General features: G+C 42.5%; 3 protein-coding genes and 1 long non-coding RNA gene across 10 annotated transcripts; 2 read left to right on the plus strand and 2 right to left on the minus strand.

Moving 5' to 3' along the window:
* Positions 1 to 1929: 1929 nt before the first annotated feature.
* Positions 1930 to 15699, minus strand: LOC148663696 (interferon-induced very large GTPase 1-like). Of its 2 annotated transcripts, none has more exons than XM_088631409.1 (2): positions 15547 to 15699; positions 1930 to 9095 (listed from the first exon to the last, which is right to left on the minus strand). In XM_088631409.1, the coding sequence occupies exon 2, from the start codon at positions 9087 to 9089 to the stop codon at positions 3018 to 3020; it is 6072 nt and encodes a 2023-aa protein (XP_088487535.1). In that variant the 5' UTR covers positions 9090 to 9095; positions 15547 to 15699; the 3' UTR covers positions 1930 to 3017. The 2 variants fall into 2 exon arrangements, with proteins under 2 accessions (XP_088487535.1, XP_088487534.1); XM_088631408.1 differs by lacking the exon at positions 15547 to 15699 and adding an exon at positions 13790 to 13855.
* On the plus strand, positions 11756 to 14521 carry LOC148663697 (uncharacterized). The gene is made up of 3 exons (XR_015936447.1): positions 11756 to 12422; positions 13792 to 13950; positions 14144 to 14521. It is a non-coding gene; the product is annotated as an uncharacterized LOC148663697 (long non-coding RNA).
* Positions 15700 to 23202: 7503 nt separating the features above from the next.
* LOC148663698 (E3 ubiquitin-protein ligase TRIM39-like) lies at positions 23203 to 36681 on the minus strand. Its single transcript, XM_088631424.1, has 8 exons — positions 36018 to 36681; positions 33614 to 33709; positions 33235 to 33468; positions 32949 to 33108; positions 32379 to 32438; positions 31462 to 31494; positions 31205 to 31231; positions 23203 to 27538 (listed from the first exon to the last, which is right to left on the minus strand). Exons 1-8 carry the CDS (start codon positions 36606 to 36608, stop codon positions 26991 to 26993), a joined length of 1749 nt encoding a protein of 582 aa, XP_088487550.1. The 5' UTR covers positions 36609 to 36681; the 3' UTR covers positions 23203 to 26990.
* Positions 36682 to 52195: 15514 nt separating this feature from the next.
* On the plus strand, positions 52196 to 63350 carry LOC148663699 (E3 ubiquitin-protein ligase TRIM39-like). Of its 6 annotated transcripts, XM_088631417.1 has the most exons (8): positions 52196 to 52831; positions 56140 to 56235; positions 56381 to 56614; positions 56743 to 56902; positions 57769 to 57828; positions 59154 to 59186; positions 59460 to 59486; positions 62496 to 63350. In XM_088631417.1, the coding sequence occupies exons 1-8, from the start codon at positions 52241 to 52243 to the stop codon at positions 63041 to 63043; spliced, it is 1749 nt and encodes a 582-aa protein (XP_088487543.1). In that variant the 5' UTR covers positions 52196 to 52240; the 3' UTR covers positions 63044 to 63350. The 6 variants fall into 6 exon arrangements, with proteins under 6 accessions (XP_088487543.1, XP_088487544.1, XP_088487545.1 ...); XM_088631418.1 differs by lacking the exon at positions 59460 to 59486; XM_088631419.1 differs by lacking the exon at positions 57769 to 57828.
* The last annotated feature ends 8443 nt before the right edge of the window (positions 63351 to 71793 follow it).

Raw genomic sequence — 71793 nt, forward strand, 5'->3', positions numbered from 1 at the left:
TACCTGCTGTATCTGGCGAGCCGCTTGTGTACTACATTACCCACAATACCCGGAAATGTGGGAGGAAGTGAGGTTGATCAAGTAAAGACACACGAGTATTCACCCTTCTCCGAGTCTCTCTATTAAACAATGAAAATATGAGAGTGGTACATAACAGAGCATTACAGCAGGAACTGTTGGCGGCTTCTATCAATGACGATTTGACATTTGTACGTTTGAGTTGTTGTTGTTATTATTATTATATTATTATTAAACACCGACTCCTTCGCGGGCTGGTTTGTATATTTCTGCTTTCAGTAAGGGGCATTTTATAATAACAATAATTATTGCTGACACTTATATAGCGCTTTTCTGGACACTCCACTCAAAACAATTTACAGGTAATGGGGACTCCCCTCCACCACCACCAGTGTGCAGCCCCACCTGGATGATGCGACGGCAGCCATAGTGCACCCGAACGCTCGCCCCACATCAGCTATCAGTGGAGAGGAGAGCAGAGTAATGAAGCCAATTCAGAGATGGGGGTTATTAGGAGGCCATGAATGGTAAGGGCCAATGGGAAATTTGGCCAGGACGCCGGGGTTACACTCCTACTCTTTTCGAGAAACCCCTGGGATTTTTAATGATCACAGAGAGTCAGGACCTCAGTTTTACGTCTCATCCGAAGGACGGTTTTGACTATATTATCCTGTTAATAATCTTTTAAATCATAAAGGGGCTTATTACCGCACCTTACACCCTCTCTGCCCAGACGGAGGGGTGAGAACAGATGTAGTGTAGCAGGTAGAAGAAATATAACATTTTAATTAAAATATATATTAATATACCAGTGAAGATTCCTATTTTACAGAATTATTACTGACCATTTGTTTCATGTGAATGTAATTCTCATTCACTCAGTAAGGTATTTATTCATATTGCAATATGGTTTAGGGACACACCTGGGAAAAACAGCCACAGTCACCATATTCTCCTACTGGTGAGTGTGTGTGGGTCAGTAACAAGATGTCCTCTGTACAAGACAACAGTACACAACAGTACACTCCTCTGCACCATGTAGTATTTCTTGTATGGAGGGCTTTTTTACCAATAGAAATATAATTGTTTATATATTGTTTATATATTGTTTTGTATATCTGTCCATTTTCTAATCCAGGATTGCAGGGGAGCCATAGTCTGTCCTGACAAGCAATGGGTGTAAGACAGCACACACACCCTGGACACAGACACACAAACACACACTCACACACCCTGGACGGGATGCCAGTCTGTCTCAGGGCACACATAGACACACAAACACACACTCACACACACCAGGACATCCCGTCCCGCCAGTCTGTGTGTGTGTCTGTGTGTATCGCAGGGTACACACAGACACACACACACATTCACACCAGGGCCAATTTTCCCACAAGCCAATTAACCCGAAACCCAAGTGAACACAAACATGCAAACACCACACAGACAGTCCCCCAGGAACTGAAGCCAGGCAGCGATGTTAACCACTGCACTACCCTGCAACTAAGATGTAGCAGGTATAAAAGGGTGAAAACAAGACTTAATATTGTGTGTATTTCTGCCCTCTGTAGAGCAGTTACAGTTTACAGCTCTGTGCTCACTACTATGTCAGCTGATAAAAACAGAACCATTGAGGTGTTGAAGTTGTATGGTATGTTTGTTTATTTCATTTCAGGCTTTGTCGGAACACTTTAAGATCTTTAAGTAGGGATCCTAATAATTTGACCATGGTGGGGGTTTCAGTGGTCTGGACTTGTAGTGTCATTTGACTGAAAGTGAAGAAAGTATACAGAATCGCTGATTGTAAAACTGGAGGGAACTGTACTGGCAGATTAATCTGGTATGATGTATTGCAAAATTGTATGTTTGTCAAACAACAAACAGTTCAAAATGAAGAAAACAACCCAAGTGAAATGTCACTACTTTTTAATGCTTGTAAAAAGATACAGTTTGTCACATTTGATTGTGATTTCCTTTATTAGATATTTAAGTTAGAAGCAGTAATTATCCCATCTGTCAGTACAGGAGCAGAAGAAAGTTTTGTCACCAACTGTCACCAATTTTCAATTACCATTTCAATGTATTGTGTTTCTATTGCAGTATATCATTTTTTTCCCTATTTTAATCTTTTTCCATTAATCACACACCAGAGGATATAAGAATTTATCAGCACAGTAAACATAAGAATTTTCCTACACAGAAAACCCGACCCCTGATGGAGTATGAGAGCAGATGCCGGGATTTCCTGTGGACATCACACCCACAGCTTCAAAATACAGCATGAAGTTCCTTAGTCAAACTCTGAATGACTTTTCACAAACAGCAAAACAAATGTCAGAATAAAGTTTAAAGATAAAACCAATTTCAGGTTAAAATAAAACACAATAGTTGCAGAAATCTGCAGTTACTCATTCACTATTCAGTGTCTAAATGTCTGTTGAGTGAGAGCTTTCTGTGACATTCTAGTACTGAAATAATTTTACTGGGAGACAGTTCTCTTTTTGGAACCTCAATCCTAAATCAATCTGAAGGCCATATGTTACCATATCTAACCCAGAGAGCTTCTCATCTGTTCATTAATAACCAGATTTGTTACAGATGAGCATGACGATATGATATGAGGACCTGTAAGACTGACTTGATCCGTAGGTGAGCTCCTGAAAGGATTGATCCATAATCCCTCTGAATCGGTGTCCCTGAATACCTAAATATTTACACTGATGTGGGTTTACTACACGTCTCTCAGGGCTGCTTCCTTTTTGCTTCTGTCCCAGTCTTGAGGGAGTTTACCCAGACCTGTGAATTTCAGTCCAAATTCCTGCTCGATCTTTATCCTAAAAGTACAGATGAACCATTTCCAGTAGAACTGTTTGTTTGATATCACTTCATTTTTACACCATTGCAGGTGTCAGTTTATACAAAAAGACATTTATATGAAAAGTTCATCTTTAAATTTTGTTATTAATGGTACTTTTTTCTTTCTCAGATCTAAAGTTACTTCATTTCCTCTTTTCAATTGTTTTCCACTCATCGGGAATTTCACCACTACCTTCAAATTTTAGCTTTAATTTCCCCTCCAGCTGTGACCTGAAAGTACAGATGAACCATTTCCAGTAGGACTGTTCGCTGTTATCTGGGGTGATGCTCCATCTACTGTAAGGTTCACCTGCTGCTCTGTAGGTCTTATAAGGGAAAGAACTACTGGAACTCAAAGGCCTGAATCTCTTGTCACTGCTGACTGAAGTGGTACAAAAATCAACAGAGAATTCATCAGTTCCACGGCGATGCCAGCCAGCCAGAGCTTTTGATCGGTGAAACTGGACACTGTGGTCAGTCTCATGGCCAGGGATGGTGTTTGTACAGATGGCTTTACAGAAGGGACACTGTTCCCAACATCCACTGAGCGCCTCACACAGAATCTCATCAGGTCTGAGTCTGAACATCTTTAAGTCAAGGTCAGGTTTGCTGCTGCTTTCTTTCTGAAGATTTTCCAGTATCTCCTCAAGTGATCTGTCCATCGTTTCTCTGAGGAACTTCAGGTCTGTGATGTCTTCATTTTCAATGTTTCTGAAGTCCTGTCTGGGGAGCTCCATATGATCACTGAGTGCTACACAGAAGTCATCCAGCCACAAGGTGGCACCACCATGTCTCTCTCTCACAGCTGCAGTGACAGTAGTGTTCACTGTTATAACCTGCTGTACTAGGTCAGTCAGATTGGTATTAAACATCACTCTCAGTTGATCACTGTTGTTTCTACAGTATCTTTCAACACGCTCCCTTATAAACCTCTCAAAATAATCCTTTGGCTGGTTAATATATTCCATATAGGAGTCAAAGTCCTCCTGCTCAGCGAGGTGTCTCAGAATGTGGTTCTCCAGGTTGGATCTGTTACCACTGAAAGCAGGGCAGTTAGATTTCATATCATCTGTGATCTGGATACAGGTCTTAGCACACACTGCCTGCTGGATCGCAGGTTTGAGACATCTGCACAAAAAATCTACAAAGAATGTGACAGATGTGGCTCCTTTACAGAAGCTCTTAAAAGAGTCAAGGTACTGATCCCTCTTACTCTCGAGGTAAATCAGAGGATTGTTGGCTCTCCTGAAGGCTGTGTGTAGTTTCTCAAATTGTGGTGCTGCAGTAAAGCACAGATAGACAGACAGTTCAAACTCGTACTCCTTTGTGAATATATTTTGCTCTGTAGACTTTTCATAATCAGTTATGTTACTTTTTATCAGCCCCAGGATTTCATGGATGAAGTTTTCATTGAAATCCACTTTCTCCCCTTCTCTCCTGTCAATGTATTTATTAACAGCTCTCTGTATGTGCTGAGTGAGTTCATTCCCATGAAACCCGCACTGTGGGTCTTGAGAAGTAACTGTGTTCCATACAGATCTTGCCCAGCTTTGTTTGATGTGTTTTTTCTTATTGAACTGGAACATCTCCTCTCTGTTGACAATCTTGTTGAGGACATCTCCCTGGTTCTTGAATTTCTCCAGCAGGATGTTCTGCACTGTGGCTCTGATGTCCAGCTGTTCCTCAGGGGGCAGCTCTGAGGACACTCTGGTCACCCAGCTCTTCCAGAGTCTGTCAAACTGCTCCTCCACTTTCTTATCACTGAGCTTCTGCTCCTTCAGTCTGGAAGCCAGGTCTTTGCTCATTTTAATCAGTTCTGATTCATATTCTGATTTCTTCCTGTCCAGCTCTAATCGGAATTTCTTCAGTCTGATCAGTTCATTGCTCTGTTTTCGGGTTTCTTCAGTGAGCTCATTCCTCAGGATCTCAAATCTTTTATCAACATTCACCTTCCAGTTAATCAAGATCTCCTGTTTTTTTTCCTCTTTAAAATACTTCTCTATTTCAGCTGTCAGAGTGCTGTAAACCCCATTAAATTCTCTCATCAGATCTGACAATGTCACAGCCTGAACTATATTATTGTTAATTTGGTTGCTCAGTCTGTTCTGTATCTCCAGGGCTCTTTTCCTCATCTTCCATGACCACTCTCCGTACTTCTCCTCCAGTTTACTGTAAACCAACATTTCCAGGGTGTTTCTGAAGCTGAAGACAAAGTTCTCCCCCAGCAGTGCATTCCAGACATCTCTGATCCGTAATTTAAACTCGGACAGTGAGGGAAACTTCACTCTAGGCTGCCACTGAGCAACACTGAGGAGCTTCATCTTCAGCTCCTGGACATTCTGGCTGTAGGAGGGGTTGGGAGGAGCCATCGGAGGGTCTCCTTCCAGAAGGTTTTTGAAGTAGAAAACCTGTGATTCCACATCGAACTGGATTATATCACTGAAGCCAGTAACTTCATGCTTTTCCTCTGTAGCAGCAATGCGGGCCATTTCATCCAGTTTCTCCAGGAGACACCTCCTTCCCTCCATATTCTTGTCATTCGCTGAAGCTTCTGCAACATTCTGGTGCACAAAAATACAACTTGGTTTGATCTGAACACTTGTCATTCTCAGAAATGCCTGGACGCAAATCTGGAGAATGTCCTGCATTTCAGACGGATTCTCTCCCATGATGTTGATAAGAGTCATGTCCCCAATCCCGATAATTAAAGTTGCTAATTCATTGTCATGACTCAGTGAGGTTTTATTACTGAGCTCTGGTGACCGAAGCCCCTCTGTGTCCACCACCAAGACAAAGTCATACTGCAGCTGGGCTCTGACCTCCTCACTCACTCTCACTAACTGCATGAACGCTCCCCTGGTGCACCTGCCTGCACTCACTGTGAACTGCAGCCCAAACATTGTGTTCAGCAGAGTGGACTTTCCTGAGCTCTGGACTCCAAGGACTGAGAGGACAAACACCTTTCTGTCTCCAAGTCTCTCAGTGAGCTTGTCCAGGACGGCCTCAATCCACACCAGGGGCACATGGGCAGCATCTCCGTCCATCAGCTCCAGAGGGTGTCCTGACATCAGCATCTCCGCTCCAACAGCAGGAAGGACACTGAGAAACTGTCTCTGATTTTTTAGACTCTCTCCTGATTGACCAGCTTCATAGAGCTGAGCGGTTTCTCTCATGAGGTGTTGAAGTCCGAGAGTAGCAGCACTAATCTGTTTAGATATTGTGTTCAGATCCTTCTGCAGTTTAATTTCCTGATCCTTGTCCTTACTCTTGTCTTTCAGTCTCAGTGTTGTCCACGTGGAGTGGTATTTCTCCTGAAGTTCATTCAGCGTGTCTGCAGTCAGTTCATCTAGATACATCCCTAGCCAGTGCAGCATGAACAGCTTGGTGTCTTGTGGATCTGCTGAAGTTAAACACTCTAGGAAGGATCTCGTGAAGTCATGGAGAGGGAAAGCTCTCTTCAGCTGTTCATGACGGAGGGCTGTTTTCTCAGCTCTGATCTCACTCATTTGCTGTTCAATACTTTTGTTCGCTTTGCTGTTCAGACGATATTGTTCTTTGTCCTTCATGCACCACCTGTGCCACAGCTCACCCTGCAGAGGCAGCAGAGTCTCTTTTAGGGTTGATAATCTCTCCTCTTTCAACAGATTCAACAAAATCTTGGCCTTTTCCTTCCCTTCTGTACAGAATTCGCTTTCTTCATCCACCCTGAACTGCTGTCGTCTCGCTGCCTGTAAGTATGTCTGCAGGCTGGAGGTCTTGTTCACAGTGGAGATGCAGTGTTTGATGTGTGAACTGATCTCATCAGTCAGATTACCTTCGCTCCTGTTCTTGGCTGCCAGTCTCACTTTGGTTGGATTGTTTCCTGGAGAGACTTTACTCTGTCCAGCAAACAGACAGATCAGGGGGACAGGAGAGTTGGAAAGAGCCTCAGCTTTCTTCTTCTCTTCTCCAACCAGCGGAGACTCTGGGATCAGAAGCACGTTGACAGTGCTGACCTCCTGGAGAAACTGCAGCTGCTCTGGGTGTTGGCTGGCATCTCCGTGAAGGTTCAGGAAAGCCACACAGCTGTCGAACACGTCGTCCTTCCTGCCTCCTGGACAGTACCAGGCGATCTCCACCACCCCGTCCATGAGCAGGCAGTCTGGGGAGCTGCCCCTGCAGTGCCGGTGGAAAAACACACTGTGTCTCTTGGGGCTGATGACACTGTTCAGGATCTGGGATTTTGAGATGGAGGATGATCCCAGCCTGATGAAGGACACAGTTGGCACTGGAGTGTTGAACATGTCCCTGCAGTTGTGTTTCACAGAGCTGCCTCTCACTGAGAGCTCCTTACTGCACCAGGACCTCTTGACCTGCCTCAGGGCCCACAGAGGGAGCTCCACTGCCCCAGTCTCAGGGCTGGGCACCAGGAGGGGCAAGGCAAACTGACAGGTGGAGAGCTTGTTGAAGAGGAACGCTCTCAGGAAGTCACCAGAGCAGTGGAACACAGCCATGTGGACGTCCATGGGGTGAATATATGAGTCTAGTTTGTTATCCTCTTCATCTTCCTCCTGTCCAACGCTGAAGAAGTCACTCCTTTTGTTTTTACTGGAACACTGGTTGTCTGGACTGCTTTTCTTAAATTCATTATCTGGAAGTTTCAGTACAAAAAACCGAGCACTGTAGTCCAGCGTCATGAGCTTGTAGAGATAGTAAGAACACAGCTGTGTCTCTGTTGTTGGCTTCTTGGCACTGAGTGATAGACTGTCAATGACAAGAACCTCTGATTTTTCAATTTTGCTGGAATACACAGACTTAATTCCCAGTTTTTGAAGCAAATTAGTAAAATCTTCCATTTTCATTTTATTAACAATGTGTGTCAACATCAGGTCTGCGTCCTGCCCTGTGATCCTTCTGTAGGCCTCCAGCAGGCTGCTGCTCAGTCTGAAAGGGTCTGTGAAGTCTTGAGTGTGAGCAGACAGGATGATGTCCCACACAGGAATCAAACTGGTTCCTCTGTCTATCACCTGCCAGGTCCTGTTACTGCTGACCAGAGCACACTTCCACTGCAGGTGATTGTTGGTTTCAGCAGGTCCCCCAGTTTTAGAGACAGAAAGCTTCACTCTGCTCATCTGTGCTTCACTGTAGCTCCCAGTAAAGGATCCTTTCAGCTGTGATGCAGACACGCTCACTTCACTTTTAGGCGCAGTGATTGAAAAAAATATTTTTTTCAGTAATAAGAAATGTTTTCTGATTCCAGCGACATTGCTCTCTTTAGGTGAACATAAAGAGGTTAATTTACTGTATCCAGCACCAACATAGAGATGTAAGGCTTCAGATATCAGGCTGTTCATCTGTCTGACTTCACTGCTGCTGAACCCCTGGGCAGAGGCCTTCCACCAGAACACCCCACCAAAGTGAAGAGGACCCTGGTCAGCGTGGGAACCAAATCTCTTGAAAAACTCACCAACTCTGTCCAGTAACTCAGGGGTCATGTCACCCTCATCACTGTTGATCAGCACTGCTTCTATGTCTCTAAGGTCTTTCATGGCAGCACTTGACAGCTTCAGTTTGTCCTTCTGAATAAAGCTGGACGCCAGTGGGACATAACTGTACATCGTTTTCCACACGCAGGACTCTTCAGAGGAGGATGTGTGAGATTTCCCCTGTTCTTTAGTACAGTGTGACTTTTCTGTTGTGTTTTCAACAGTAAAAACTTTAAATCTAACTTTTGCTGAAATGCTAAAAGTGTAGCCGAGCTTTTCCACGACCTTCTGGAAGAAGGTCAGAGATGTGCAGGAGGAAAATGCTTCCTTCTCATAAAGCGAGCTGTGCTGGGGTCTGTGCAGTGAGAAGCCCTCAGGAACCTCAATGAGCTGCTCTCTCTTCTCCAGCATGTTCTCCAGAATCCCAGTGCAGTAGACTCCCTGCAGAGCCAGGCCTCCAGACGCGCTTCTTAACACATCCTCATCAGGAACATTCCCAGGGTGAGACAGGGAGGAGTCTTCCAGAAGGTTGAGCTGTTGGTGCAGATTTTCCACCAGCTCGTTTAGAGACTCTCCAGCAGGTACCCAGCATTCCTGAGGAACGTCAAGGGCTGAGCGAATCTTGTCTTCCAGTTCTCTCACCTCAGCACTGTTTCGGTCTTTGCCTCCCTTGTGCAGTTTCTGAAGCTCTGTGAGGTCTTGTCTCACCTCGTCCATTCTCTCTCTGAAAGACTCCTCTGGGTTTTCCATCTTGTCCTAGTTCATCAGAAAAAGAGGAGAAAAGAGAAAGCTGTAAGAACTTGGTTTTGGATCACAACTTCTTCTGGGCCAAGAAGAGAAAAAACCACTGGTCCCTCTTTTTTCCCAGAATTTATTAAAAAAACTACACAGTATTTTCAGGCAGAGCTAAGTCAACTGCATCACAAAGTAGAGGAAATACATTGTTTGCCCAGGTATGAAGCCCAATGGTTTTCAATATCATGGTGATACACAGAGTCTTTAACTGCTGATTTGTGTCATTATCGATGGAGGGCAGGGATCCTGGCCAGCCATATCATAAAATTTATTTACTACAATACATTCCTAATGTTATGCTTTGGGCCCTGAGATCTCGGCACAGTGCTTAATGACAAGCCAAGCTCCAAGTGCAGGTTCACAGCGGAACCTCTTCAGGCTTTTAATGAGAGATGATGAAGTAATAAGGCAGGCTGATTGAAACCAGAGCTGTATAAAATAATTGGAAGTTGGAAAAAAAGCTGCCTTGATGCAGCAGAGAGACTGGTTTGAATACAGCTGTCGGAATTGCAGAGAGTTATGCCAGCGGAAGGAGACTGTCTGGAGATGGTGGGAGAGCTGTAGCTTTGAAGGAAAAAGAGAAAAAAGGGTAAAAAAATCACAAGCCACAGAAAAATAGAGGTGAATGTTCTCACTGATTGAGTGCTTGTGACTTTTTTTGGATGTAGCATCTGCTTCGTGGTCTGTCTAGCAGCAGAATAACAAAAAATTAAGCAAGAGATGTCAAAGTATGAAACTAAAAGCTGGAGGCTGGCTGGAGGCCGCGCGGATATAAGACCCCGGAGGCCTCTGAGGGTGCCGTGCAGAGATAAGGCCCTTATTGACTTTAAGTTGAAATTGCTGCCAAACACTGCGAGTCAGAAACAGGTACAGCCTCGAGTGCAGATGAGATGGACTGGCGAGCGTCCGTATCTGATGCACTGTCCTGAGGCTGCAGAGACTGCTGCTTAGACCAAAGACTGGCTTCATGTGCTGGGCGACGCTGGCGCTGAAAACTTCTGCAGAGCTCAGTGAGAAGAGCTGGATTAAATCCAATACTGCCGAGCAGACCTACGTGCTATACTGAAGCCAAAATATCTGCCAAACAGTTTGCTGGACAGAAACATGGAGCCCTTGCTACAGGTTCCTGAGAAGTGATAATAATAAACCCGAACACTAACACTAACCCCAAACCCGTGAACTCCTGAATAAGTAGGCTCGCACTTTCACATTCATTGACCTGACAGCCTCGGGTGAAGTACAGAAGGAGGTGATAAAATTTCCCCTTTTTCATCTTTCTCCATCTCACAGGATTACAAACACCAACCAGGGCAGGAGTGTAACACAAAGATCAACTACAGAGAAAACACCACCACACAAAGACAACACATGAATGTCTTCACATTAGCCAGTCTGGGGCACAGGCTGTATATTAACACTGACAGGCTGGAGGAACTCAGTCTCTTTAGTCCGAAGGAAGTGTCCCACACTGACAGGCTGAGAGAACTGAGTCTCTTTAGTCTGAAGGGAGTGTCCCACACTGACAGGCTGAGGGAACTGAGTCTCTTTAGTCTGAAGGGAGTGTCCCACACTGACAAGCTGGAGGAACTGAGTCTCTTTAGTCTGAAGGGAGTGACCCACACTGACAGGATGGAGGAACTGAGTCTCTTTAGTCTGAAGAGAGTGTCCCACATTGACAAGTTTAAAAAACTTTTTGTCTTTCAGCAGGCAGAGCAGAACACAAAAGGAAACATATTTACTCATATTTTCCATTTCTCCACTTCAGGAGAGTTTTAAAGAGCTATACTGTCCTAATACAAACTATTTATTTAACTATTTATTTATTTTAACTATTTAATAAAAACTATATTAACTTCATAATTGATTAAGAACAAACTTATAAATATCTACTCTAAAGTATCTGTCTGTAGGAACAGTAGTTTATAAGTATTAAGTAATAATGAGATTTTTACAATACAATTATTTATGTTTCAAGCATAAGATTTTTAATTAAATATACACTATATACAGTTCCTCTCATGCCTGGAGTTGATGGGATACAGTGTTTTGATCAGGACGTCTCTGAAGAGGAAACACAATTATTACAGGTAGACATGATTAATACTGTAGGTGCCAACTGAACTACACTGGCTACAGGTCTGACAGAACCCACTCATATGAGCAGTTGAGCACAAACAGAAGAGTAGTTACAGTGGATATAAGAAGTCTACACACAATTATTGAAATTGCTGGTTTTTGTGATGTAAAACCAGAAATCAAGATAAATCATGTCATACATTTTTCCATCTTTAATGTGACCTTGCAAACACAAAATAGATAAAAGAGAAAAACAAATAGATAATTATTAGGAAAAAAATATTGAAATTAAAAAACCTACAACACCCTGGTGGCAAAAGTGTGCACACCCTTTTATAATGGGGGCTGTAGCTGTGTTCAGAGTTAACCAATCACATTTAAAATAATGTCCGAAGGTAAGCAGCATACACCTGCCATCAATGAAAGTGATTCTGATTAACCCCAAATAAAAATCAGCCGTTCCTGTAGGATTTCCTTGAAACTTTCAGGTTGCATCCTACTGGGACAGCCTTGGTCTGCAAGGAGCTGACAAAACATCTACGAGATCTTATTGTTGAAAGGTACCGATCAGGAGAGGGATATGAAATCTCCCCCACTCCCTCCCATCATATTATGATGTCTCCTAATGTCTTCCTATACCCACAAGGACTGTACTCCTACACCACTACACACACATGTAAGCCGAAATTGTTCTGTCCCGATACAATAGCCCAGTAAAACTGTACCGGTCAAAATATTTATTAATTAACCATACTATTTTTAACCATACTATTTTTGCACTGTTCCAAGAATGACCTTGCACTGTTTTTGTCCTGTTATATTTTCTCTGTTTGCACAGTTTTTGATTACTTGATTACATGTTATTTATGTTATGTTATTACACATTACTGTTATTGCTATTGTGTTACTGTCTATTGTCTTATCTTCTGTCCTATTTATATACTGCACCTGAGTGACTAATGAGGAACACTTTTCATTATACTATGCACCTTTGTAAGTATAATGACAATAAAGTTGAATAAAGTATAAAAGAATATCATAGGCATTGGATGTACCATGCAGCACTGTGAAGACTATCATCAATAAGTGGAGACACAGGGACAAGATGAGGATAACCCTCCAAAGTTGATGATAGGACAAGGAGAAAACTTATCAGGGAGGCTATCAAGATGCCTACAGCAACATTAAAGGAGCTGCAGGAATTTCTGGCAGGTACTGGTCACTCTTTGCATGTGACAATGGTCTCATGTATTATGCACACGTCTGGGCTATGGGGTGGGGTGGCAAGACAGAAGCCATTATTCACAAAAAAGAACATCCAAGCCCATCTAATCACCCCAAACCATGTAGGAAAATGTCTTATGGTCTGATGAGACAAAGGTTTAACTTTCTGGCCTTAATTCTAAAAGATGCGTTTGGTACAAAGACAACACAGCCCATCATCCAAAGAACACCAAACCTACTGTGAAGCATGGTGGTGGCAGCATCATGCTCTGGGGCTGCTTCTCTTCAGCTGGGACAGGGGCTCTAGTCAAGATAGATGTGATAATGACTAGCTCCAAATATCAAGATATTTTGGCACAAAACCTGCTGGCCTCTGTCAGAAAGCTGTAGATGAAGTGGAATTTCACCTTCCAACATGATAACGACCCCAAACACACATCCAAGTCAACCAAGGAATGGCTTCAGAAAAAGATCAAAGTCTTGGAATGGCCTAGTCAGAGCCCAGACCTCTATCCCATAGAAAACCTCTGGAATGATCTAAAGAGGGCTGTGCACAGGAGATCTCCTGGCAATTTGAAGGAGCTTGAACTTTTTTTGCAAGGAAGAGTGGCATAAAATCGCAAAGTCCAGGCCTTTACATGATTTATCTTGATTTCTGGCTTTACATCACATAAACCTGCATAATAATATTTCAGAAGGGTGTGTAGACCTTTTATATCCACTGTACATAACGAATCTCACTTAACCAGTCTGACACCCAACGTGTCTGTTCATGTCAAAAAACAGCTCTCGTCTGAGCCAATGGAAATGGGACAGAGAGAGAATGAATTCCAATAAGCACTGAGAGAACTTGAAAGATAAAAGCTATTTTAACCTCAGCATTTGACTAACTTGGTAAAATGTCAACTGAAGTTGCTGATAAAAATTCTCATCTTCTTCCCCCATCGTAAAATGCAGATTTAAATTTTTAACACCTTTTTTAATTTTACTGCGATGACCCCTCCTATCTCAGAGATGAAAAACACCCAACCTTCACCTTCATTAGAAACGCAGATGAGAAATTAGTTTAGATTAGAACTCAATTACAAACTAAATATCATCAAAGCAGACCAGCTTCCAGAAATTCACAAAAAACAACCATTTGTCTCCAGAAGTGTCTCTACAGGTCTGGGCTCTGAGGACAGTCTCAGGCAGGACTATGCAGAGACACTGCAACACATTCTGATCAGTTAGTTTTAATCTAAATCTCACTACTTGATTGTTACCAAGAAAACCCCAGCATTCTGACAGCCCAGTGACTTCATCCATCCTGCTTGTTTTTTCTGTTTTTGTAAAGTTCTACTTTCTGTACTTACAGGAATCTCTCGCTTCTCCGTGTCTGGAGTCTGGTGTTCACTCCTGAAGAGCTGGGCTCACACTTTCACATTCGTTTACCTCCACAGCCTCTGGTGGCATAGGAGTGTGAACATGTTACTGCAGCTCCTAAAACTTCCCTGACAAGGAACTTCTGCTTCAGGTAAAAGACACCACTCGGTTTGAGCCCCTGTTTATTAACATGAATTATAAGTATTAATACTACGTATTAGCATCCTTCAGCGTTTCCATCTGCTGTTCATGTTTTAACAGCTCATTGCCAGGGGGGCTAGTTTACTCTCTGACTGCTTTGTTGGCTCAGTCCCAAACTTGTCCCATTCCTCTGTGCCACACAGGTTCTAAAGCACCAGACCACTGGAGCCCAGTTGGACAGGAGGGAGGTGGTTAGGTGGTTTCACTGCTCACAGGGTCTCGGACACCAACCAGGGCAGGAGTGGAAGTAAGGAGATCTGCTACAGGGGAAACACCACCACACGTGTGTGAGCTCCTACCCAGCAGCCCCTCTGGGGAACAGGCTGCATCACCGCCTGCAGTATGCCCGCAGTTCTTGTCTTTCCAAAGGTCTATAAGGCGATCGAAGATCCTGAAGAAAGCTTGAGCTGGTATCGCTCTAGGTTGAGCCTAGGGGGTTAAGGCCAAGCAGCAGCTGAGCTGGGTGGGATCCGGCAGCAACGTTCTCTCTCTGCTCTCTCCTCTCCCCTCCCCCTTTCTCTTGCTCCGCTATCCTTGGCCTCTTGGCTGGGAGTAGGTACTCGTGGCCTGCCCGCGGTGCTTGCTTTCTTCCTCGAGACTGGGAAGCGCTATCCGCTCCCTCTCTCTCTGCCTCCTTGGCCTCTTACTTTCCTTCTCCCAGCCAAGAGGCCAAGGAGGCAGAGAGAGAGAGCGGATAGCGGATAGTCTCGAGGAAGAAAGTAAGTGTTTATAAAGTTGATACCCTGACTACTCTGAAGAAATACCCAGATGTCCAGTCTTCTCTTCTAATGTTTTGGGAAAAAGCTCTCAGTTGTTGTAAACAGTACAGTGAAGACTGCCTCTGAGAAACACCCAGGTAACAACCATGACTGATCATGTCTGCTGCTGTCATTAACACTCATGTAAACACAACACCATCAGCAAACAGCCAGGCTTCACACCCCTGAACACCAACAGTGAACCACTGGGGTTCATATCACTAAACACCATCACCGAACAGTCAACATTCACATCACTGAAGACCATCAGCAAAAAGCCAGGGTTCACACCATTGAACACTGTCAGGGAACACTCAGTCAGGTTTCACATCACTGAACACCATCAGAAAACAGACAGGGGCTCACAGCATTGAACACCGTCAGAGAACAGTCAGGTGTTCATATCACTAAACACAGTTGGCAGTCAGGGTTCACATCACTGAACAGCTTCAGAGAACAAGCGGGGTTCACACCACTGAAGACCATCAGGAAACAGTGTTTGTACATATGAAGTGAAGAATCAAGTTTTACAACTTCTGATTAAAAGCCAGTGAAATATTCCGTCAAATCCACACACATCAGGTTTTATAGTTTTATGACAGTAGAAACTAAAAGTAAATCAGTTCCCATCTGTCTCCTAGTTCAGACCCCGTGCGTTTGACAGGCACAACAAACTCTAAGCAGACAGAAATAAACTTTTCCAGCTGTTGCTGTGCTCTGCGACAGAGAAGAGACCCCCTGTGACTCCCTTTCCGATACTCTGACAGTTAGAACAAGAGAAAACTCACCAGGGCTGAGCGCTGAGCTCTCAGATGCCATTTCTCCTTTTTTCCAGTTGATCTGAGCGAGTTGTTTCCCGTCTGCTCTGTGATGCTGGTTTGGCGCCACCTGGTGGAAAAGTAACACTGCTACATAGACTGATGGATAAATTAAATAATAATTCCTTACTCTTACATAACGCTGTTCTTGACACTTCACTCAAAGTGCTTTACAGGTAATGGGGATACCTAAAGACAGAAATGAATCGATGATTATTATGTCATCAGAATACCGAAGTCACAGCACTTCAGTCGACACCCCTACTCTCACACACAGCATCCTGGATCTGTACTGACCAACAGTCAGGACACTGGGGTCCACACCCCTACTCTCACACACAGTGTCCCGGGATCTGTACTGACCAGCAGTCAGGACACTGGGGTCCACACCCCTACTCTCACACACAGTGTCCCGGGATCTGTACTGACCAGGATACTGGGGTCCACACCCCTACTCTCACACACACTGTCCCGGGATCTGTACTTACCCAGCGTGTCTCTGGTTTATAACCTTTCTTATATCCAGACAGATAAGGGAGGGATATTGACTTTTACGTAAGAATAAAAGAGGAAAACTGGTGCCAAATCCTGCTCCCACAGCCCAGCGCGAGACCAGACACTGGCCGTCAGGCTCGAGGAGAGAGCGCCGGTTGCTAGGCGACGCTCTGAGTTGGAAAATCCCGGCCAGAGCGCTCTAGCTCCTCTCAGTGCTGTTTTATTCCCAGGTGAGGAACTGCGTCTTTCCTGGAAATTCCAGGAATGACTCGGAATCCCCCGCCAGGTCCTTCCAGCGGGAATCTCCTGTGGGCTGGGAGGGATGGCGGAGGCTCTTCCCTGGTGTTTCTGCAGATGAGGGGAGTCCTGCTGCCCGTGTGGCGGCACAGCTGGTAAAAACGCTCCCTGTGCTGTGGGTGTTGTGGGCTGCCAGTGTTTCCGAGAGAAATTGGTTGTTTGTGTGGGAAGATGCTCTTTCCTCAGGAGGGAAAAAGTCCATCTGGGGCTCAGCTGGAATAACCGAGCGGGAAGGAAAGTTCTGGAAGTGCGCATCTCCTCTCCGTCTGCTTCAGTCCCAGTTACTGCGACACTGGGACAGAACAGGAGTGACGAGCGAGCCTTCTTTCCTACACGGGGTATTAGTGGGTTTTTTTTTAGGAAACAGGACAGAGATATATAAAAGGATACCAGAGGGAGAGAGTCCTGAATCTCTCAGTTCTTGTCTTGATCCGGGTTGTACCCAGTTCCAGTTTAAACTGGTTTAATTAACTCTTTAAACTGAGTGTCTTCAGTCATTAACAAAGGTCCGTCCAGTTTCTATGCGCTTTATCCAGTACAGGGTCGCGTCTTTCACACTAATGAAATGTAAAGAGTTAAAACTCATTGAAATGAGCAATAAAACCTGGATTTACCAGAGAAACAGGGGAATTTATTAAAACGAGACTGTATTAAATAGGAGTCTACTTCATCAGTGTGAACAACGCTTTCTAATATCACTTCCAGCTTTTTTTAAGCTTCTTTGATCCTGTTGTTTATATATACATATTTATTAATACCTCATATTGTATTTCGGTACTGCAGCAGTGATATGAGCCTGGTATGTTCACCCACGGCTATTTTAAAGAAGAATAGGAGGAGAATAATGGAGGCAGGTAGTTCCCTCTCGTAACCCTGTCTGAACGAGTAACATGATGCAAGCTTCACTAAGAGACGGTGGCTTGGTAGCACTTGGTAGAAAAAAAATAGTTCAAACTTATTCTACAGAGCCACAGCTAATAGAAAATCACCATGGTTTTCTCAGATAAATGTCTTTGCTGAAGTTGCTGGGGTTTATAGAGCACCTCCCATCCTCAGACTGGGACTGTGCAGCCATGGACAGGGAGTGGTCTCACCCCGCTCCCGACCAAACAAACATCTGTGCCTCTTCAAAAATACCTCAGATCTATTCTACGGACCCTCAGCTAATAGAAAATAGCCATGGTTTTTTCAGATAAGCGTCTTTGCTAAAGCTACTGGGGTTTATAAGACTACTTGCTGTTCCCAGACTGGGACCGTGCAGTGATGGTGCAGGGATTGGTCTCATTCCCCTCCCGACCAAACCAAAATTTGTGCCTCTCCAAAAGTGACTCAGATCTCTTCTACAGACCCCCCAGCTAATGGTATATAACCATGGTTTTGCCAGATGAGCATCCTTTGCCAATGGTCCTGGGGTTTATAGGGGCCTTTTAGCAGCGGATACTAGATTTGTCTCGAAGGGCATGTTATTGCAATGTGGGCATTGTTAACACTTCACCTTTCTGGTTTGAAATAAAGTGTAAATTTCACACTTTTTCCCTACTGTCTATGGGATAATTGTTTGGGGTGTAAATGTAAGACATATTATAAAACTTAGGAATTTTGCTATATTAAATTTATTAGAGTGTATTGAAACAGCCAAAAGATTGAATAGACCTTCAATGGTGATGTATCTTTTCTGGGAAGGTGGCTCTGCCACAGACATGGTATGCAGCCTTTTTGAGTTGATGTAATGTGGAAACGATGGGTTACATGGTGCCCAAGTACCAGTTGATAACTGATCCCCCCCATGCGTTCCGATAGACTGGGAAGTAAAGATACCTTGCAGGTGTTCTGTATCAAAACACTACACTATGGTATTTTCTCTTAAATCAGATCAGTTTTTATTATTTCGAGTGTAGAACTACTCAGACAACATTCAAGTGCTGCTTTAGTTATCTGGCCTATTATCCTCTGGACACAACAATTCTGCACAGCACAGAGGGGAGGAAAAACCTCATTTAACTGCAAGAAAACCTCCGGGAGTCCACGGCTTGGGAGTCCAATTTTGGACGATAGATGTTTCACAAGAAATTCTCTTACTGTATATTAGATTCTATTTCAATTTTACATGGTTCGGCAAATATGGGTATTTTTGAAAATCTGAATAGCTTTAGATCCCAGAAGGCTCTTGAAAGTCTTGTGTATTGTTACAGGTAACGCTGCCCGTTTCTTCGTCACTGATTGCAAGCTATTCAAAGACTCGTTCAGTGCCTCTTTACTATGCAGTGGAGTTGATATGTAACTGTTCAGTGGCTCCAGGTTTTTTTATGTTTCATGAGTATTGACATTCTCAACTGTGAGTACATAGTTTGACCAACATATGTCTCTGTCTGATGCCTCCTTTATTTCCAGAAAACAAACACAACATTAGTTTAGTTTATGCTATGTGTTGGCTGTGTTGTGATGTTTTCATCATTTACTTTAATTCTAAATTTCTGTCCAGTGCACAAAAGTACCACCCAATAATGTTCACCTCTGTTTATAGACTTTCCTTCATGGCATATTGTTGATTTAATAGTACATTGCACTTTACCAACACCTTCCAATTCCAACTGCAGTTCTCAGTGGAATGTGCTCTGGGAATCAGAATCACAATAGTTTGTGGACAAGAGCTAAATCGTTGCTTCCAGACCACTGTTTAATGATAAGTAGCTTGTTGTGATAATTTGGATGACCATCAATTTTGCATTTATCATTTAGACTAAAAATGTGTGATTATCTTGATAGGGGTTTTTTGGAATGAATGCCTGAGATGTTGAGGAATTTTCTTTTCTTGTTCCATTCCTCCTCTTTCACAAGGGCAGGAGACTTACTTATTCTAGACAAATTCAGTCTTATCTTATCACAACATTCCCTTTTATGTGCTTTGTAAAAAGTTCCTAACCTTTCCATACATTCATTTTGAACTTTACCTCAGAAGTTGATGTAGTCCATCCATTTTTTGGTATTGCTGAAATCTGCCTATTAGTATTTCTGTCCATATTGGGATTGATGACAGAATTTCTTTTTACAAAAAAAGGTTTCGAACCAAAATAGGCATTGGGCCCTTTGTTCTCCTGTCTGTTTATATCCGCCATTGCCTTAATGTATTTTTTTTAAACAGTGAAGAAATTGAATAATTTTAATTCTCTATGCATCCAAAATCAATATCTGAGTCCTCAGCACCTGTAACAGTGGGGACACTGCTAGTGCTCAGCTGTGACACTTGACTTTCGAGATTGGAAATAGACTGGGTGACAAGTGTGTTACTGTATCTACTACCCATGAAAATGCAGGTGTCATAAATATTAGCGGACAGGTCTTCGAATCCCGTGGAATTAACTACGACACTGAAGATATACTGTATATGCCAACATTGTGCTTTTGACTAGACTGCTTTTTCACTAGTTTGCATCATAACATGTCTTTAACTGGCCCTAACTAAAGTACACCTTAATTCATGGTCAGGTGCAGTCCTTTTGAGATAGCTTTCCATAGTGTCCCCATTGAAAATATTTAGTCATGCTCTGAGCAGCACTATGGAGCGGTCACTTTTAATTTGAAAAGGTAGTGTGAGTAAGCTGACCAGAGGAAGGGTCATCCAGGACAGGTATTTCAGGATGAACTGCTCGACATACTCGACTTAGACCTAAGCAGGAGAAACCAGCTGACCCGCGTAGGGAAAGGGCTAATTCCGAAAAACAACAGGAAACAGGTGTGTCCCATCAGGAAACAAAATATAAATGCCCCGGAAGCGGTGAACCAGTGCGGAAGTCAGAGTAATATGATGCAAGCTACACTAAGTGACATGGAAGTGTATGTCAACAGCTGAATTTCAATCAAAATAAATATCCTTCAGCTACCACAGTAGCGTATGAGGAGTATAGCAACATTAAGCGAAGTGACAGGAGATGAGTAAAAAACAAGGAAGGGCTGGAGCGTCCTTAAGAGGAGGAGTTTACGAAAGTGACACAGCTAACTTTAACAACCCCAGAAACTTCAGCAAAGACACCTATCTGGCAAACCAAGATGATTTTCTATTAGCTATACATCTCTAGAGTAGATCTGAGGTATTTCTGGAGAGGCACAAATGTTTGTTTAGCTGTAAAGGGAGGGGTCACTGCATGGTCCCAGTCTGGGAACGGCAAGTTTTCTTATAAACCCAAGCAACTTTAGCAAAGACACTTATCTGAGGAAACCATTGTGATTTTCTATTAGCTGTGGGTCTGTAGAAGAGATTTGAGCTACTTTTGGAGAGGCACGATTTTTTTGTCAGAAATTAGACTTTTTCCTGTCTAGAAAAGCACAGCTCTGTGTCCATTTGCAAGGAGGAAGCAATATAAAAACGATTGCAAGAATTAAAAAAAACTTATGAAGAACAGCTATTTCCTATTACCTGTGGGTCTCTTTATCACATTCCACCTAGTTTTGAGGATGGACAAAGTGTTGTGCTATAAATGTGACTTTACCTGGTCCAGGATTATTTTTTCTCAGGCAGGTTTTAGGGGACTTTTATTTTGAAAGATGCTGCCAAGCCAGCGTCTCTTAATGTAGCATCACGCTACTCCAGGCGAATGCGCTACAATATTAGTATGGAACCTGTAAGTAAGCAGATAAAATATCACAGGTGGACATTTTGGTAAAGTTTGACATTCGTTTTGTTTTTTTAAACTTTTTTTGTCCCTGTAGTAGTAATGAGCACTGTAATGTAGCGAGCTGCACTCAAAGCGCGATCAGAGCATTACTTTCGGTGTGTTTCTCATATAGCCGAACACACAAAAATAGTCCACTATTATGCAGTAGCTTATTATGAACACGTCTCTTTCAGGTTTGAGAAAATCTGTATTTTGTCTTAATCCAAATGTCAACAGCCAGTAATCAACCAACAATTAAAATTTAGAATTTAAACCTTTAAACCGTGCTGTATATTGCACTGCACATTATTGCGCAGTCCAAAGATTTACTCTAGGAGGCTGCTGCTGGTAAAACTGGCTCTGGCTTGAGTGTGTGTTCTGGATGAATTGTAATGCGTGATGGTTTTCTGATGAAGGATTTCTTCACGCGTTTCTTTAGGTTAAACAAAGGAGGGAGGAAGGGTAATTTCTGCAATTGCCAGTAACCGGAGAACAGCTTATCAACATGCTGAAACCAAACATAACTGAAGACAAACGGGTTACACCTTTAATAAAACACACTCTGTTTTATTAACAGACACTCCGGCTCAAACCTGTGTCCTAAAGTGGGTAATGTCACCCTCATTAATCAACGTGCTTATCACACAAATCCTGCTAAACTAGAAGCGTTGCAGAAGGTGATATACTGTACATGATTTAATGGAGCACTGTTTAATTCGAAGAAGGAAATGAACGCTAAACTCCACCAGGCATCGTGTGTGCTGTTCAGCTATGAACAAGTTTAACTTTAGACAAGGACATGTGCTCTGTTCCCTTTTGTAACAGGGTTATTAGACACAAGAAGAGCAATGTTGGACAATGTGTGGCTCAGGGGGAATTTTTCTGTAAACATAAGAGTTATAGAGGAGACACATTGTGTATCGTGTCTTCTTACACTTGTAAGAATGTTCCAATTTTATTGAGATATGGAAGATATTATTTATGACATTAATAATAAATAATGAATGACAAGCTGGAAAGTGAAGAGTTACAGAGCAGACACGTCAAGTCTCGTCTTTTCAGCTTGGAATTTAACCTCAGAGCGATCCCTTTGGTTTTTATTTCTTACATGGAAAGTCGTGTACTGCTCACAAAGTAGCTGACAACCAATTATTGCTTTAAGGATTTAAAATCTGTCCTGTAGCTTTATTTAATTGAATAGAAACCCGCCATCCTCTTCCAGCAGCTCTGTTGAGCAGAGTTTGTGTTGAGCAGAGTTGTGAAAGAGTTTTATCACCATCGTCAGGGCGTGGGGGTGGGCAGAGAGATGGAAGTGAAAGAAAGTGCGCTGTCTGGCAAAACACGTGTTTTATTACCCTGGGAGTGTGAAGATTGAGTGAGCACGGGTAGCACAGTGACATTAACACACTGAGATCACTGAGATGGACATTGTAGTAAATATGTTGACAAATGTCTGGATTTTGAGTTTCATGAAGCAAGGTAGAATTGTATCCAGCTGTGAATCAGCTACGTGACTTTATCCCTGTGAAGTTCTGGTGGGCAGTACCCCTCGCAGTGTCCTGCCCAGAGAGAGTTAGCTTTCATATAACGGTGTATTATTATGATCTTGCAAGTACGTTTTTAAATGTTTGTAATCAATTTTTTTTTGTGCAAATGGCAGTACTAAGAGACCTAAACTTGAAGTTTTGCAGTTTGGATTAAGCATGACTAGGATGAGAAAAGGTGGTGACCAAGTAAAGAATTGTTGCGTGTTTTGTTCCAAGGTAGAGAGAGGAAAACACACGAAAGGAAATATATACACATCCCAAAGTTACAGAAATAATCTGTCAGATAATGATGCTCATCCTGCTGAGTACATGAAATACTGAAGCAGGGCAGTAAACTACCGCTGCAGTCTATCTCCATCTCCCACAGGAAAATAACCCCAATAAGAACATAAAACACACAATAAAGAATATGCTGATGTAAACCCTGTCTTAAAGGGAGCCAGGTATTAGACTGGCTGTAGCTGCTCAGAGATGCAGCACTGCCTACAAACTACAACACCTATAAACACCCTGAGCCACTTCCTGACAGCTGTGTCACAGTCCCTATTCCTCCTGGCTGTGGTGACGTCAGCAGGTCCCTCACCATTCTGGCAGCTTCACAGTCACCGCTGCGCACACGAGAGACTCACACGGGATTTCATTTTAAAAGTTTATTTTCTCAAAAATTAGAAAACAAAACACAGTAGGGTTTCCAGAGATACAGATGCAGCCATTCAAAGTGAGCAGTACAGACACGTACCGGAGGTAATTGGCTCCGGCGTCGCACATCATGACGCAAGATGACGCGGGGTACCGCGGTACGTGATTGGTTGACCGACAGGGGCACTCGTGGTCCGTTGGTCTGTCGTAGAAAGATTTACAGTACAGTAAACGTCTTTACTGTGCCCATTGTAGATATTGAATTTTACCACTGAAGGGAAATCTTAGTAGCTGAGCATAAAAAGGATAGGAGCATACTGTAACGCGTGTGAAGGCCATAAACGATATTAATTTTGGAACATAAACATACAGTACTGTATATGGCTGGTCTTGGTACTTTAAAGTAAAAAATACACACCAGTATTACATTTCTCCCTAAACATTTTAAGCATCGAAGTCTTTAACTAAAGAGATACCGGAGTCAACAAGCATACTTTTAGAATTTGATTAATAGGGAATATAATATGGAATCGCGTATCTAAAGAATTTAATAACGATATGATTATATTCATGTACTGCGACAGGGCTGTGTAGGGCTGTTTCGCCTCCCTCTTCATGTGACTTCCCCTGTAGCCTACTGGTCTACGTGCCTGACTAGCAACTCATGGGTTGTGTGTTCAAATCCAGCTGGTGCTGGACTTTTCTTTTAACAAACATTTCTTTGAAAAAATAGAATAGCGATATTATGGACAATCAATTGACTTTTATATTTCAAAATATTACAACATGATCGATTTTAAGTCATTTTTGATAACAATCAACAAACAAACATTTCTTTGAAAAAATGAGTTTCCCTTGGTCAGAGATATAAATATATAATATTTAAATAAATTAAATTTAACTAATGTGAAATAGCGTGTGAAAAAGTGGTAGTTTTAAGCTTTTCTGCTAATATAATATGGAATTGCATATCTAAAGAATTTAATAACGATATGATTATATTCGTGTACTGCGACAGGGCTGTGTAGGGCTGTTTCGCCTCTCTCTTCATGCGACTGTACCAGGAAGAGGATTTCTTTCTATTCGAAACGTGTATTTTAAAAGTTTAAGAAGTAAAAACCTTACAGCGTACACAGATTTCTAAACTGATCAGGATCGTTATCTTTGTCTTATGCATAATAAAGTTCACCACTCTGTCCAGCAAATTAATAATAAACACTATTTTATATAGCGTTTTAAACGAATAAGTAATTAGATTGCTCATAAACCTAATCACTTGCTTTTTCTTTTTATTTAGGCTCAGATTTCAACTAAAGATCGTATTATTAATAACCACAAGAACAACCAACCAATAAAAACAACCATATAAACATAATACCAACCAAAAACATAGATAACGACCACAATACAAAATCAAATATATCAAACCATTATACTCTCGCAAATTCCTCCAATTATCCTAATCCCGCCCCTTATGCAAAACCAAACCCTCCTCCCATCCCAGTTTATCCTCTTTATCATAAACAAAATCCACCTCAATTTTCAACATAAAGCATTACTGCTTACTGGGTTTTTGAGGGAGGGGGGGAGGTGTCTTTCGCTGGAAATCTCGCCTGCTTCTACTTTATGAGTACAACCCCCTCTCTGCCGGAGTGCTGGCTGTGACGAATTAAACCGGTTTCACAGGTATTTTCAAAGTAGGAAGTACAGTGTTAACTGGTAGCTGGGCTCCTCAATGGAATCGCTTTAACATGCTAATGCGTTGGTTTAACAGTCCGGGAGTGGCAAGCTTCCAATGTCAACTCGACTCAATTGGAAGACAATGAACGTATTTTAGCCCTAAATGAATTAATAGCAAACATGGTTTACATAAAAGACATTTTTCCAAGAAAGTTTATAATAATACAATCTATAGTTGAAATCTGAGCCTAAATATAAAGGAAAAGCATTTTCAGAGAGCAATCACGCTGTGTTTATGTAGAAAAAGTGATTAGGTTTATGAGCAATCTAATTACCTATTTGCTTAAAACGCTATATAAAATAAAGTTTATTTAGAGATGAATGATCAGTGTCGCAGTTTAAATAATTTTCGTAGGAGGGCTTGGACAGAATCCAAGTGCATTTTTGCAATTTACGTTGCATTGTCCAATGTGCTGTTGTAATACAGTTTAGAATACAGTTAGTCTAAGCTTTATCAGCTTTATTTATGGGTTGCAATTTAGAAAAAGTCAAAAACCGCACTCAAAATGCAATTTAGAGCTTTCTGGCAAGAGGAGACACCCAAATTATAATGTAACATGCCACTGTTTGTGCATGAACAAAGTTATACTGCAATTTTCCTTAGATACGCGATTAAAAAAAATAAATTTTTTGAATCCCCGGCGGAACACACTCCATAAGAATCAGCGCTTTTATACAGTATATCGCCTTTAAACACATATATTTAAACACGCGTTTACGATTTAAATCAAAACGCGATTAAAATCAATATAAATGTTTATTTTATAACGCATTGGTGACTATTCATTGTTATTAAAAAGACTTAAATTCGATCATGTTGTGATATTTAGAAATATAAATTTGTTTGGTGCGAGTGAGGTTTTATTTAATCTCTGACCAAGGGAAACGTTTCATTTTTTCAAAGAAATGTTTGTTAAAAAATAAAGTCATAGTTCCATGGCATTCAATCACAGACCATGTGACATGGGAGTCAGGAAACTAACACACAGTGCCACCAGATTTGATAACACTATAAAAATGCTATAAAATAATGTGACTAGGCACAGAACAAGTTTACAGCACAGTACAATAATAAATGCTGACCATGACTTTAGAAGCATAAATTACCTTACACTCAATTTAAACACAAGCTGTCTTTAGCCCTCTAAGCTGGTTCATACAGAAATGTAGAGATCCAGGCTCAGAACACACAGCTTCATTAGCGAATACATATGCAGGACAACTAGAGAAGACGTTTTACAGAGGATGGATTTTTAGAAACATCCCATCAGTGACATCACTGAAGTCAACTCCTAGGTACTGTAACTGTCGTGTGGATAGTTTCACAAGAATCAGACAAAGGTTTAAGCATTGCTTGTTCTAGATAAAACTGCAAAAAAAACAACAACCCATAATTTACTTCTTTGCGGCTCTGTTTGCCCAAATCATATATTCACAACGTGAAATTTAGAAAATAATATTACGTAACCAAAATCCGCAATATGGAAACAGAACCTGTGTAATTGTTGATAGATGATGTACTCGTAACATTTTTACAAGACGAACTACTACATTTAAAAAATGACCTGTATGTACTTGATATCTCTAATCAATCCACGGCGACATTGTTAAAAGCAGAGTCCCAGCACAAAACAAAACTAAAACGCCCTGTGCATACCGTTTCGTGTGTCTTATTTGTTGCTCAAAAGTAATTTGACCATATGAAATGCATAATATAAACCTAGAAACATATACGTGAGCAGTATTTACATACTGTAGTATCGGTGTTAAGACATACTTCTCAAATACTGTAAATCAAGTTAAAAATATCTCAAGACCGATTTTGGTCATAATGAAACCATGTTTCGAGTTATATCTCCCTCTCTCGTACATGTTATTTTCCCTATTTAAAACTTTTACTGTAATTTAACACGTTTAAACACAACACAACATCGTCATTTCTAAAATTACTATTATATTTATGACATCATCTCACTACCCGCCATTAAACGCGTCTCACAGTATGAGCAGTGGGACAGAGAGCTGGGAGAGAGTCAGCCTGTGTTCATGAGTCAGGGACGGGTTTAATCTCCATACTGACAGCAGGCAGCAGCTCAAGGTCTTTATCTGAATCCCCAGTACAGAAGACAGGATAGATCTTCTCCCCCTGAGTGAAGACCATGTCAGTGAAAGTGTAGAGATGAGCTCTGGACTCCACTGTGTAAAAGGAGACATTTCTCTGCTCAATATCCACACACACCCCCAGCTTCCTGGGCCGCAGACTAAGGGGGAGAGGGGTCTCAGGATCAGTGAGAGCAGAGAAATCAGGGTAGTAGTCCAGACACCAGTAACCCTGCTGGGGAGAGAAGCTGAACTCTCCTTTCCTCTCTGCAGACTCTCTGGTCACTCCTATTCTCCAGCTGTGATTCAATTCCACCTCCCAGTAGTGTCTCCCTGAGGTGAAGGCCTCCCTGCTCACAACACATTCCCAATCATTGAATCTGTGAGGATTGTCAGAGAGATCCTGTTCCTCCTCTACCCATCTCACTCTCTTCCCATCCCCAGACAGGCTGAGCTCACAGTGAGCTGTATCAGGGTCCAGAGTCACAGCAGCTGGGGAATAAAACAGCAAACATCACTACAGGCTCCTGCCGATTACATTCCAGTTCAACTCCATTATGCTGTGAAATGTCTTTGTCCCCCAAACACACTGCGTGAGAAAAACAAGTAAATTACTCATTATATATTTTCCCTTCCAGAGAAACGACATATTCTGTCATTGTTTCACTAAGTATTACACATGGAAGTGATCCCCAATATCCTCTAAATACAAACATTAAACATTTGTTTTCATAGCGATTAAACTTTATTTTTTTTAAACAACATTATTAATAAACACAGGACTGACTGGACTGCAAGAGAAACTACAGCCCGACCACTCGCTTTCAAAAACTTCAAAACCCACCACAATGACCTGTATATTGTAAGAAACTGGACGACCTGTCTTTTAAAATGGTTTATTTCAAATCCCAATTCAGCAGCTCGTTCTTCTCTAAAACCATTTTCCTGATGACACAGAATAAAAGTGCTGAATTCAAAGACTGTATAATGGTCAGAAAAATCTAAAGTCAAAAGCAATAGTTTGCTGAAATAAAGGACTTCAAACTTACTTTGAAAATGCCAAGAAATATCCAAAGTATTCAATTTAAACCAGAAATAACACATCCAGAAACCCGGAGAGAAAGACGAGAGAAACAGAGGCGCTCATACTGACTTCAGACTGCTCGCGCTCAGCTGTCAGCCTCTCTGATAGGAGACACCAGCTGTCAATCAGTGAGCTCTGTCCACTGAGAGACGGGGGCGGGGCTTATACATGTTCAGACTGAATGGGGGTTTTAATCAATTCAATTCAAGAAGCTTTATTCACATGACTAATGAACACTGACTTAATACTCTCCTCATACTTAATACTTCAGTATGAACTTTTAATACTTAATATTGAGTAATACGTCCCTTTGCTTGTCTGCCTGTCAATCTAGTGAAGATCAAAGATATTCTAATCAGCTCTTATTTTTTTTACTCCTGGAGCCTAGAGAGGCTGACACAGCCACCTACATGAATTTATAAAAACACCTGAATTCATTTCTGGACTCAGAGCGCCTTTAGTTCAGTGATGAGAGAGGACGCACTCTTCTGGGCACTGCAGCTCTGAAGCCGACACGACAACATCTTCCACTGATATTTCACATTTGTTCTGTGTAGAACAGGACACAGAAGAATATCATCACACTCCTCTTTCTGGAAAACAATAATCTAAAGGAGCATGTGTTCTGTCTTTTGTACACATGAAGTACAGCACTGTGTCAGTGAGTGTTCCCGGGTTAAATGTGTGTCGTTTTTACCATTTCTGTTACAAGTTGAATTGACACAGCTTTCCAAACGTCTGTTCTTCTTGATGTGAAACTGCAGAAACATGTCCTGTACAGGGTGTTTGCTCACTCTTTAAACACTGAACAGAATACATTTACGATGACTTATACCTCCTGTTGGCTTCCTGTCACTGTTACTGTTGGTCCCAGTAAACAGCAAGCCAACAATGGACAAACTGTATAACGGGCTGTGTGCTGTCCTGAATTATTTTTTTTTTTGTCTGTCATTCCTCTATCTCTTCACATTCATCAGCATAAAATACACAGAAATACTGTTTCTTCTCCCTTCAAATTACACCTCCCCTGCATTTTACTGTGTAATTCCCAATTCAAGTGTATTTGATGTCTGCATACTGTAGTTTAAAAGCGTTTGAAGATTTTGCAAGTGACCAACAATAACATAAGACATTCTTATTTTAGTAGGAAACCAAAAACAACTGAAGGACACCAGAATAAGTCTCCACAGCTGAAAGGTTCTGTTTCTTCTCTTTTCAGCAGGAATAAACCTTTACTTGTAACTTTGCAGCCTACGCATGCTGACACAGCTACCTGCTTGAACTACTAACCAAGAATTTATTACTCTTGACCTACAAATAGTTCCTCAATTCAAACAAAATTTCCTTAACTTTTATTCTTAGACACACAGTCACCGTGTCACACTAAGAAGACACTGAAACACAGAAGCTAAATTTCCTCCTCCTGCCCTGTGAAGACCATCTCAAATCTGAGGTAAAAACTACAATCATTGCTGACAGTAGTGATTACGATGAACTGATGTTGAAATCACTGATCTATTCTGAGTCAAACACTACACTGAGTCTCTTACTGAACCCACATCACTGCAGCCTGTCTCAGCAGAGCTCACAGCTCTCAGATGTATTCTCCAGCCCAGGAAACAGATTCCTTACTGACAGATAAACACCCCTAGCACCCCTCTCTTACCAGGACTAATAAGACACCTGATGGTCAAGAGCCTCAGACTCTGGAAGAGAAACAGGCCACAGAGACTCTTACTGACTGGACCTGAGAGCTCTGTCAGGACACACAGATATGGCCCCTGTCCTGGGAAGAGCCCCTCATTCCCAGATAAATACCCCCTGACTGAGAGGCTACAGGCATCTGCCCCAGACCTGTCTGTAACCAGACAGGTGTAGTGACACCAAACCATGAACCTCAAATTACAGCTCTCAGTAAACACATCATGTTAAAATGTGCACATCAGAGTGATCCTCTCCTGGCTCCCAGATTTCCTGCTGTTACTCTTTAATAGAAGCATGAACAGTCCAGAACAGGAGAATTCCTCTCAGCTACTCCATGTCTCTCAGATACAATAATCAACAACAGAGACAACCTGGTGTACTGAACTCAGATTAACCCTTTACACCAAGTTTCCCATCTTCACGTAAATCAGTACCAGTCACCTTCCAGTCACCTTCCACCTGAGACACAAGTCCTTCACTCTCAAAACAAATTAAGAAGATGCCCTCTCTCCTAATATAAAAGGACACATGATTTTGCTGAGGTGTCCTTTGAAGGTGGCCTTCAGAGAAAATGCGTTTTCTACACTGTCAGTCCCTCCAGGTGTCACGATCTGGATCCCTCCTCTTAAGGGAGCTCCGACCCTTTCATATTTTAGTTGATTATGTGCACCTGCCCCCTGTGTTGTCTCATTATTTAAGCCTGGTGTTCTCGCTACTCCAGGCTCAGCAATGGGAGATGGACCCCCGGAAGCCCGCTTACCAGCAGGTCCAGGAGAGACCTGACGGCATAGGCTTCATTATGACATCCTGACCATCGGAGCGCCTGGCCTCGGTATCCTGTTTTTATCTTCCTGGTTCCCTGTCCCTGTTCTGGATCCCGTTACGGATTTTAACTGTGTTTGTTTCGCCCTGGATGGATCCCCCAGTTTTGGACTTTGGACTGGGCCCCAGATTCCCCCTTTTGGACTTCCCTAAAACTGCTTGCCATTGTCACACCCCCCTGTCTGTGAACCTGCCCTGATCCTCTTCGTCTCCTCCCCGATGTCCTTCTCCACTTACTTCTGGATTATACCGTCTGCCAGGGTCCTGAGCTACACTTCACACTCTGGCTCCTGTTACACCAGGACAGACTCTAGCCTTTAGACTGAAACGCTGCATGGAGATAGAAATTCCACCAAGAAACTTTGATTGATCTTCACAGCCCACATGTAGGATGTTACAGAAACATGAGAGTGAAATACATCTCCTTCTGTTTACAGACCATGAACAACCATCTCACATTAAAAAGACCTTCTGGTCTCAAGACCTCAATAACCCCAGACACTAGGGCTTAAAACAGCATCTCTGTCATCAAGAAGAGACAGACCTACCTGCAGCACTGCACAGCCACTGCCATTCTGAAACACAGAGATACAGACACTGTTAATCACAGTCACACACTGGAACACAGAGACACAGACACTGTTAATCACAGACACACTTGAACACAGAGAAACGGACACTGTTAATCACAAATACACACTGGAGCACAGAGACACAGACACTGTTAATCAGAGTCACACACTGGTAATAAGATGTCAGTACAGTCACTGCTGTCAGTCAGCAGAGTTTCACACAGTGTACATACGTGATTTAGGTAGAGGAACTCGCTTCACAGGATCTGCAGAGGAGAAGTAGATCTTTATTGTATTAAAGACCATTCTTGCTTCTTACCTGTTATTATAGCAGAGTTTATACTACAGTCTGCAGTCAGTACATTTCAGGATCCCCAGTCTCCACTGCAGTGTGAATCAGAGTGTCAGTGAGTGTGAGCAGCAGTGGCAGTAAGACTGAGCAGCACAAGGCAATAAGACACACAGACACATCACAGGACACCCTGGAGTCTGGTGCCTGAGCCACTGAGAGAGATAAGAAAGAAACACAGTCTGTCCACAACAGCGAGCAGTAATTTCATAAAGAACCAGCGGTGATACTGAGAACTGATCATTGCTCAGCCATCATTGTCCTGTACCCATAGTGTCCAGTATCACTGACTGAGTGACCTGTACCCACAGTGTCCAGTATCACTGACTGAGTGACCTGTACCCACAGTGACCAGTATCACTGACTAAGTGACCTGTACCCACAGTGACCAGTATCACTGACTGAGTGACCTGTACCCACAGTGACCAGTATCACTGACTAAGTAACCTGTACCCACAGTGACCAGTATCACTGACTGAGTGACCTGTACCCACAGTGACCAGTAACACTGACTGAGTGCAGGACACATTGGTGTAATAAAGTGCATTTTCTTACAAAAATGACGCCCACTGGATTTTCTGTCTGTGTGCATCTGAATGTTTCTTATACAGTGTGTCTCTGATCCACACACAGTGACTGTCTGCAAGCTTGACTTTCTGAATTCAGACGTGTATCAGCAAGTATCAGAGTGTGAATCAGAGTGTGTGTCAGAGTGTGTATCAGTTTATGTATCACTGTTCCTGCTGTGTGTTTGAGCTCCAGGTATATTTCAGGGGGGAGCTGTTGTGAAAACAGACTCACAGTGTAAAAGCTCTGCTCTGGACCCGGGCTCTGGAGTCAGCAGACTGTAGACATCAGTCACTGGGGAGACACACAGAGAAATGTCTCATCAGGGCTACAGTAACAGAGTAACAGGAATAACAGAGCTGTTCTACTGTACTGGGACTGTAGTTCCTATTGTAGCAGGACTGATCTACTGTACTGAAACTGTGGCTCCTATTGTAACAGACTGTTCTACTGTACTGGGGCTGTAGATCCTATTGTAACAGGACTGAATCTACTGTACTGAAACTGTGGCTACTATTGTAACAGACTGGTCTACTATACTAAGCCTGTAGCTCCTATTAAAATGTTCTTGTTAAGCTATATAATATATGGCACTAATATATAGTTATATAGCACAATATAACAATACTGTTACTGTCATAAAGATTTGTGAGACTAGAGCTTTTAAGATGTTTCACCTAGAAACTGACTGATAAGCTGCTCTGATAAATGCAGTCACTGCACAAAAAATCTATAAACAATATAAGAGAAAAAAAGGAAATTTATAAGCTATTCAGAAAGACATACGTGTGTTTCTCCACCAACCTGTCATGGAAATCTTTATTGATTCCTTATTGCAAAGATCCTCCAGTCGCTCTTTCAGTCCAGAGACAGCACTCCTCACTGCCTCAGGAGAGAAGTGTGGACTGACAGGGATGCTGGGTGAGTCTCCAGCTCCAGGAGGGACACAGACAGATTGGAAATTCTGCAGCAGGGGAGAGAAAGAGGAGTTTCCAGTCAAACACAACATACATTCCTGGGGAGAAGCCAGAAGCAGCTCTGTGTGAGAGACACCCTTCTGTACTGCAGAGTCACAGAGCAGTGATGTTACCTGGAGGAAATGGATGTGATCCTCTGTGTGTGAGAGCTGGTTCAGCTCAGCATCTCTCCTCTTCAGCTCAGTGATCTCCTTCTCCAGTCGCTCTAGAAGTCCTTCAGCCTGACTCACTGCAGCCCTCTTTTGAGCTCTGATCAGCTCTGTGACCTCAGATCTTGTTCTCTCAATGGAGTGGATCAGTTCAGTAAAGATCCTGTCAGTGTCCTGTACTGCTGTGTGTGCAGAGCTCTGAGGGAGGAGACACACACTGGATTATTACACAGGAAAACTCTCAAACTACATTATGTTGTATACTATGTTTCCAAAGGGTAATGTCCAATGTCCAGCTGGGGCAATGTGTGTCAGTGTGTCCACTCCTCTGGTCAATACCCACTCTGAGTGACTTCACAGCCTGTCTCAGCTTCTGCAGCTCCTTCTTTCTCTCCTGGAGTCTCTGCTGGGTTTGTGTCTGTGTCGCCCCCAGCTGCTTCTGTGGAGAAACAGAGACACTCAGGACATTTCTGCTGTAAGAGAATCACATCACAGAGACACTCCTTAGAGTCACCCTGGAAAATTCACACTCTGTATCCCTGATGTCTTATCCACATGAGATGTGTTTCCTGGTCCTATCTGACACGCTCCTGTTTCTTGTCTAATCTACACCGGCAGCGTGTGCAGCGCAGCAGAGCATGAGTCTCCACCTCCTGCTCAAGTTTTACACCTCACACCTGGGTCTGCACATCTGTATGTAAAGTGAAATGTAAAAATGAGATAATTGTGATTCTAATTATATATAAAACATAATCTAGAGATTTCAGATTTCATTCATCTCAATATGACCGGTCTTGGCATCTCCAAACAGAGGATTTAAGCACTACTGATGAGCCCGGTTGCTACTAGTTTCCCCTGCAGTCAGTGGAGACCCTGTGGCTGACGTGCTTGACTGCTGGAAGAGGTTCTGGACCAGTAAGACCATGTGTTTGACCACATCTCACATCCTGTCTGCTTCTGGGAAAATTCAGATCATTTCAGAGGAGAAAAGGGAACATGTTCTGTGTCAGATCTGACTCCAGCTGAGCCCAGCGTGAGTCTTGTATTTAATAGCGCATGTGAAGGTATTACACCACAGTTTACAACTGGTTTTTGTGTCTGAGATAAACCACCTGCCTATTAGATCCCCTTCCCAGCACTTTATTTCAATCCTGTTTCTCTGCTTTCTGCCCCATAGTCCTCAATATGATAAATGAATCCTTGAGCACTGATATCGTACCAGTGGCCTTCACAACTGCTGCTTGTGAGAAACCCTGTGTGAGAAAAAGAATCATGGCTCTGGACAACCTGAACAACTTTCACCCTCTATCCAACTTTCATACTCTTTAATTACCTTTTCAAGCAAAATGTTTAGAATGTGCTGTTAGATTTCAGATAATAATCCTCTTTTAACTCCAATCTGGTTTCAGACAACTTCACAGCACAGAAAGTGCCCTGACTTCAAAGCACAGAAAGTGCCCTTGTCAAAGTCACTAAAGATCTTCTAATGGCTCCTGATTCTTGTTCTCTTTCTGTCCTCATTCTTACTGAACTCAGTTCTGCTTTCGACACTGTCAGCCATAACATCACACTTTCTTGTCTTGAGACTGTGTTTGGAGTTTCTGACACTGCTCTTCAATGGTTCCAGTCTTACCTCACTGATCACTTTCACTTTGTCTCTCTCTGATTTTAGCTCTGAAATTGTACCTGTTAAGGAGTCACAGTCAAAATTGAAGAATTTGGGGGTGATATCTAATCCAGGCTTGACATGTGCAACAGATTGCCTAAACATCATTCTTCTACCTCAGAAATAGCACCAGGCTGCATCCTACAGCCTCCAGAATTTGGCAGCCAGAATTCTGACCAGGTCTAATGCAAGTGATCACATTACTCCTGTCCTGGAGTCCCTGCACTGACTTCCTATCAGGTTTCATGTTGATTTCAAAGTCCTCATGCTCCCCTAAAAGCCTCTGCATGGTTTGACACCTCTGTACCTGTCAGAGTTACTATCATCCTACTCCCCATCTCACAACCTTCACTCTTCTAATTTTGGTCTCCTGTCTGTCCCCCAAGCCAGCACTCTGGGTGACAGGGCTGCTCTGCTGCAGCCCAGAGCTCTGGAATTCTATCCCTATGGATATCATAGAGTCACATTCCCTGAGCTCTTTCAAATCCAGACTCACAATCTTCTATTCATTAAGAGCTTTAATTTAACTGGGTCTGTTTCTGCCCCTTTGCTTTTCTGCTGTTTTATCAAACCCCTTTCTACCTTCTGCCTTCGGTGTTCTGTAAAGTGTTTTGAGAAGCCATTTTAAAGATACCATACCTCCTTTCTCTGTGCATTTGTTGTGCTGTAAATTGCTTTGCCACTTTTAAAGATGCTATATAAAATAAAGTTTATTATTAATAATAATACTATTGAGGTGAAAATAAAGCATGACTTCATTAATGAGGGTGCAGTCTGTTACAGAGGTGTTGAGTGTGCTGTGCAGTTGTACAGGTTCATTGGTGCTACATGAGGACAGTAAAGAGGGAAACAGTGAAGTTGAGGAGGAGGAGATAATGAACAACAGACAGAAGAACAGGAGACACTTCAGAGACACAACAGTGTGGATCACAGCTGAGTACATGAGCAGGACTCAGCAGTGGAGAGATACAGCATTATGGATACAGTAAATACAGTCAGGAGATCAGTTAGAGCCCCAAATATCCTAAATATCCATTTTACATCTTGTGCTAGACACTCAATACAGACTGAAATTCCTCACCTGTTTCTCTGTCCTTCCTGCTGCAGCTGAGACAGTATCATGGCCTCTGTGTTCATCCATTACACAAAGATAAGAAACACACTTCTGGTCAGTACGGCAATAGAACTCCAGCAGTTTTTCATGAGTGGAGCAGATCTTCTCCTGCAGTTGTCCTGTGGCATCAACCAGCTTGTGTTTCTTCAATGGAGCAGCTTCATAGTGAGGCTGGAGGTGAGTCTGACAGTAAGAGGCCAAACACACCAGACAGGACTTCACAGCTCCCCTCTGTTTCCCAGTGCAGACATCACACAGCACATCTCCAGGGCCAGCAGGACTGTGAGCAGGAGGAGGTGCACTGAGCCCTGTCTCCTTCAGTTTCTCCACCACTTCAGCCAGGATGGTGTTTCTGTGAAGATCAGGCCTTGGAGTGAAGGTCTGTCTGCACTGGGGGCAGCTGTAGTTCCCAGTCTGATCTTCCTGATCCCAGCAGTTATTAATACAGCCCATACAGTAACTGTGTCCACAGAGCAGAGCCACTGGATCCTTCAGCAAATCCAGACACACTGAGCAGCTGAACTGGTCCTGGGAAAATGGAAAAGTACCTTCTGCCATTTTTCTGACAAGTAAAAACTGCACAGAGAGGAGCAGTAGAGACGGAGCTGCAGTGAGGCTGTTTCAAGTGAAATGAAACTGATCTCTGAGTTTCACTTCCTGGATCTGCACAGAGCTGCAGGGGTGTGAGTGTTAGGGGGTGTGATTGTTAGGGGTGTGATTAAGGATTTTAGAGGCAGTGGTTTAGAAACAGCTGTGATTTCTTTGGTGGTTGTTGTTTCAAAGAAGGTGTGTTGCTGTGGGGGATGTGAATCACTGTGTCATTTTGTGTCAGCCTGACAGAGGGAAGTTTTTTTAATAAACCTGGATGTTAGTAACTGCTCGTGTGAAGTCAATCCAGTGGTTTGTGTTCCCAATAATCAAAACAATAAAATACTAACTCACTCACACACCATGAGAAGATCAGAGCATGATGGTGACAGACAAGAGGAGGCCAGCTGGCCCATCCAGCTATTTAATCATTGGGAGTTATTTGGCTCCAGGATCTCCTCCAGCTGTGTTTTGGCAGAGGGGTGTCACAGCTCCACATGGTGCAGACGATTTCACTGTCCGGGTGTGAGCTCTTACTGCGAACAGTCCAGCCTGTTGTGTCTCTCTCTCCAGGCCAGTGAGCCCAGCCTGCTGCCTGGCTCTGCCCTGCAGCGTGTGGGCCAGCAGGGTACGTCCAGGGCTTCGTGCTTCACCTGCGCAGTGACCCCCTGTGTGAGCCGCACAGACCTGCAGAGCGCTGCAGAGAATCACAAGCTCATCTCTACACAATTAAAGAGCTCAGGAGTTTTAGAAATGCAGCAGGTGTTTCTTTGAAATGAGCAAACAGAAAAAAGCAAATCATGACCAGACATAGTGCAGAGGAGGAATGCAGGACCACCTGTTAAAGCTTAGGTATACAAAAAATCACAGAAAGCTGTGTTATAAAAGAACATTATGAACACTGTTCGGTGTTTGCTGAAATGAGATAAACATATTTGAATTGTATTTTAATGGAAACGTATAGAATGTAAAAGTATTTTAGATGTTGTGTAGTTGTTAGCATTGAACTGTGTTGGATGCACAGAACCAGAAGCAGTAAGCAAACATACAGTATCTGATCCTGATCCATGGAGCCAGCATCTCAAGATGTTCATATTCAGAGGTAGATTGTTTAAACAACAAACTAGCTGTGGATACTGATGTCCCAGAGAGGTGGAAAGGCTGTTGCCTTAAGCCATCTCTTTAAAATTTATCCTCAGTGAGTAACTGCTGCCATCTCATAGTGAGTTTCTTTTTTTATAATCTTTTCACATGTGATGTCATTAAGAACAATAAGCTCCTGCTTTGTTTAACGAGTGTTTCAAAATAAAACTAACTTTTATGGAAACTCTGCTTTAGGATAATTAATAGACGTGAAGTTAAAAGAAATTATTTACGTTGCTTGATTAATTTTAAAAACTAAGATATGGAAAAGAGCTCAGACTAAAGCTCTGAGTGTCCCTGTCCTGCTCACTGCACTGTCTCTGGAAAAGAGCTCAGACCACAGCTCTGAGTGTCCCTGACCTGCTCACTGTACTGTCTCTGGAAAAGAGCTCAGACCACAGCTCTGAGTGTCCCTGTCCTGCTCACTGTACTGTCTCTTGAAAAGAGCTCAGACCACAGCTCTGAGTGTCCCTGTCCACTGTCCTGTCAGTGTGATGGCGGGTGAACAGAAAGTTTGAGGGGCTGCTGTATTGATTGTACTGAGCTGTGTTTGCAGATCTTGTTAGCACAGGGTCAGGAGCTGTCAGAAGAGTCACATGAGGTCCATAGTAACATAAAGGGCATCAATGGCACAGATTAACTTCAGGCAACTGAAGATTAAACACAACTTTCATATAACTGAAATGATCAACAACTCTCTGACCAAAATGAATAAAAAACAATTAAAGAGACAGTAAAAGAAAACAAGTTTCAAACTCTTTTCCCACCTGCTCTCCTGCTCTTGTTCACTGCTCAGACACAGACTCAGCTCAGTGGGAATGTTGCTATGCAGGCTGGGTGAGTTTGTGCTGAAAGAACAGGTCTGTGCAGGTAAAGTGAAAGAAGGAAGAGAACTGTGTGCCTGTAGCAGTGAACAGCAGTTACAGTATGTGTCCTGTTAAAACATAACCAGCCCCTGTATGTTCAGGCAAGGCGCAAGGCAGGTGGACGTTTGCTGTGATTATAACGAGGTGCGTACCAGCCCTCAAAATTTGTGGGATTCCATTCCTGCACTTTAGCTGTTTCTCCATCAGGCTGCGTTAAGTTACCTCCCTTTACATTGGCATATATGTTCAGAGTAGTTCTATGTGTCCAATCTAGTCTACCTAGATGGTCGTTCATATTAAAAGGAATGACCCCCAAGGGCAGCCCTCCTTGTAACGTGTAACGTGGTATGGCAATACATACCCAGCACAAGCTCTGATTATTCCTTACTGACAGAAATAGCTTTTCTCCCTGATCCCTATGTTTTTCTGGGTCCCCTGTTGGACCCGCTTCTCTTACATCAAACAGCAAAATGGCAGAATACAAAAGTTGTAGCTGGTCAAATCTGCTTCTCTTGGAGAAGCTCGCTGACAGTGAGTGACGTGGATCCAGCGGTCTTTCCCCTCCAGCCTGACGGCTGATCCAGTGGTCAGCAGCACCTGGAACAGTCCTTCCCAACGGGGCTGCATGGTGCTTGAAGGAAACCTCTTGACCCAAACCCACTCGCTACAGAGCAGATCATGTCCTCCTTCTGGTTGTGTCCCCAGGCCTCCAGCACCCGGTCTCAGTCAAGAGCTGTACTTACTGCCACAGACAATCAGTAATTCAACTCAAAGTTCCTTTGGTTAAGTCTGGGCTGCCCAGCAGCCTCATGGGCTGCCCTGTGTCCTGACAGAGCCCATCGTCTCACAGGCCCGAGCAGCCTCCTGTAATTCTTGCAGCCATTTGCCAGCATGCACCATCCTGACGTAGGCCTCACCTTCTCTGTCCTGTTCTCCAGGCCTTAAGGCTGCCTTTCTTCGGCTAGAGTATTCCCCTTAGCCACCAGTGAATCACTTTTACAATGTCCCTTACAGTTATCTATCAGCTGACAACTGTATTTACTGCACAGGACCTCCCACTGGTCATGTTAATGGTCTGTCTTTGATGGTGTTGAGGTGCTGTATCCCCTGTGTGTTTAGGAAAGGAGAAGGAGGAGAGCTCAGTGGCTCACAGGACACTTCCAGGAGAGAAGCTGTGCAGGATGTTGCTCTGAGTTTTGCTGGCTGTTTTTCTGTTCACCAATAAATAAACCAAATAAATACAGCATCACATACATGATTTAAAAAAGCAGTCCACCATACGTTGACATTTTTTCCTACCATAATTAACTACCTCTGTTAATATTTTTTAAATAGTTCATTACCTGTGCATGTAGTCTGTTTTTCTCAGGTAATTGCACTGACCAAAATGTCTGAGAGGAGCTTAGAAACACCTTCTGTACAGTATCTCAAACACTGGCTTTAGGGCCTTGATAAAAGGTCAATTTACAAGGGTCCGCAAACAATATTGTGACAGAATCTCGCTCATTTTAATTTGTGTTGGCAAACTAGCTTTATCATGTACCTGCCTCTGCATGCGTTTTTCAAAATATAATATACTGTATATATAGAAATATAAAGATTTTTAATTCAGTGTCAGTAGCAGGATGAACTTAGGACTCAGCAGCTGTCAGGTTGCAGAGTTGGTGCAAGATGTTAGTGAAAACAGGTATTTATAAATATTTATTTCAAGAAGGAAAAGAATCCGGGTAATTATATATCTAACAGGATAGGGAAAGCACAGAACATACTGTAGGTACAGTTACATTGTTCATTTTAGTATGCAAAGCCATTTAGCAAAGAGGGGATGAGAAGAGTGACAAACTAGTATACTTTAGATTTTTTTTTCTGATCCAGGGAAAATCTGATCATGTCTCTCTATAAAAATAATAAAACACTTTATTTTATATAGCACATATCCAAGCATCTCAAAGCAATAGAGTAGGTGTAAAAACAGTTATAAGGACCACAGATTACAAAGTAAATACATATAAGAAAGACAAGCAGTTCGAAGTGCTACCAAATTTAGAAAATGAAATAGATACAGACACTAAATAACCTGAAAATAAAGGTTTTGAAGTTAGATTTAAATGCACTCAGAGTAGGTGCCTCTGATATCACTTGGGATACGAATCCAGAGCTCTCGGGTGCAGCTAGAGAAGGTCCTGTCACCCATAGAAAGTAGATGCTCTTGAGGACAGCTAGAAGACCAGAGTCAGACAGACAGAGGTTGCAAGGTGGGGAGCAGACAGATAATAAACCAGATAGGGACTGAATGTGGATGAGGATTTTGAAGTTGACTCGAAAACTGATAGGAAGCCAGTGCCACGACTTGAAGGCAGCTGTAATGCAACCCCATCAGGATTCTGGCTGTCAAATTCTGAAAATATTGGAGATTTCTCAGTGTGGATTTAATTACCCCAGTGAACAGGGTGTGCAGTCATTAATTCTAGAAAAAAGCTTTTCTTATTTCACCAGTACCCTTTAAAAGAAACTAAATCAGTGTTAGTAACAGCGTGTTTTTACAATAACAACAACAACAACAAAAAAACAACGTATGCAAAATAATGGCATACCGGTAATTAGAAATGAATATCAGGTACTGTATACAGATCTTCAAGGTATGGTGAGAATAGGAGATGCCAGATCACAGACACTGAAAGAGGAGGCTAGAAAGATTGAAAAAGAAGCAAGGGAGGATGTATGGACAAAAGTTCTACTAGTGGTAGAAGAAAGTTAAGAAAGTAAGAGAAACTTGAACAGTGAGAAAAACACATAGAAGCTGAAATGTGGACCTGAAACATCCTGTAGTAAGTGTAAAGGTGAAATGAGGAAAGAAGAGAAGCTGGGATAGGGATGAAAATTACAATGGGGTTTTCAGTTTTTCAAAGTTTTTCTAAAAAGCTAGAATAACTGACTGACTTAAAAAAGTGTTATCTGCAGGCCACAAGAAATGGTAGTACAATTAGACAAAGATTGTCTGGCACCATCAGAACATGTAGTAGAAGAAAAGGCACAGGCTAAAAGTAAGTTTTAATGGAGCATGTTAAGTCTAGAGATGTAGGTAGGAAAAAGATCATTTTGGGAAAGTTGAGGAATACACAGACGACACGAACACTTCTAAGAGACTTTTGACAAATAGATATGAGATGTTGTGTGCTGCAGAGGAAGATGAAGTGAACAGACTCACTGAATATCTACTGTTGAATGTTTAAGTAGATACTGAAATGAGGATAATATTTTAGATTTTGTGTAGTTGCTACCATTGAACTGTGTGTTGGATGCACATAAATTGAAGGAATGGGCAAACATAGCAGATGCTGATCCACGGAGCCAGCATCTGAAGATATTTGTTTAAATACAGACTAGTTATGGATACTGATGTCCCAGAGAGGTGGAAAGGCTGTTTCCTTAAACCAGCACTATAAAATAATTTATCCTCAGCTCACATGCATCTCAAAGTGGGTTTCTAACACTGTGTATGCAGTAGGTACACAGTGCCTTTAATTCCATGCATTTTCTAATCTTTTTACAGAGTAGCTGGAGTCTATCCCAGCAAGAAGCAGATGCAAGGCAGAATACGCCCTTGACATAGTGTCAGTCCATCACAGGGCATACAAACATACACAAACACACACTCACACAAGTGTCAGTATTCACATAAGCCAATGAACCTAACAGTATGCTTTGGACTGCAAGAGGAAATTAGATTACCTGGAGAAAACCCACATGAACCCAGAGAGAACATGCAAACTCCAGACATACAATACCTCAGGAATTGAACCTAGGGCCTCAGCAATGCTAACCACTGCATCACCATTAGAAATGGATGGATATCTTTCTAGTTCAATGATTTCCATGGAGCCACGGAGACATCTGATGCTCCTGTTGTATTTATGAAAAAACATACAGAAAGCATGCAAACCACTGTGCCATCCTATTCCTTAGATAATACATTTAATTTTTCTAAACAGGTAAGACTATTATTAATTGTTGATTGTTAGAAAATATTTTAAATTATATCATACCCTAATTTTTTGTTAATTTCACATTAATTTCACATTTTACATATTGTCTCATAGTCTGATTTAACATACCTTTGAACAATGGTTTGGAAATTAATATTTTTACAAGATGCAGGAAAAGTGCGACAATTTATTAGTGCTAATTTTAACATTATTGATTACTAATAGTTTATATTCACACCTGACTTTCTTATTTAGATGTATTTAAAATCATTAACTAAGTGTGACATAACATTCAGAAATCGAGAATAGTTTTGTGGCATTTGTATAGATGGTACTTCGCTAAAATTAATAAAATTAAAAATGATTAAAATCTATAATCTTTCCACGTGTGATGCCATTAGGAACTACAATACACTCCTCCTTTGTTTAACGATAGTATGAAAAAGAAATCTAAATGATGAGAAAGCTATGCTTAATTAAGGGACTTAGAAGACAAAGATAATTTACGATACGTTGTTTAATTTTAAGAACTAGGTGATAAACGCAGAAGCGATTGGTGCCGTTTACACTCCACGCTACAGAAAGCTCGTGTTGTGCTGCTCCTCCTCTCGCTCTCGGTGCCGCCCCCCTCTGACGGAGCGCAGTGGGCGGGACTCTATTCTCACAGCCTCTGATTGGGGAAAAACAGTCCAGCCGATCTGTCCGACACAACAGGAAGAGAGGAGAATGTGATTTTTTTTCTGTATGAAAGTGTTTCGTTTATGAAATTTCTAGTATTTTAAACATTTAATTAAAAAGTAAAAATCTTACAGTGTACACAGACATTCTAAACTGATCACGAGGAAGAAAAATCACCCATTTGTAACGCATAAAAAGTGGTTTTTAACTATCTAAACCATTTTTTTACAGCTTTTAAAGTCATGCAATGTTTACGTTAGGCAGGGCACCTCATTGTATCTTATTTATTTTATTTTAAAAAAATAATTTGCACATCATGTTAACAAGCTGTTCTCCGATTACTAGCAATTGTAAATAATAACCCTTCCCCCCTCATTTATCTTAAAGATTTCCGTGAAGAAATCCTGAAACACAAAACCATCACGTATAATTCGCCAGAATTCAGTACAGTCGCCGGAATCAAATTTTTCCAGAAACAACCTCCCAGACCAAATCAGGTACTTTGACTGAGGTCTCCTTCACCCCAGGCAGCTGGTTCCCTGTTGACGCTGAAAGACTGGGTTCAATCCCTTGTGGTTTACTATATAGTAGTTTTTTTATTATTATTCCAAGTTTAATTGTTGGCTGATGACATTTGGAGTAAGACAAAATATAGATTTTCTCAATTCAGGTGTAAACTTGAAAGAGACACATCATGTTTACAATAAGCTATAATAGTGGATTATTTTTATGCATTCGGCTCTGATCGCGCTTTGAACCGCCTGGGTGCAGCTTGCTACATTACAGTGCTCATTACCACTACAAGGAGGACAGAAGTTTTTTTTTAAAAAGAAACGAATGTGAAAATGTTTCCAAAACGTCCACTTGTGATACTTTAGCTGCTTAGTTATACAATTCCATATTAATTTTGTAGTGCTCTCAGGTTCACGTGGGGATTCGCCCTCACTGCTGCCGCCTCAGGTAAGCCCCCCACCTTCGGGGACTCGAACCCGGGTCACTGGCGTCACTCAACAGGGACTCAGCCAGTTGAACTAAAGGAAGATCTCCCGTCCTGCCTGCAGGCTGCGGTCCCTGCTATTCACAGGGAAGGGCGGTGAAGTCACCGCGCTGGTCAGCCGGCTTGAACAACCTGCAATATTGTAGCGCGACCGCCTGGCGCTGCAGCTGGGGTGCACGGCGAGGGGCAGGACGGGAGGAGTAGTGGTCAGGCAGGGACGAGGAGAGCCGCTGACCAGTGCTGCTGACGCGCGGGCGCAGGAGTGCTGTGTGTTTCTCATGACGGTTGGAATCCAGCAGCCATATCACCCTGCAACTCACAACTGGCAACCCACTGAAGCTAAGCAGGTGTGAGCCTGGTCAGTACCTGGATGGGAGACCTCCTGGGAAAAACTAAGGTTGCTGCTGGAAGAGGTGTTAGTGGGGCCAGCAGGGGGCGCTCACCCTGTGGTCCATGTGGGTCCTAATGCCCCAGTATAGTGATGGGGACACTATACTGTAAACAGGTGCCGTCCTTCGGATGAGACGTTAAACCGAGGTCCTGACTCTCTGTGGTCATTAAAAATCCCAGGGCGTTTCTCGAAAAGAGTAGGGGTGTAACCCCGGCGTCCTGGCCAAATTTCCCATTGGCCTTAACCAATCATGGCCTCCTAATAATCCCCATCTATGAATTGGCTTCATTACTCTCTGCTCTCCTCCCCACTAATAGCTGATGTGTGGTGAGCGTTCTGGCGCACTATGGCTGCCGTCGCATCATCCAGGTGGATGCTGCACATTGGTGGTGGTGGAGGGGAGACCCCATTACCTGTAAAGCGCTTTGAGTGGAGTGTCCAGAAAAGCGCTATATAAGTGTAAGCAATTATTATTATTATTATTAATCCTGTACATGAGAGGTTAAGCTTTATTAGCTCGACCGGGCTGCTTCACAAGGTGCATCCGGATACTATTATCATAATACAATTCACATGCGGTATGATGCGCCACGCCCACCACGTCTTAACGCAGCGTACTCTGCACATTTTGAATGGCTGGATCTGTATTTGTGCAGATAAGTGCAAAGCAAAGATATCGCAGGACAAAGACAGCTTATTTACAACTCCAGATATCCACTCGCTACTAGTCCTTGAACATTATTTTTAAGTCTGGCGCAATTTCAGTGCCACATAGCCTTAACTATTGCTCCTGTTACTCCTCAGGCAGTTTCTTTTCCCAGATAGCTAAGAGCTACAGTGTGCTCTTAACCCTTTCCTTCAATATCATATATTTATATAGCTGGTAGTATTACAGTAGTCCACTTTCTTTGGAAATCAATCTGACACATTCACTCGTGAATACTTTGGAAACATTTTGATCTGTCCATTTCAGGTATGTTTCTGAGTGGTGTGTTGGTACAGTGGGATTGGTTCATGTCTCTCAGACCCTGAAGGTCTGTGTTTATTCCCACACAGGGCAGAAGAAGTTTTCTTTTAACGAATGACTCCTTTTTTAAAAAAATAAAAAAATTAAATAGTAACCTGTATTGACTTTTTATTACTTTTAAATATGTGTGTTCAATGTTAAATGATATTATTATAAACATGAATGAGCAAGTGTGAATACTGTTAACAGTGGGAGCTAAAATCAGTTCAACTGGTTTAATTCAATTAAATTCAAATACAGTATTAACCCCAGTGGGGCAATTTAACACAATCCTTTACAACAAGTCATAAAATGAAATTATATATATTATAATTATAATAGAGAATAACAAAGTGGTATTAATATGACCACTGAAAATGAACTATTGTATAATAATATATTTGATCATTATAAACAATATTAATTTATTGATTACAAATAATAATTTGAACTTCTTGTATTTTGTTCAGGGTAATTTTCTTTCTCCAGTTTTCATAACCTTCACTTTCTTATTGAAATGTCTATTTATGAGACACAATGTATCAGATGTCAATCACTTTCTGACCAAATAACACAGAGACTTTAAACTACAGACATTTTAAAGTTTTGAGACAATTTGAGAAACTTTTCACAACTGTTATTTAAACATCTAGTACCTGGTTGCATTTTTAGAAACCTCAGTTTGAATGAAGCAGATCCACCTGTAAGCGAGTTTATAATGAGACGATTACTATTCAAAAGATACTGTATGTTTGCGAAACACCTGAACATATAAAGCAGAATAACACAAACTCGTTGGGTTCAACCTCTCTTAAATCTGAGAAACTCTTTCTGTATTTTCTGTTTTTCCTCAAATAAGAATAAACTATTTATGAAATTCTTTAGAAAGGAGGAAAGATGTTCTGTGCTCAATAACTTTTATCACCACAGCACGCATTATGCTACATTTTTTATACATCTGTAAAAGCATTATAAAGTCTCTCAAAAACATAAAAAGTTAACATTCTATTGTACTTTAAAGAAAATAAAAAATAAGAAACAATAACGTGTCCCTGCCTTAAACATTGTATGACTATAGAAAACAGGTTTAGATAAACAACTTATTATGCACGAAAAGAGGGTGATTTTCATTCATCGTGATCAGCTTAGAATCTGCGTGAAAGCTATGAAAATGAAAGCTACAGTACAGTCAGACAGATTTTAAACTCTTTAAGCAAAATTAACTTCAAAATCAGCTAATTTGCAAGCGGTACATGATTTCTCAAAATATACCTTTTTTCTCTCGTGCAAACTCAACAAAGGTTTATTTTTTTATAATTTCAAAACTTGGATGGTTTGCCTCAGGGACTCATACATAGTATAATCAAAACCCCAGCTGGGTCTCATCTCCAGCTGTTCCACACGCCAATCCCCTGAAGTCAGATACACAGATATACCGAAACATTAGTGCACACGGCAATGAATGGCAGTGTGATTGTATGTAAATTATATATACAGTATATAACTGTAATACAGCATGATACTGTATGGTTTTAAAGCCACTACAGTACAGTAGTGAAATACAGTGAAATATTTTTCATAACCAAAGTTAATTGCTGATTTCTCATTGCTGAAATTTGAATTAATACAAAATATAGACAATGTAAAAATTACAGCCAAAAGGATCACTCTGACCAGGATCTGAACTACTTTGCCCAGAAGGAAGACTAGTAGTCTTAACTGCTATGCTAAACTGCCACTAGTGTGTAAGGTTCTACATTACTGTCTATCAGCTTTTTTATGTCCATTACCACTCTAAGGACAATAAAAAAATACAATTTTTTTCCAAAATATCCATAAATTATATTTTTATCTTCCAATTTTTTAAAGGGGAAATTTCAAACTAATGTAACTTTAGGGCTCGTGCGATGGAGGTTAAACACTCTGCAGGTATGGATGGGAACTGGATGGAGACATATATATACAGTATATATTTTTGTAGTTTATTATTGAACAGCCACCTGTACTACTCCACATCCTCTCCTACTCCGGTCACGTTCTCCCCGTAAACCTCTCCAGCACCTGAACCAGAGAACTGCACACAGCTCGCAAACATCTCAAACTGCTCAGCTGAACAAAACCACAACAGGACCTCATTTCAAACTAATAAGGTAAGATAGGATCACTTTACTGGCCATATACAATTTCTTGCATTAGGAATTTGTCTTTTCACAGACCCCAGCTTGCTCTCCATGAGACACACAGACAGGGAGAGAAGCTGGGGGTCAGAGCACAGGGTCAGCCATTTATACAGCGCCCCTGGAGCAGTTGGGGTTAAGGGCCTTGCTCAGGGGCCCATCAAAGTAGGATTTCTCTGCCAGCCACAGAATTTGAACCGGCAACATTCCAGCCACAGGCACAGATCCTGAGACACAGAGCCACCGCTCCGCCTCTGTGGAATAATATTCCCTATAGTGTGGTATTAAATCAGCATTGCACCTTTTTTTACAACAATAACAGCAAGTATTTTTATTATGTATCCTTCAAAAATAATAAAAAAATATACCTTTTTGTAAAGTATATATATTTTATACAGTTAGAACAAGCACATCAACACTTTTCCAAAATAAACACCGCAAGTTACAGAGTTAAAGACTTTGATGCATAAAATATTTATGAAGATGGTATAATACTGTGTATAATTTGTATTTTTTATATTTAACTACTTCTAACATCTACTGCATGAACAGGAGGTATATAGATAGATAGATACTTTATTGATCCCGTGAGGGAAATTGCAGTGCAACAGCAGCTTTACACAGACAACACAGCCACAGTGTAACGAATGATACAATAATAATAATACAATACAATCAGTACAGTGAGGGGTGCACTAAAAGAGTTACTCACAGTCCGGACACACAAAGAACAAACTAGAACAGAACAGTAAGCAGAAAAATCGTAAAACACATATGAATATAAATATAGATATAAATATAAATATAAATGTATTGCACGGGTCCCTGGCATATATTGCACAAAAAACAGTTGTAAACAGGGAAAAGAAAAAGAACAGATGTAGCAGTAGATGTGTTCATTCCAGAAACAGGTGACTGTTAATGTTGCCTCTGTCCAGACACACAGTGGGTGAGTTGTACAGTCTTATGGCAGAAGGCAAGAATGACCTCATGTAGCGCTCCCTGTCGCACCGGGGATGAATCATTCTATTGCTGAACGTGCTCTTCATTTCTACAAGCCTGTCATAGAGGGGATGGGAGACTTTGTCTATGATGGCCTCTAGTTTGGACACCATTCTCCTCTCAGCCACTACCTCCAAGGGGGTCCAGGTCAGACCCAATGACAGAGCTTGCTCTCCTGATGAGCTTGTTCACCCTTTTAGAATCCACTGCTCTAATCCCAGGGCCCCAGCATACCACTGCATAGAAAATGGTGCTCGCTACCACCGACTGATAGAACATATGTAGCATCTTACTACATACATTGAAGGACCTGAGCCTCCTCAAGAAGTAAAGTCGGCTCTGACCCTTCTTGTAGATGGCCTCGACATTCTTAGACCATTCCAGTCTATCATCGATGTGCACTCCCAGGTACTTGTACGAGTCCACCATCTCCATGCCACTCCCATGGATGTAGACAGGAGTAGGTTTGACCCTTTTCCTCCTGAAATCTACCACCAGTTCCTTTGTCTTTGTTACATTCAGTTCCAACTGGTTCTCCCCACACCACTCCACAAAGCTGCTGACCCGTCCTCTGTACTCCTCCTCTTGCCCACCCTTGATACATCCCACAATTGCAAAGTCATCTGAGAACTTCTGCAGGTGGCATGACTTTGAGTTGTACTTAAAGTCTGAAGTATAGAGGGTGAAGAGGAATGGAGAAAGAACCGTCCCCTGAGGAGCCCCTGTGTTACTCACTACCTGTTCAGACACACAGTTCTGAAGTCTCACAGAATGTGGTCTGCCTGTCAGGTAGTCAGTGATCCACGAGGTCATGGAGGCATCAACTTGCATCTCCTCCAGCTTCCTCCTTAGAAGTAAGGGCTGGATGGTATTGAAGGCACTGGAGAAGTAAAAAAACATGATCTTTACAGTGTTGCCAGCCCTGTCCATGTGTGAGTAGGCCCTTTGCAGCATGTAGATGATCGCATCCTCCACACCAACACTGGGCTGGTAGGCGAACTGTAGGGTGTCCAGTGATGAGCTAACCAGGGGTCTCAGGTGGGATAAGACCTCCAGTGTCTTCATGAGACAAATCAGTGCAACTGGTCTGTAGTCATTGAGAACAGAGGGGCGCCCTTTCTTTGGTACCGGGACCAGGCATGATGTCTTCCAGAGCACAGGGACTCTCTCCAAGTGCAGGCTCAGGTTGAACAGTCGCTGGAGCACTCCGCTGAGCTGATCAGCACAGGCCCTCAGAACTCTGGGACAGACTTTGTCTGGTCCTGTGGCCTTACCCTGGTGCAGCCTCTTCAGCTCCTTCTTTACCTGGTCAGCTGTGATGGTCAGCCTGGCCTGGGGGATGGTGCTCATAGCACTGTCAGTGCTGCAGGTGTTAATGGTGGAGGTGTTGGGGAATGGCAGCTGTGGGGGATTGGGGGGTGAGTAGCTGTTGGGGGTCGTAGCTGTAGGCAGCCATGATTGTGGGGGGATGGAGGAGGTGTTGGGCAGTCGCAGCTGTGAAGGGTTAGGGAGCGTGTGGCTGTGGGGGGATGGGTGTTGAGCCACAGAGGGCTTGTTGGCCATCTCCAGGTTCCCCTCCATTGCACCCCCAGCCTGTTTGAAGCCAGTGATCTCTCTCATGCTGCTCCATATGTCTCTCACCCTGTTCCTTTGCAGCTTGTCCTCTACCTTCCTCCTGTAGGCATCCTTGCTCTCTCTTAACTTCTGCTTTAGTTCCCTCTGTACACGCTTGACCTTTTCCTTGACGCCCCCTCCTAAAGGCTCTCTTCTTGTCATTCAGAAGAGCCTTCAGGTTGCTGGTGATCCAGGGTTTGGTATTGGAAAAGCAGTGTACGTCTTTGGTGGGGATGGTGTTGTCTACGCAGAAGTTAATGTAGTCAGTGACACAGTCCACCATGCTGTCTGTGTCGTAGTCAGTGACACAGTCCACCATGTTGTCTATGTCGTCACAGTCCACCATGCTGTCTATATATTACATATGAGACTGTATGGCTTAAGAGCCACTACAGTACAGTATGTATGAAATTGATTTTTATAATAAAAATGTAAAGTTAAATTGTTTCATGATTACTTGTTGCTGAAATTTGCATTACATTAGGTATATATTATGTTATACTTTTTATTTTCATCCACTAAAATTTCCCTTAAGTTGTAAATTCCACATTAATATTCCATATGCACAGTAGAGATACAGATTAAATGACAAAATCGTTTCACTAACATCTAATGCAGCACAAGTGCCACTTATTGATCATCTTTGGCCAGCTAAATGCAAACCGCAATACACCACACGACCTTTACTGTATTAGGAAGAAATACTGCACGTTTTAAGTGCCTGCATCTGGAGTCAGGGGTCTTTTGTCTGAGATTTGAAAGTCTGGTTTTCGTGATGGCTTGTCTTGGACTCTTAAAAAGGACAAAGTGAGTAATCCTGCAGTTTGGTGTTTGTATTAAAGATTCAATTTTATTGTATTTTTCTTCTTAAAAGAGGGAGCTTGCTTGTGTTTTTGGATGCCTTTGTTGTAAAAGACTTAAGGACAAAATCCTGGCTTTCCTCCAGAAGTTCAGCCTTGAGATTCCAGTTGGTTGTGACCAGACAAGCTCTGAAAATGTCACACTGAACACCAGTGAATCTCAGCTGTAGGAGATTCAGGAGGGACTTACTGTATCCAGACTGATTAACTTCTCAGAGGTGTTGACAAGAAAGTGGGTTTCCATCACAGCACAGGATTACTACTTTACACAAACAGTGGTGGGAGTGTGAAAAAGGTTCCACAACATTTTAGAGTAACATGAGATGGGATAGTTAGATTAATTAGCTTCTAATAATAATCAGACACACAGGATGTTGTCAATCTCACACAGAGATCAGGGGTTTGTTAAAACAGCTGGATGGGCCAGCTGGCCTCCTCTTGTCTGTCCCCATCAGGGTCTGATCTTCTCATGCTGTGTGAGTGAGTTAGTATTTTATTGTTTTAATTATTGGGAACACAAACCACTAGATTGACTTCACATTAATCTCTGTACATGAGCAGCTACTGACATCTTAAAAAATCATAAAAAAACTTCTCTCTGTCAGCCTGAGTCCAAAATGACACCAAAAGTCACCTCCCCTACAACACCACCTCCTTCTTTTAAACAACAACCACCAAAGAAATCACAGCTGTTTCTAAACCACTCCCCCTAATAATCTTAATCACACCCCTAACAACGATACCCCCTAGCACTCACAGCCCCGCAGCTCTGTGCAGATCCAGAAAGTGAAACTCGGAGATCAGTTTCGTTTCACTTGAAACAGCCTCATAGCAGCTCCGTCTCTACTGCTCCTCTCTGTGCAGTTTTTACTTGTCAGAAAAATGGCAGAAGGCAATATTTCAGTTTCTCAGGACCAGTTCAGTTGCTCAGTGTGTCTGGATTTGCTGAAGGATCCAGTGACTCTGCTCTGTGGACACAGTTACTGTATGGGCTGTATTAATAACTGCTGGGATCAGGAATATCAGACTGGGATCTACAGGTGCCCCCAGTGTAGACAGACCTTCACCCCAAGACCTGATCTTCACAGAAACACCATCCTGGCTGAAGTGGTGGAGAAACTGAAGGAGAAAGAACTCAGTGGTCCTCCTCCTGCTCGCAGTCCTGCTGGCCCTGGAAATTTACTGTGTAATGTCTGCACTGGGAGAAAGAGGGGAGCTGTGAAATCCTGTCTGGTGTGTCTGGCCTCTTACTGTCAGACTCACCTCCAGCCTCACTATGAAGCTGTTCCATTGAAGAGACACAAGCTGGCTGATGCCACAGGGCAACCACGGGAGAAGATCTGCTCCACTCATCACAAACTGCTGGAGTTCTATTGCCGTACTGACCAGAAGTGTGTTTGTTATGCTTGTGTAATGGATGAACACAGAGACCATGATACTGTCTCAGCTGCAGCAGTAAGGACTGAGAAACAGGTGAGGACTTTCAGTCTGTATTTATTTTCTAGTACAAGATGTAAAATTGATATTTAGGATATCTCGGGCTCTAACTGATCTCTGGACTGTATTTACTGTTTCTGTAATGCTATATCTCTCCACTGGTGAGTCCTGCTCATGTACTCAGCTGTGATCCACACTGGTTGTGTCTCTGAACTGTCTCCTGTTCTTCTGTCTGTTGTTCATTATCTCCTCCTCCTCCAAACATGTTAAGTGATTATCAAAGACTGGTATGTATTTAGCCAAGATACTAGTTTTGAAACCATTTCAAATTTTGCAAGTTGCCACATATTTACTTCTGTAGAGAAAACCGGTTCAGGGACGCCAAATATGTAATCATAGTGGCTCTCTGAAGGCACCAGTTCTGTAGGGTTTGGGCATTTACTGTGACAATTATTAATTGTAGCAGTAAATCACAAAGTTGATTCTTTTGATGGCTTTAGAATCCAACCATGCGACATAACTCAAACAACGCGCACACACAGGTACTAATACACGAGGATACATTTATTAATACATAGAATATGCATATAAACAACAGATCTTAGCGAGAGGGTTATCAGAATACAAAAGGTATATATTCAATCAGTTACAAAGTGTTACACATATCAAGAGGACATACGTTCAGTATATCATTCATTAAGACCGTTTCGTAAAGTGAACTTGGTTACAACTTCTACATTAGATACTCAAACAAGTACATAACTCTTAGGAATTAAATTGATATCAACTGGTTGGGATAACAATTGAATTCTCGAGCTGTAATGCATTGAAGTTGAATACTCATCCAATCTTTGGGGATTCAGATCTCCTGCGGGCACAAAGAAACAGTTGCAGGCTGTTGCTGTCCAATCCGCGCTCTCTGGCTCCGTGCCAGGCTGTGCTGTGCGGCTTGCGACGGTGCGCTGCTGATGCTCACCGTTGGCTTTAACTAGCAAAGTTTGTGCACAGGAGAAAAGATGACTGTGGGTCCCAGCAAGTCAGGAAGAGGACCGGTTCGTTCCTGATGAAGAGCTAGTTCTGAATAGTAATTCAGCTGTCCACAGTTCCGACCTGTTCAAGAGGCCTGCTGCTGGTTACTCTCTGGCAACCTCAACTCTAGACTCTTAGAACAAAGGAAAGTTCTGGCACTCGGACACACTGGCCGTTCCGTGGTTGTCCGGGCTGAGTCTCAGGATGGTCAGGAGGCGCGCTGCGAGAATGTCCTGCCCTTGGGATTCTCCTTTGAATTCCCTTTAGAATTGTTGAATCTGAATCTGAATCTGAATCTGAATCTGAATCTCCCAGGCTCTCTGTGTTGCCTGTTTTTACCTGGAGGAACTTCAGCTCATTGATTGGCTGAAAGTTCCATGGGCATCAGAGTCCCACGTGGGTTACTCGGCCCTACCAGTCCCTGATTGGTTGATCAAGGTGAGATATGAGTCACTTAGTCCTGACACTTAGTAATGCAGTCCAGATGTCCAACTCGCACTCCCTAGACAGATAGGCGCCAATGGATAACCATTGATCATGATAGCCAGGCTTAGCTAAGTGCATCCCCCTTTGGGAGCTGTCCTTATCAAAAGAAAACATCTTGCATGAATGGTTTCTCTGTGGCTGCACCACAGAGATGAACAGAGAAATGGGGCCTCATTTGGGAAGCTCAGAAACACTTAATTCTGCCTTATTATTAAGCCTCGCCGCTACACTTCTGTTATGTTTCCAGTCAAAACTGAGCTTATGATTTTATTTACAAAGAAAAGAGTGAGTAAAAAATTGTGTTCAAATGACACTTTATTTTGCAAACATCACAAATTCAACTAGCCTTTCAGATAAAATGAACAGTCCCATTTGTGTGTGTTTGTGTGTGTGTGTGTTCACGCACATGAGTGCAGCGGGTGGTAATGATGGCTTGTTTTTGTGGTATACGATGCTGGTTTTTACATCCCTTGGGACACAGAGCTGTCTGTTCTTCCGTCGGGGGCAGCTGCTGGGGAGGTAGCCCAGATCTTTATGCCATATTTGCCTGGTTTACTCGGCATGTATTGTTGGGAAGGACAGTTGTAACAAGTTCAAGTGATGAATTAGTAGAATCCTATGATGACGAGAGAGAGTAGAGGCAGAAACAACACAGGTGTCCAATCTGAATCGACAGGCGAGTTCATGGTCAAGAGCAAAGGTAAGTTCAAAAAGCTGAAAGTAGTCGTACAAGAGAGGTTTCCAGAAAAGGAGCGAGGTAGGAGCTCGCTAGGAGAGAAGTCAATAGCGCGCAGTGAATAGCCAGTTTAGAGGGTTTAAATAGAGCTGAGTGCAGAACGGTACAGCGGGTGGTGATGGTTTAACACATGCAGCGACGGTGGTGCTTGTTGTGATTAGTCTGCTGCTGGAACTGGTCTGTGGTTTGTGGATCGATCTCTGATGACTGGTGGTCATGACAACAGCGACCTCTCAGGGGGACCAGGTGCTCATCCACAGTGACTTCCGGGCCGAGACTGTAGATTAGTGGCAGGCGCTTGTCCCAGACATCTCCAGTGCAGCGAATTCGTCTTGTTGACATCGGGCAGGTCTTGTGTCCCGCTTGTCAAAGCAAATGGCTCCTGAGAGAATATGAAAGGATTGACACATTAGCCTAAAATATGGCCCAACCAGACTCGGCATGCCAAAAGGTGGTGGTGGCCTCATTCCTTGATCTGTATACGCCAGACAGAATCAACAGACCCACGTATGCTTGAGAGTCTATTCAGTCCACCTCCCTCCAGCTATCGCTATCCACAAGTCTCCCCTCCAGGTTTGTCACATATAGGGCTGTCCTTTCAATAGCCCTTGGCAGAAACAATTTAAAGCTGGACTTTATATCTTCAACACGGGACACGGTATACATCTTGGCCCCGGGGCCATCCTGAAACTTGCAGCCACTGGGCTCATCAGCACTGCTGAAATCCCTTGTTGTGAGGAGCAGAGAGCAGTTAGGACACAGTATTGAGCTGTAAGAATGAAAAGCGAAGTCTCTAGATTGCGTTTCAGATATAATTTCTGTGTTTTCACTTCACATACAGATGTGCAGACCCAGGTGCGAGGAGTAAAAGTCGAGCAGGAGGTGGAGACTCGTGGTCTGCTGCGCTGCACATGCTGCCGGTGTAGATTAGACATGAAACAGGAGTGTGTCAGACAGGACCAGGAAACAAAGCTCGTGTGGATAAGACATCAGAGATACAGAGTGTCAATTGTCATGGGTGACTCTAAGGGGCATCTCTGTGATGTGATTCTCTTACAGCAGAAATGCCCTGAATGTCTCTGTTTCTCCACAGAATCAGCTAGGGGTGACACAGACACAAACCCAGCAGAGACTCCAGAAGAGAGAGAAGGAGCTTCAGGAGCTGACACAGGCTGTGGAGTCACTCGGAGTGGGTATTGACCAGAGAAGTGGACGCATTGACACACATTTCCAAAGCTGAACACTGGACAGTACCCTTTGGAAACACAACATACTGCATAATGTAGTTTGAGAGTTTTCCTGTGTAATAATCTACTGTGTGTCTCCTCCCTCAGAGCTCTGCACACACAGCGGTACAGCACACTGACAGGATCTTTACTGAGCTGATCCGCTCCATTGAAAGAACACGCTCTGAGGTTACAGAGCTGATCAGAGCTCAAGAGAGGGCTGCTGTGAGTCAGGCTGAAGGACTTCTAGAGCGACTGGAGAAGGAGATCACTGAGCTGAAGAGGAGAGATGCTGAGCTGAACCAGCTCTCACACACAGAGGATCACATCCATTTCCTCCAGGTAACATCATTGCTCTGTGATTCTGCAGTACAGAAGGGTGTCTCTCACACAGAGCTGCTCCTGGCTTCTCCCAAGGATTGTGTGTTGTGTTTGACTGGAAACTCCTCTTTCTCTTCTCTTCTCTTCAGAATTTCCAGTCTGTCTGTGTCCCTCCTGGAGATGGACACTCACCCAGCATCCCTGTCCGTCCAGATTTCTCTCCTGAGGCAGTGAGGAGAGCTGTCTCTGGACTGAAAGAACGACTGGAGGACATCTGCAAGAAGGAATCAATAAAGATTTCCATGACAGGTTGGTGGTGAAACACACTGATGTCTTTCTGGATAGACTATGAATTTCTCTTATATTGTTAATGGATTTTCTGTTCAGTGATTGTATTTATCAGAGCAGCTTACCAGTCAATGATTCAAATTCTAGGTGAAATATCTTTAAAGTTTTAGTCTCACAAATCTTTATGACAGTAACTGTATTGTTATATTGTGCTGTATGTAGTTTAACAGGAATGTTTTAATAGGAGCGACAGTCCCTGTATAGTAGAACCATAGGTGTAACGAACAGTTCTTTCCGGACCTTATGCAGACGACACAATCCGAAGAAGTAGGAAACACTAGGAAAAAGTCATGCAGGGATACGGGGCTGAAAACAGGGGGGCGTGTCCAAAGTGCGCTGGTGCACGGGGAAGGTGTGGCCGAGGCAAACAATCCAAAAAACAATCCATAGAGGCAATCCAAAACACAAGAATAAGACCATTGGCAGGTGATCCATCCAAACAAAGAATTAAAACCAGAAACCGGGTCAGAACCGGCGGACAGGGAACAGGAACAAAGATTAAAACCTTAACGGGACCAGGCCCTTCCAGGTCCCGGACTCGCACGGTGCGGAAACCAGATACAGAGCCAGGATGAGCATCAGCGCCTGGCTTTTAAGGTGGGCTGGGAAAAGGGATCAGGTGCACACAATTAAGTCTAAAGTGAAAGGGCTGGAGCACCCTTAAGGAAAGAGGACTATAATCGTGAGAATAGGGGCCACAGTCTCAGTCCAGTAGATCGGTCCTGTTACAATAGGATCTACAGCCCAAGTGAAGCAGAATAGCTCTGTTATTCCTGTTAATCTGTTACTGCAGCCCTGATGAAACATTTCTCTGTGTGTCTCCCCAGTGACTGATGTCTACAGTCTGCTGACTCCAGAACCCGGGTCCAGAGCAGAGCTTTTACACTGTGAGTCTGTTTTCACAACAGCTCCCCCTTGAAATATACCTGGAGCTCAAACACACAGCAGGAACAGTGATACATAAACTGATACACACTCTGACACACACACTGGTTCACACTCTGATACTTGCTGATACACGTCTGAATTCAGAAAGTCAAGCTTGCAGACAGTCACTCTGTGTGGATCAGAGTCACACTGTGTAAGAAACACACAGATGGACAGAGACAGAAAATCCAGTGGGGGTCATTTTTTAAGAAAATGCACTTTATTACAACAATGTGTACAGCACACTTCTTACAAAAAATACAATTATAACAACAACACTTCAACAGAATTTAAATCGTCTCTAAGAGAGTGATTGTTCATTATCAAACTTTCCATTTCGCAAGTGGTCAGTGAGGCTGGTTCACACAATAAGAGCCCCTCCAAGCCTCCTGGGTGTTACCACTGGCTGCAGTCCTGGCTCTGAAACTGCGATTGTCCATTTCTCAACAGGAGCACTAAGGAACAGGTTTTCTGAGCTTTCTTCAGTCCCTGTACAGAGCTCTCTGTCCTGTCCAGTGCACTTTTCCGTGGAGAATCCCCACCAGGCTACCTAGTTAAATAGCTTCATCCTACATGCCTCCGTTATGCTTCGTGAGCTGGAGGTTCCAGCTGACGGATCGCTGTTCCACCCCACACGTCTGGTCGCTATTGATGATGTGGGGCAGGATGGTCCTCAGTCTGCTGGCTAGTAGCTTGGACAGGATTATTGACACCTCTCACTGTCTAGCTGATGTCCAGAGATCAGGCAGTGTGTCCAGTGAGCAGGACATCTCTGTATCTCAGTCAGTGATACTGGTCACTGTGGGTACAGGTCACTCAGTCAGTGATACTGGTTACTGTGGGAACAGGTCACTCAGACAATGTTACTGGTCACTGTTGGTAAAGGTCACTCATGCTGTGAGAGATCACACGACAATGAGAAGCATTTGACTGAGCATTGATCAGTTCTCAGTATCACTGCTGGTTCTTTATGAAATCACTGCTCACTGCTGTGGACAGACTGTGTTTCTTATCTTTCTCAATGGCTCAAGCACCGGACTCCAGGGTGTCCTGTGATGTGTCTGTGTGTCTTATTGCCTTGTGCTGCTCAGTCTTATTGAGTGAGACTCCAGTCTTACAGCCACTGCTGCTCACCCTCACTGACTCTGATCCACACTGGAGTGGAGACCGGGGATCCTGAAATGAACTGACTGCAGACTGTAGTATAAACTCTGGTATAATAACAGGTATGAAGCAATAACAGTCTTTAGTACAATAAGGATCTACTCTCTCTCTCTCTCTGCAGATCCTGTGAAGCGAGCTCCTATCCCTAAATCACGTATGTACACTGTGTGAAACTCTGCTGACAGACAGTACTGACTTTACTGACGTGTTATTACCAGTGAGCGACTGTGATTACAGTGTCTGTATCTTTGTGTCCCAGTGTGTGTCTGTGATTAACAGTGTCTGTATCTCTGTGTCCCAGTGTGTGACTGTGATTAACAGTGTCTGTATCTCTGTGTCCCAGTGTGTGACTGTGATTAACAGTATCTGTGTCTCTGTGTTCCAGTGTGAGACTGTGATTAACAGTGTCTGTATATCTGTGTTTCAGAATGGCAGTGGTTGTGCAGTGCTGCAGGTAGGTCTGTCTCTTCTTGAAGACAGAGGTGTTGTTTTAAGCCCTAGTGTCTGAGGTTATTGAGGTCTTGAGTCCAGAAGGTCTCTTTGGTGTGATATGATCTGTAAACAGAAGGAGATGTATTTCAATCTCATGTTTCTGTAACATCCTACATGTGGGCTGTGAAGATCAATCAAAGTTTCATGGTGGGAATTTCTATCTCCGTCCTGTGTTTCAATCTAATGGCCAGTATGAGTCTCTCCAGGACTGACAGTATAGAAAACTCATTTTCCCCGAAGGCCACGTGCTCTGGTCTCTGCTAACTCCTGAATGAGGGTCTACAGACTGAATGTGGCAGAACCAGTGACTGGAAAAACTGTGGAATATCAGGAGAATTCAGGAGCAGAGCCAGTCTCATAATAACAAGCTGTTCAAATCCTAAGGAGAAACACTGTTAAAGGTTGTGGAAAAAAGGATGGTATAATGACAGTATTCTTCCCCTGAAGTTTCACAGACACACAGCCTCTTGTGAGAGGCAGCAGTGGGACTCTGGTACAGGGGCTCCTCTGGGGCCTGTAGGCCTCTCTTTTGTCTGAGAAATGGCTGCTTCTCTTCACATGTCAACCAGGCTGATGGGTCAGCAAGAAGAAACAAATGAGAGTTTATATTTATAAAATCACCTTTTCTTCGTCTGTTTCCCTATTTCCTCTGACTGTGTTATCAGGATGTTCATACAAACACAGTACAGGCAGGATGGGCTTCTATATAGAGTACGTTCAGGCTGAGGGAATAATAAACATTATCAGGCAGATAAACGTTATTGCTAAACAGCTCATGTTGTTGCTTTTTGTGTTTAAAATCATGATACAGTCAGGATGTTGAACCTCTTTAACCCCCAGCTCCTCAAAGGTCATTTCCACCTGGAGTGTTTGTGGCCTGAACATCTTGCAATATCTTGGACAGTATAGCAAGTCCAGGCCTGGTTCAGGGTCTGAATTCAAGGAACCATCTTGACATCAAGTCTGAAACATCAGATTTATATATATTTTACTCAGTACACACTCTAGGAAGAAATATCCGCCACCCCGAAAAAACACATTTCATTTCTTCAAAAATGATTATTCAAATTATAGCACATGTAGATACCTATTGTTCCAGGCCGTGCCCAATATATGTCTATTATTTATATTGGATAGGCTCTTTTTTACAGCCTTTCTATTCTCCAGGAGTAAAAACATAAGAACTGAGAAGAATCTTTTTGATCTTCACTGGACTGACCAGCAGACAATAGAAGGAGAGTTTTTATTAATTATTAAGAGTTTGTATTTAAGTATTAAATATCAGGAGAGTATTAAGTCAGTGTTCATTGGTCATGCGAATAAAGCCTCTTGAATTGAATTGATCAAAACCCCCATTCACAATGAACATGTATAAGCCCCGCCCCCCGTCTCTCAGTGGTCAGAGCTCACTGATTGACAGCTGGTGTCTCCTATCAGAGAGGCAGACAGCTATGCGCGAACAGTCTGAAGTCAGTATGAGCGCCACAGTCACAAAAGTTTTTTTTTTATTAAACGAATAGAATTTACAAATACAACTACAACCAGAGGATCAGAAACAGGTACAAGAGAAAAAAAACACAACAGAAAAAAACATTTAACCACCAGAGGTAATGAAGTAAATTATGTGATCAAATTGTATTTTTTACATATATCATGTTTCCCTTGCTTTATTATTTCTCAATTATATATAGAATTTAAATAGTGTTTCAACATGCATGCGTTTCCTGTATAAAATAAAAATCAGCACTCACTTTTTTAGAAAACAAATAAAAACACTTTTCTTTTTAAACACTTCGAGTACCTCTGGCATTCATGAAAAATACATACACAAAAGCAGATAACTTACTCTTAAATTGTCTAAATTATTGAGTTTTTCAAGAACCAGAACTATAACAGTCCTTAATACATAACTACAACATTCCAAACTAACACTAAATAAACATTAGTATATACTGCTATAACAAATTAAACCAAACATAATCATTACCTGAGCAGTCACTGGGAGCGAATCTCCTTCCTGTCCACAGAGGCCCTCGCTCCCACAAAGTAGGCTCTCCTCCCCTCTCTTCTGGCAGCTTCAACCTTGGGCCACAGCTGATTCCTGGTGCTCCTGTCTGGGGCGGACAGGTCCTCTGCAAATCTCAGTTTGTTCTCATTCAAATACTCATTCCCCCTCGCCGCTGGCCACAGCATATCCCTCACCGTCCTCTTGGTGAACTGTATTATAATCATTCTAGGGCGCACTTGCCCAGACATGTTAGCTCTCCCGAGCCTGTGAACAGTGTTGATGGCCGATATCATGCCCTCCTGGTCCGGCAGGGTCCTTTTACAGATACTCTTCACTGTTGCAACAATGTCCTTATTTTTCTGTAGTCAAAAAAAGCAAAAAAATAACATTCAGGTCATGAAAAACTCAAAACAACTCCTCAGCCTCTAAACTTTACCTCCCACCTGAATGCCATCTTGAATGCTGCGCCTCTGTTTCACTCTGGGTTTCTGGATGTGTTATTTCTGGTTTAAATTGAATACTTTGGACATTTCTTCACATTTTCAAAGTAAGTGTGAAGGTTTTCTTATATTTAAGCAAGATTTTGGTTTTGTTATTATATTGTTTTTGTGTAAAAACGGGCATTATACAGTCGTCTTTGAATTCAGCACTGTTTTATTCTGCGTCATCAGGAAAATGGTCTTAGAGAAGATGAACGAGCTGCTAAACTGGGATTTGAAATAAACCGTTTTAACAGACAGGCGCATCTCCAGTACTCTTTCCACGTCCCCTCCAGCTGCTACACTTTTCTCTTTAGTTGCCATCGATATTTTGTAGTACCATATATATATACGATTGAGGTATCTTAGACTTCTCCTTTGAAGACCCAGCACTCCTAAATAAAGACATTTCACAGTATAATGGAGTTAAGTTGGAATGTAATCGGCAGGAGCCTGTTGTGATATTTGCTGTTTTATTCCCCAGCTGCTGTGACTCTGGACCCTGATACAGCTCACTGTGTTCTCAGCCTGTCTGAGGATGGGAAGAGAGTGAGACAGGGACAGGGGAAGAGTCTCTCTGACAATCCTCACAGATTTGATCACTGGTCCTGTGTCGTGAGCAGGGAGGCCTTCACCTCAGGGAGACACTACTGGGAGGTGGAGGTGAACGACTGGTGGACAATAGGAGTGACCAGAGAGTCTGCAGAGAGGCAAGGGGGGTTCAGCTTCTCTCCCCAGCAGGGTTACTGGTGTCTGAGCTCTTACCTCTCTGTTTTATCTGCTCTCACTGACCCTGTGACTCATCTTCCCCACAGTCTGCAGCCCAGAAAGCTGGGGGTGTGTGTGGATATTGAGGAGAGGAATGTCTCCTTTTACACAGTGGAGTCCAGAGCTCATCTCTATACTTTCACTGACATGGTCTTCACTCAGGGAGAGAAGATCTATCCTGTCTTCAGGACTGTGGATCGTAACAAAGACCTTGAGCTGCTGCCTGCTGTCAGTGTGGAGATTAAACCAGTCACTGACTCATGAACACAGGCTGACTCTCTCCCAGCTCTCTGTCCCACTGCTCATACTGGGAGATGGGTTTAACGGCGGGTAGTGAGATGATGTCAAAAATCTAATAGTAATTTTAGATGATGTCGATGTTGTGTCATGTTTAAACATGTTATATTACAGTAAAAGATTAAAACAGGAAAATAACATATACGAGAGAGGGAGATATTCCTCGCTACCAGCCTGCTGTACTCCTGACTTGTAAATATCTCTGGAAACCCTCTCGTGTTGTTTTTTTTTTTCGAATTTTGAGAAAATAAACTGAAATGAATTAAAAATGAAATCCTGTGTGAGTCTCTCCTGCACGTGCCGGTGACTGTAAAGCTGCCTGAACTGGGAGTCCAGCTGACGTCATCAGCCAGGCAGAATAGGCACTGTGATGCCATCAGAAAGTGGTGTAGCGGCGAGGCTTATTAATAAGAAAGAATTAAGTGTTCTGAGCTTCCCAAATGAGGCCCCATTTGGAGCCACAGAGAGACCATTAGTGCAGGGTGATTTAAGGTTTCCTCTGATAAGGGACAGCTCCCAAAGGGGGATGCACTTAGCTAAGCCTGGCTATCATGATCAATGGTCATCCATTGGCGCCTATCTGTCTAGGGAGTGCCAGTTGGACATCTGGACTGCATTACTAAGTGTCAGGACTAAGTGACTCATATCTCACCTTGATCAACCAATCAGGGACTGGTAGGGCTGAGTAACCCATGTGGGACTCTGATGCCCATGGAACTTTCAGCCAATCAATGAGCTGAAGTTCCTCCAGGTAAAAACAGGCAACACAGAGAGCCTGGGAGATTCAGATTCAACAAGATTCAGAAGGGGAGTTTCAGAGAGATTCAGTAAGATTCTGGAGAGGATTCTGTGGACTGTTCTAAAGGGAATTCAAAGGAGAATTCCAGGGCAGGACGGCCCAGGAGCAGAAGGCTCCCAAGGGCAGGACATTCTCGCAGCGCCCCTCCTGACCATCCTGAGACTCAGCCCGGACAACCACGGAACGGCCAGTGTGTCTGAGTGCCAGAACTTTCCTTTGTTCTAAGAGTCTAGAGTGGAGGTTGCCAGAGAGTAATCAGCAGCAGGCCTCGTGAACAGGTCGGAACTGTGGACAGCTGAATCACTATTCAGAACTAGTTCTTCATCAGGAACGAACCGGTCCTCTTCCTGACTTGCTGGGACCCACAGTCATCTTTTCTCCTGTGCACAAAATTTGCTAGTTAAAGCCAACAGTGAGCATCAGCAGCGCACCGTCGCAAGCCGCACAGCACAGCCTGGCACGGAGCCAGAGAGCGCGGATTGGACAGCAACAAGCCTGCAATTGTTTCTTTGTGCCCGCAGGAGATCTGAATCCCCAGAGATTGGATGAGTATTCAACTTCAATGCATTACAGCTCGAGAATTCAATTGTTATCCAAACCAGTTGATATCAATTTAATTCCTAAGAGTTATGTACTTGTTTGAGTATCTAATGTAGAAGTTGTAACCAAGTTAATTTATGAAACGGTCTTAATGAATGATATACTGAACGTATGTCCTCTTGATATATGTAACTCTTTGTAACTGATTGAATATATACCTTTTGTATTCTGATAACTCTCTCGATAAGATCTGTTAGGTTTATATGCATATTCTATGTATTAATAAATGTATCCTCGTGTATTAGTACCTGTGTGTGCGCGTTGTTTGAGTTATGTCGCATGGTTGGATTCTAAACCCATCAAAAGAATCAACTTTGTGATTTACTGCTACAATTAATAATTGTCTCAGTAAATGCCCAAACCCTACAGAACTGGTGCCTTCAGAGAGCCACTAACATTACATATTTGGCATCCCACGGCTACGGTTTTCCTACAGTGGCTAAGGGTGTTTATGGGAGTTGTAGTTTGTAAGATGTTTAGTTCCCAATAAATTGATATAATAGCCCAGTGAAAGCTCTGTTTACTTTCATATGAAAGCCCAAAACACTAAACTGAACCCAAGATTTTACATCTGTTTGGTGGCAGCGTCAAGTTTTTTTCTTCACGGACAGAAACTTGGGCTACTTGTCAGTCTTGTCTTCTGTCCTGGGCTATGGGCTATTTAATTATTTACTTTTTTCGATAGCCTGAAATTTCATTCAGATCTGTCCATGTAATGTCATACATTTTATTGCCCTTGTGTGTGTTTAACCCTTGTCGAATGGGTTGTAAATGTCTCTTCCTTGAGTACTGGCCAACACTGAAAAAAGGCTACAGGAGCTCTGTAAATGAAGATTTGTGTGTGCGCTACCCAACACACTTAGTTGCAGCAGTGTGGGTGTTTAAATGCTATTGGCTCATGAACAGCATCCCCCTATCCCAGTGCATTGCCTGTCTAATAGTGCCACATTCAATAAAACCAATAGAGAAAGAGATTCACAACGCAAAGCAGTGTCAATCTTCTGTGTAAAATATCGGTTTGTAAAACTCCGCTCTGAATCTGGACTGTAATTAACACTGTAAACATCCCGTTTGTATAAAAACAGGTGAGTGTAAATCTGCTTTGTTATTGTCGAGCTGTGTAAGAAGACAAGAAACATATATTTCCGGACCTTTAATTCAGTATGATGTGTTTAGTACTGCAGAGATCAATGACAATGTATGTATAGAAAAAAGGTGAGTGTGAATCTGGTACAGATGCAGCCATTCAAAATGAGCGGTAAAAACCCACGGTACAGTAACCTACCTGCAGGGCACCGGAGGGCACCGCGGTAAGTGATTGGTTGGCCAAAATGACTGACAGGGGCACTCGTGGTGCATTGGTTGGTAGTGAAAAGATTTAATCATTTAATGTCTTTACTGTGCACGTTTCAATCCGCTTAGTTTTGAATATTTATATGGAATTTTACCACTAAAGGGAAATTTTAGTAGCTGAGCATAAAAAGAAGAGGAGCATAATGCATCTGAAGGTCATAAACGATATTAATTTAGGAACATAAACATTACTGTATGTACATAAACTGTACTGTGTATGGCTGGTCTTGATAGTTTAAAGAAAAAATACACACCAGTCTTCCATTTCTCCCTTAACATTTTTAGCATGAAAGTTTTATGAAACAGTACCCAAACATGTGATTGCTGTATAGAATGAATTTTAATTTTTAAAAATTATTTAACACGAAAATTAAGCTGTTTACATCTTCCGCCTGAGAACAGTCACCCGTTGCTACCCAACGCAGAAACATAGCCACTAACTAGCAAAGAGAGGACATTAGCTAGCCAATATGATAAAGAAATAAATGATTATTTTGTTTGTTTCTTTTGCACATTTATTTGAACATTTCCATCGATTGTACAAGCACTTGGAAACTGTCCAATCCCTAGTTCATCAAGCATTTACCGGTCTGGCGCCGGTCTGTGTCTTTTAGGATATAATGCCAGAGAACTCTTGTTTTTATGTCCACTATAACTACGCTGGGCAAACGTTCCGAGGTCAAATTCTTCCAGCACGGGGGTACCTTTAAAGCGGAGACGACGGCATCGAAATTTTTTGGCGCGCCTTCTCTTTAAAGCCCTGGCCAAATATGAAGACGTACGTACAGTTATTATTCAAACGGAATTAAAAACTACACATCCCAGTTACCATGGTGGTGCTTGTGATCATTGCGTTTAACAAACGAAACAGGGCGAAAAATCAGTCACATGACTTTGGGGCAGAGTTTCGAAAGCTTAACCTATCAGCAACAAAGCGAAATTTACACGATAGGCTACCTCAAACTGTCAGTTACACGACTGTGTATGTCGCTTAAGCCACTCCTATTTGGCATTTTAGTTATGGAGGCAAGAAGACGCCCCCCCCCGGGTGTCTGATTTGCCGCCATCTTTAACTGTCCCGTGTCTGAATGGTAGTAGCTACGCGTACGAAATAAAGTTAATCCCAACGACAAAACATATATTTTTGTGGTAAGAGGGCGCAAAACATCAGTATTTACTGCTATTAATTACTGTACGATTTATAGTTGAAATCTGAGCCTAGATATAAAGTTAGATATAAAGTTAAAATCTCGACAAAGCAATGTAGGAAATACAGAGTAAATAAATCCTTTCTGACATCTAAAATCAGTTTCGATCAAGGTCTCTAAAACGAACAAGAAAAAGAGGATTTTCGGAGGGCAATTACACTGTGTTTATATAGAATAACTGATTTATGAGCAATCTAATTTCTTGTTCGTTTAAAACAGTGAAATGTCAGCTGCAAAAGATCGCACCAGAAACAGCACTCTCTCTGCCTGTCATAGACGTTCAGGAAAGGCTGAATGAAGTCATGTCAAGTACTATAATTCGGTGATCAATAATAACAGTTGTAGGACAGGATATAAGGAGGATAAGGATTTTGAAGTTGACTCGAAATCTGATAGGTAACCAGTGCAAGGACTTGAAAACAGGTGTAATGCATCCCTGATAGGATTCTTGCTGTCATATTCTGAACATATTGAAGATTGCTCAGTGTGGATTTAATTTCCCCAGTGAACAGGATGTGCATTTATTAATTCTAGAAAAAAAGCCTTTCTTGATTTCTCTAGTTCTTAGTTTCTCTAGTTCCCTTTAAAATAAACTATTATTCCACAATGCAGAGTATTACATGGCCAGTATTTACACATGATATTTGTGATTTAAAGAAATGAACACAAGCAGCTTTTGGAGATTTAAGTGTTGGCTGAGTTATTGCAAGATAAAAGACTAGAGATGTTGGCAAGAAGAAGATAATTTGGGGAAAGCTGAGGAATACACTTATAACAAGAACACTTCCTAATGGGAATAGGCATACTTTTGATGAAGATGATGAAGTTAACAGACTTTATGTTTACATAGATACTGAAATAAGGATTGTATTTTAGATTATGTGTAGTTGCTGGCATTGAACTGTGTGTTGGATGCAAATGAATTGAAGGAATGGGCAAACATAGCTGATGCGGATCCACAGAGCCAGCATATTAAGATGTTTATAATTAGAGGCAATTTGTTTAAATAACTAGGTATGGATACTGATGTGCAAGGGAGGTGGAAAGGCTGTTTCCTTAAGCCAGCACTATAAAATATTTTATTCTCAGTGAGATGCTGCCATTTCATAGTGGGTTTCTAACACTGTGTATAGTTCCATCCACACAGTGCCTTTACTTCCATCCATTTCTAATCTCTTTATCCAGTACAGAGGATTTGGAGCCTATCCCAGTAAGCAACAGACACAAGGCAGAAAACATCCTGGACATAGCGCCAGTCCATCACAGGACAGACAGACACAAACACACACACACCAGGGCCAGTTTTCCCATAAACCAATTAACTTACCAGTATGTTTTGGAGTGCGAGAGGGAGTCATATCACACATATGGAGAAAAACCATGTAACCCAGAGAGAACATGTAAACCCCACACACACAGGATGGCAGGAATTGAACCTAGGACCCCAGTGCTACAAGATAGCAATGCTAACCACTTCGCCACCATTATAAACGGATGGATATCTTAGTTATCTTTCTAGTTCACAGGTTTGCATGCATAATTTAATTTTGAAAGCCACTGAGACATCAGGTACTACTGTTGTATTTATGAAAAAGAAACAAAACAAAAAACATACTAACAACTGTGCCATCCTACTCCTTAGTTAATACATTTTATTATTCATAAACAGTTAACATTGTTAGCAAAATATTTTGACTTATATTTAACCCTATTTTTTCTTTAGTTTTGTATTTAACTTATTATATGATAGTCAGACTTAATGTATATTTGAACAATGAAAATATATTTTTACAAGATGCGGGGGAAAGTGCAACAGCTTATTACAGTGCTAAATTTAATATTATTGATTGCTAATAGTTTATGCTAACACCTAACAAATGTGTGATTGCGAAATGCTGTGGTGTTACTTTTACAAAGACGGTCATTGAAAAAAAGAATGTTGATCAGGGCAATACTTTGAGTTTACACTTACAGCTTGTCCAAGGTCATTCATTATTAATACTATTAGTAATATCTTCGTTAAAGACTTTGATGGCCACAGCTCAAACATGAGAGGTTGAGCTTTATTAGCTCCACCTTGCCGAAATTCCGGATACTATTATTTTGCTTGTCATATTATAGGAGAATTTACGGTAACTAGTGGTATTTACCGGTAACTTGCGGTAGACTGCGTACAGCGTACTGGAAAATAATGCGGTATCGCCCACGCATTTTGAATGGCTGCATCTGTATGTCCCCCAGCTCTGAGCCCATTGGGCCTGCTGGTGTGACCAGAGCTGCAGCGTCGCCATGCTGGTGGGGGTCAGTTCGGCTTTTCTGTTGGAATGAACAGGGGGGTTACATGATGGTGCTGTCTGTGGTCTGGCTGTCCTGCTGGTCTGGATGAGGGGTGCGTAGTGTGGTGCAGGTTCTTGTCCCATCCTGCTCTTGGTCCAGGTTGGAGGGTTGCACCGATTCTGAGTCTTGTTAGCTGGTATGGATGGGTTTGGGGGTGTTGATACCAGAGTGGTCCGGGGGGGGTGCAGGTGTCTCGGGGGCATTCTTGTTTTTCTGTGAGTTCAGGTTGATTCTGTTGGTTTTGCCACGAATCTCCCTCACGCAGGCAAGCGCTCCCGCATTCCTACGAGCTCTCCCCGTACCAAACGTGCACGTGTCAATCAGTCCTCTGCTTAAACCCTCATCTGCCCCCCGGTCATTGCTCACGATTGAGATTCTCTCCCGGAGCTTACCTACTAACTACGCCTTTGCCTTACTATGACTTCTCCCCTGGACCTCGACCCCGCTTTTCCGACTACCGCTTTAGCCACTCGATTTTGTACCTTCGCCTGTTTTACACTTTCTCGGATCCTGACCCCAGCCTGTCTCTTCGTTTACGCCTCTGCCTACCGACGCAACTTCTACGCCTTCCCGGACTCCGACCCCTGCCAGTCCCTCGACTATGCCTTCACCTGTCGATTCTGTGCCTATGCCTGTACTACGCCTTCCTGGACTCAGGCCCCTGCCTGTTTACTCCGACTACGCCTGCGTCTCGCGCCAACCCTACCAAGGGCACCGCATTGGATCCCTATCCTCAGCAGTCAGCCCCTGCGTGACAGGTTCTGAGTGTCTTGGTTACATCCGTTTGTGTGTATAGATAAAAATAACTATTGAAGAGCACCCCCACACCCCCCATCCGTCTCGGTGGAAGTTGCCATGTTCAAAAAATCCTAAAAAGATAATTAAAGTTGCACACAACAAAGCATGACTGTGAAAGGTCAGGAGGCCTGCCTAGTGAGCACAACACTTGATTACAGTCAAAAAAAACATTAAAAAATAAAGAAATGTTCCACAACTCAAAGCGAGGTTGTATAAGGTTAGGGGAAATATCTGGTGTAAAACACCTGGTTGCAGCACTGTGGCTGTTGTGCTTGAAGAGCTATTGACTCATGAATAGCACCCCCCAATCCCCATGTACCGCCTCTCTATGGTGCCATATTGAAAAACTAAAATTCTTATTAAAAAAATAAATAAAGGGGCCACAACCACAGAAAGGTTGTATAAGGTTAGGGGACCTGTGTGGTGTGTAAAACACTTGGTTTCAGCAGTGTGGTTGTTGTATTTGAAATGCTATTGAGCCATGAAGACTACCCACCTATCGCACTGTGTTACCTGTAGTGTTATCTTCAGAAAATCATAAAAAAATAAAGAAAGGGGCCACAGCCACAGCAAGGTTGTATGAGGTTCGGGGGCCTGTCTGGTGTGTAAAACACTTGGTTTCAGCAGTGTGGCTGCTGTATTTGAAATGCTATTGAGCCATGAAGTCGACCCACCTATGGCACTATATTATTACCTGTAGTGTTATCTTCAGAAAATCATTACAAAATAAAGAAAGGGGCCACAGCCACAGCAAGGTTGTACAAGGTTCGGGGGGCTGTCTGGTGTGTAAAACACTTGGTTTCAGCAGTGTGGGTGCTGTATTTGAAATGCTATTGAGCCATGAAGATGACCCTCCTATGGCACTATATTACCTGTAGTGTTATCTTCAGAAAATCATTACAAAATACAGAAAGGGGCCACAGCCACAGCAAGGTTATATAAAATTAGGGGGCCTGTCTGGTGTGTAAAACACTTGGTTTCAGCAGTGTGGGTGCTGTATTTGAAATGCTATTGAGTCATGAAGATGACCCACCTATCCCAGTGTATTACCTGTAGTGTTATCTTCAAAAAATCATAAAAAATTAAAGAAAGGGGCCACAGCCACAGCAAGGTTGTACGAGGTTCGGGGGCCTGTCTGGTGTGTAAAACACTTGGTTTCAGCAGTGTGGGTGCTGTATTTGAAATGCTATTTAGCCATGAAGATGACCCACCTATGGCACTATATTACCTGTAGTGTTATCTTCAGAAAATCATTACAAAATAAAGAAAGGGGCCACAGCCACAGCAAGGTTATATAAAGTTAGGGGGCCTGTCTGGTGTGTAAAACACTTGGTTTCAGCAGTGTGGGTGCTGTATTTGAAATGCTATTGAGCCATGAAGAAGACCCACCTACCCCAGTGTGTTACCTGTAGTGTTATCTTCAGAAAATCATAAAAAAAGAAAGGTTCCATAACCCAAAACAAAGCTGGGAATAGTCAGATGACCTGCTTAGTGTGCAAAACACTTACCTGCAGCATTGTGGGTGCTGTGGTTTAAATGCTATTGGTTTGTGAACAGAATACCCCTATCCCAGTGCATTGTGCCACATTAAATAAAAGCAAGAGAAAAAGAGATTCAGAACG

The sequence above is a fragment of the Lepisosteus platostomus genome, chromosome 5 (assembly GCF_059453375.1).
Source record: "Lepisosteus platostomus isolate fLepPlt1 chromosome 5, fLepPlt1.hap1, whole genome shotgun sequence".
Classification (NCBI taxonomy): domain Eukaryota; kingdom Metazoa; phylum Chordata; class Actinopteri; order Semionotiformes; family Lepisosteidae; genus Lepisosteus; species Lepisosteus platostomus.

Coding starts and splice junctions, on each gene's coding strand:
- LOC148663698 (XM_088631424.1), bottom strand. CDS start 36,608: ATGGCAGAAGGTACTTTTCCATTTTCCCAGGACCAGTTCAGCTGCTCA. Junction 33,109..33,234: donor ATCACATCCATTTCCTCCAG/GTAACATCACTG, acceptor CCCCTGCTGCAG/AATTTCCAATCTGTCTGTGT. Junction 32,439..32,948: donor AATAAAGATTTCCATGACAG/GTTGGTGGAGAA, acceptor GTGTCTCCCCAG/TGACTGATGTCTACAGTCTG.
- LOC148663699 (XM_088631417.1), top strand. CDS start 52,241: ATGGCAGAAGGCAATATTTCAGTTTCTCAGGACCAGTTCAGTTGCTCA. Junction 52,832..56,139: donor CAGTAAGGACTGAGAAACAG/GTGAGGACTTTC, acceptor GTTTCTCCACAG/AATCAGCTAGGGGTGACACA. Junction 57,829..59,153: donor CAGAGCAGAGCTTTTACACT/GTGAGTCTGTTT, acceptor CTCTCTCTGCAG/ATCCTGTGAAGCGAGCTCCT.
- LOC148663696 (XM_088631409.1), bottom strand. CDS start 9,089: ATGGAAAACCCAGAGGAGTCTTTCAGAGAGAGAATGGACGAGGTGAGA.